The sequence below is a fragment of the Engraulis encrasicolus genome, chromosome 11 (assembly GCF_034702125.1).
Source record: "Engraulis encrasicolus isolate BLACKSEA-1 chromosome 11, IST_EnEncr_1.0, whole genome shotgun sequence".
Taxonomy (NCBI): Eukaryota; Metazoa; Chordata; class Actinopteri; order Clupeiformes; family Engraulidae; genus Engraulis; species Engraulis encrasicolus.
The window spans coordinates 38,959,957-39,020,891 of NC_085867.1; the positions used below are offsets into that span (position 1 = coordinate 38,959,957).

At 43.1% G+C, this 60,935-nt stretch overlaps 3 protein-coding genes across 3 annotated transcripts in view; 1 reads left to right on the top strand and 2 right to left on the bottom strand.

The window, feature by feature from the left end:
- onecut2 (one cut homeobox 2) overlaps window positions 1-4,358 on the top strand; it is a 15,971-nt gene extending 11,613 nt beyond the window's left edge. Inside the window, exon 2 of the mRNA XM_063211346.1 lies at window positions 4,072-4,358. Within this exon, the coding sequence (XP_063067416.1) occupies window positions 4,072-4,358 (287 nt within the window). The remainder of the gene's footprint in view (window positions 1-4,071) is intronic.
- An 11,431-nt stretch (window positions 4,359-15,789) lies between these two features.
- fech (ferrochelatase) lies at window positions 15,790-40,086 on the bottom strand. Its single transcript, XM_063210564.1, has 11 exons — window positions 39,912-40,086; window positions 38,310-38,418; window positions 36,891-37,010; window positions 35,976-36,124; window positions 31,448-31,582; window positions 30,959-31,065; window positions 28,390-28,488; window positions 27,625-27,732; window positions 26,691-26,855; window positions 22,535-22,594; window positions 15,790-19,439 (listed from the first exon to the last, which is right to left on the bottom strand). The coding sequence occupies exons 1-11, from the start codon at window positions 39,946-39,948 to the stop codon at window positions 19,305-19,307; spliced, it is 1,224 nt and encodes a 407-aa protein (XP_063066634.1). The 5' UTR covers window positions 39,949-40,086; the 3' UTR covers window positions 15,790-19,304.
- A 942-nt stretch (window positions 40,087-41,028) lies between these two features.
- nars1 (asparaginyl-tRNA synthetase 1) lies at window positions 41,029-53,483 on the bottom strand. Its single transcript, XM_063211347.1, has 15 exons — window positions 53,327-53,483; window positions 51,683-51,765; window positions 51,072-51,137; window positions 50,788-50,880; window positions 49,329-49,418; window positions 49,086-49,164; window positions 48,822-48,892; window positions 47,781-47,867; window positions 46,420-46,641; window positions 45,189-45,388; window positions 44,499-44,634; window positions 43,753-43,866; window positions 42,745-42,876; window positions 42,143-42,274; window positions 41,029-41,484 (listed from the first exon to the last, which is right to left on the bottom strand). The coding sequence occupies exons 1-15, from the start codon at window positions 53,367-53,369 to the stop codon at window positions 41,353-41,355; spliced, it is 1,680 nt and encodes a 559-aa protein (XP_063067417.1). The 5' UTR covers window positions 53,370-53,483; the 3' UTR covers window positions 41,029-41,352.
- Between the last annotated feature and the right edge of the window lie 7,452 nt (window positions 53,484-60,935).

Sequence of the window (60,935 nt, forward strand, 5' to 3'; positions counted from 1 at the left end):
GTACAGTACTTTGTTTGTGTGTGTTTGTCATGCTGACAGTATAGGAGAAGACACCACAAATCTATTCCAAACCAAAGACTACTGAGACACGTACCCCTTTCCTCAGTTAGCTGCTGGTGGAATGGCGCTCGCCTCTCCTGTTACATCACGGGCCTATCTGATAGTAAATATCGCCACCTATTGGACAACAAGGGCACTTCTCATGATTTACATAGTCCTTGACAAACAACACACAGAGGGTGAAAGAAGTTGTTTGGTTCTACATATTTTTTTGTTGAAATGAAACTGAACACTATAAATGATTTGATGGGAATGCTTTTACAAGCATGGACTACATTTGATAAAAAATACAGATATGTAGCATAAATGTATAATATTTAGGCCTAATATGTATTACAATGAAACGCTACCGGTTTTTATTTAATTCCAGTAAGCCTGGGTTGGAAGCGTTGAAAAACAAGCTGCCAACCTCGCCCTCTTGGAAATGTCAAGGGTTCAGCACCATGGACAGCAGAAATAAATCTGCGCTTGTTTTGTGTTCCGCGCCACATGAATTATGAATGTTGAGTGTCGCGCCACTGGTATTCATTGCATTCCATCAAAGATTTAGGTTGACTGCAATACTGAAAACGCAAGACAACCCCTGGGGGATAGCAGATCTAACTGGCCCATCTTCGGGTTGCGCCATTTGAAAGGCGGGGTAGTGTCAAAAACCTTTCTCCGGTTAGTTCTTCAGCAATGCCACGGAGGTTGGCTTAATCTGTCAAGCAAGCCGATAGCCTTCTTGACAAGGACACTGTAGAAAAGAAAATAAGCAACATCTTTCAGCCGATACCAGTCATTTGAAGCATAGCATTATGAATTGAAAAGCGTAGTGATTGTGTCTCCACCCAGATAAGAGGCCGTGGCGGTAAACAAAAAGCTACATCAAAGTATGTGCTTATTTACACCCAGCGGTGGACAGTTTCCTCTTACATAATAGTTTTGTACTCAATTGAGTACTTAACCCGATTTCTATCGATCTCGAGCGGTCTCAGTTGTGCATACTTAATTCAAAGAGGTAATCAAATCAAATTGTTAAGCTCGCTGCGATGCTCCGCTCTGCTCTCTCTCTCGCAGTCGCACACACAACACATGCGTGCACGTACACACGTAGGCCCCTACACACGCAAACCAGACACAACTACACAACAACACACATCAGAAATACATTAACAGGATGCATTGTAGGCGAAGCGCCATGGGACAGAGAAGATTGAAAGGTTTGGGTTGACAGCAGTGACATGCTGGTCGGCTGATCGGAAAAAGACCTGCTGATTCGCATACACTCAGCCATTCTTATCCTTTTAATTATACATGGAAAAAGTTTTTGCCTGGAAATTCTCCAATAACTCCTGGCAGCTAATATCAGTGTGTGAGCAATCCATTTGAGGTAGGCTACCGAGACGCCACCGGCTAAACAAAACCCATCTGGGTGAAAATGCAAAGCAGGTTTACCTGAATTAATGCGAATGAAAACAGCGTGGGAAAAAGGCTCCGGGTACTCGATTGACGCAGGCATACAAAATTACAATGGTTCTAATTGAGATGGGTGTCAACCGTATGGACAAATAAACTAGTAGTCTTCATTTCTTATTCTTGTATTTTACGCCTACATTGTAGCCCTTCTAACGTGAATTATTGAATGTTTGCAAAAATATATAGATATTGCCAAAAGAGGTGCACTTGGCCTATAACTCAATGCATTTGATGGAAGAGAAACAGAATAATAGTGTGTAGGCTATAGACAACTCGAGCAAAAGATGCTATGAATACTCCAGGTAGATTAGCTTTCATTTGACAGAGGACGTTTTGTTCCCGTTTAAAAGTGGACACGTTACCCAGTCAGTCCAAGAATAAATACATTTTATACCTTCACCGTGGTGGGGAAGGGGACTGTGTCATTCGGTGTCATTCAGGTCATTCTCCCAGGTGGTGCCCCTCACAGAGACAATACGGACAGATTTGTGTTACTGCAGCTATTTACCACATTGTTTTTCAGATGCTGACCACAAGTGCTGTGTAAACTGCCTTTGAGAACTATTTGTTGCAGGCTTCCATCAGTCAGTTATGTTGATGGCATGTGCTTACAGCGCTGGCATGACCTGCATGTTGGCATGTGTCAGTGAAAAGATCTGAGCGTTTTACAGGTCAGTTTATTGTTTGAGAAATGCTCTGTCATTGTAAGTTACACATGGTATTCATTTTGAGATCTGAGGAAATGTTGGAATGTCTACCGGTAATTAAGACAAAAGTAGACTACTTAAATCCCCCAGGTACCAGCACATTTCCTTGAGTAGGATAGGTCTGCTGCAGGTTACAATTACCCTTATGGCATACTAGACAATATTAATTATTATTACAAAAGTATTTACAGTACTTTATCCATAGGTCAGGAAGTATAAGCGGGTCTACTAAAAAACACATGTGCTACATAAGCAGTCCATCAAAATGGCACTGCCCTCTGACTGGGTGGGCCTGGTTGGTCAGTGTTTGGGTTAGGGCTGGGACGATTAATCGGCTAATCGTGACTAATCGACTATAAAAATGTGTCGACAAGAATTTTCATAGTCGACTAATCGTTTCATTTAATTCAATGCTTTTTTTACTTGCTTTACTAATGCTTCATTACTTTATTGAAACCAAAAATTGCCAATTGGACATTGTATCTCGGAGTAAATAAGCTATTATCATGATTTAAAGCTCATTGTGAGCTCAGGGTCCTAATTTTAACGGTTTCTTTCTTTTTTTCCCAATTTCCTTGAAGATTAAAGTGCTAGAGTACTTGAAAAATTAATCGTTTGACTAATCGAATATTCGAGAAAAATAGTTGATAGATTAACCAGGAGAAAAAGAATCGTTTAGGACAGCCCTAGTCTGGGTATTGGCCCAATACTGCCCATACCACCCATGTCTTCTGTATGTTAATTATCCACATCTGCAACACATCTTTTCCTTGGGAGAATCCCCACCGTCTTATTCACATCAATACTTCGCTAGAGTGACAGCAAAAAAAGTCTATTGCTTTATATAATTCAGGTGAACATTAACCTCCGTGGAAAATACCCAGTGGGCCGGTTAGGTTTAGGCATCGTGTGTCACTGGCACATATGATTTACTTAGTGCTTACATAGCTTGTAATGTGGCTATCGGACATCCATCAACACAAACAGTGCATGCCAATGGATCCCAGGCTTGGGTTACGCTTTTTGATATCAAGTGATACTTTAGTCGATATCTTGTGATCAGACATTTCAGCGTTTGATTCTTGTGGTTTTTTACATCATAGCTCCTTCTGAACATGACGATATTGTGATATTTTTCCACTCCGTAAGCAGAGACAGAGGGCCACGCTGCTGATCCATCTCTTGACTGGTTGGTCATTACTTTTTGTCAGCCAGTGGAAACATGCTGGAAGTTCTGAGCCCTAGACAGGAATACCATGTTGGGGTCATCATACTATAAATAATGGTCTCCAATGGGGCCCTGCAATGCTTGGGCCCTCAAATACGGAATTATCCTCACTAGCCAGGGGTCCGTATCTCGAAAGAGTCTTTGCTAACAACGGTAGCAACGTCCTTCGTAAGAGCGACTCAACTCTCTCTCGACAGCGACGCTCACCACTAAATCCAAGGGAATGGTAAGACAGTCTTAAGATGGTCTTAAGACGGTTAGCAACGACAAGAATCGAGAAACAGACCCCTGATTCCAGACTGTGGGCCCCTGTTTACATGTGGTTTCTGATAGTAACGTATCCCCATATTTTTTTTCCTATATCTGACCACTTGTGAATCTATAAAAGTGGATCCTGTTGACATCAACACCAGTAATTGTTTTGTACGTGTTCCGCCATGTATCAGGTATATCACTTAGTTAATGGCTAAAATGTTTCTAGATGATTTGTGGTTTCTGACAGTAACTTATCTCCTCTCTTGTCTCTCCTCTCGCTTGTGTGTGTGTGTGTTGTCTCTCCTTGTGTTCCTGCTGACTGTCCCCCATGTCCCGCCATCCTCCGTCCCGACTCCAACCCAGCATGCAAAAGAAAAGAGCAAGAGCCAAGCAAGGACAGGAGCAATACACCAAAGAAATCCCGCCTGGTTTTTACTGACCTCCAGCGGCGCACGCTGATGGCCATCTTCAAGGAGAACAAGAGGCCCTCCAAGGAGATGCAGCTGACCATCTCGCAGCAGCTGGGGCTGGAGCTCAGCACCGTCAGCAACTTCTTCATGAACGCCCGCCGCCGCAGCCTGGACAAATGGATGGATGAGGGCAGCCCCGGGGGCCACTCCTCCGCCTCCAGCACTTGTACCAAAGCGTGATGGGACGGGGATGGGGGGTGGGAATGGGGTGGTGGTGGGAGGAGGGAGGGGTTGGTTGGTTGGTTGGTTGATGAGGAGGAGAGGTGGTGATGGTGGTGGAAGGACGATGGAGGGAGGGAGGGATGGATGGAGGGATGAAGAGAAGGGTGCGATGGAGGAGTTGCTGAGCTGTGCTGAGGGTGGAGGAGGGAGGTGGGTGGGGGTGGGTAAGAGGGTGGGTGCGCTGGGGCTGATGGTCAGTAATGCCAGGGATGGGTGGACCACTCAAAAACCAACCTTTTTTTCTAAAAAAAAATCCTTTTGGGAGAAAGGAGAGTAGAAAAAAATGGGGGGAAGGGACTGTTCACTGGCACGCAAGTAGAGATAAGCAAAGCCGATTTTTAAAATCCTCATGATAAAAGCACATCATCACACATCATGATCATCATCCATACATTTACCCACATCCAGCTCGAATAGCCCCACGACAATGACCCAAACTGCTGTTATGGGAGAGATATTCCCATTCCATACAAAGTCTATGCCATGCAAAGAGTTGCATCAGAAGAATATTTAAGTGCATTAGAAAAATACATACGATTTGAATATCTCAAGCATTTCTCAGCCTGATCCTGTTTACCCAAAGGGGCTGGTTGTCATCCATAATTTCTTTTCTTTTTTGTTTTTGTTTTGGGTCAAATGGCCACAAACAAAGCAGCTTCGCATGAAACTCTTTCCTGACCATTTAAAGTGAGGTGCGTCATCAATCTCTGACAAACCTCACAATTGTTGTTGTTTTTTTTTTGGTCTGTTGAGATTATCCTGCATTTCCTTAGTTGATTATCTAAGGTACAATAATCTAAACAACTACAGATTACACACAATACATGGGAAAGATAGGAACTACCAGGACCAGATTCTAATTGATGTGAAATATGTCAACATATTAGGTACATATTTGTGCAACATATTAGGTACACTGCTCTTATTCCAAGTATTGGAATACTTGCAGTATGTCTGTAATGTTTATTACTGCAGAAAAGGATAACAACATGGCTGACAGGAAGTGACAAATAACTTTTCATTGGTCTAGGTAGTTCCTATATTCCCAATGCCAGAGACTGGCAAGTTTGCAAGCACAAATTTGCCCCATTTAAAGTAAAACACAAACAACTATGGCAGAGCGCATATACAGTATATCTATATGTATACCTCATGACACGACAACAGACACACAGACAGACATACTAACTAACGCACAGGACACAGGAACAGTGTACAACCACAACGCACCGTAGCTTACAAACTGTCCTCCCCCCCACCCCCAGCAGGCTTTAAGTGGATGGATGGCTTAGTTATACTATACACATGAGCACAATCTTAAAGCACATTTTCATTTGCAATAGAACTGGGGCTGCTCCACGCAGATCGTTCTTCACTCCTTAGATAAACTCAGGACGCCAATTTTAAAAAAGGAAGCAGTTGAAGAACAAACATCACAGCACACCCCCTCCCCCCACCCTTTCCTCACACGTGCAAGGACACACATACACGCCAAACATTATATAACCAAAGAGACAAGACAACAACCAAACCAAAAAAACTGTGAGTATTCTCACACACATACACAGACATACACACACACACAAGTGCAACCACACAGATTAGACAAACCTCACAAGTAACACATAAGATAAGCATAAGTAATACGCCATCTCTCATGTTTCACGGTCACATTTTTCTTTTGACATGACACACGCCTCATTAACAAAATATAAACCAAAGCGAGGGCCTGCAGGGACTGAACTGGTATGGCGAATCAGGGCCTTTATCACTGAAACAGAGGACAATCTCAAAGACGATGCCTGCCAGATTCATCTCCCGTAGGCTCACAGGATACTAGGGGGGGGCACCAGGGTAGCCCCAGCCAACCCCCCCACCTTCCCCTCCTGTCAACTGAGGTAGACCTTCCTGGAGCCTATATGAAACTTAAAACAGGGCTGCCTTGGGTGGAGAGGAGGGTTGGGGGCGCTGGGGCATCCAGTTTGCTAGTCCCCCCCCAAACAAGCAAAACCCTCACCATACTTTAGTAGCATTTTGTTGTTTTTGTTTGTTTTTTTAAAAGATTTTTTGAAAGAGTTCACACTACAGACCAAACGAAAATCTTCTACAAATCAAAGTGTAAATATAGGAACTCTTCCTGCCTGTCGATTCTGTCGGTTTTTAATGGAACACCCATTTGCTTCCATTGAGTTCCATCGTCACCCCTTCCATCATGACCAAAGACACATGCACCAACACATTCACTCACTTCACTCACTCATTCACTCACCCAAACAACCAAAGAAACACAAAGAGTTAACACCTGCGAGCCAGTAAGCAGTGCCTTCCCCCCCCCCTAAGTAACACAGGTTTTCATGATCTTAAGAAGCAAGCCAAAGGCTGGGACGGATGATTGAAATGGACACTTGAGACTTTTTCTATTTATTGACAAATCGAAACCAAAGAAACTTTTTCTGCACCTAACTGTTCTACAACTTAAAAAAAGAAACTGTTATAAAGAGGAAGAAAAAAACTTATAACAGTGAGGATACCAAGGAAGAAAAGGAGGAAGAAAGGAAGGAAGAAAGGAAGGAAGCGGAGGCGGCAAAAAAGTCGTCCGGGAAGAGAGCGGAGAGGTAGCTTCGTTCCCTTCCCGACACGACTTAAAAAAGGGACTTTTTTTCCTGGGGGACAAAACCAAAAACGGGGGAAGCAGATTTGGGACTAAAAAGGGTTAAACACGTGTGGAAGTAGCGAGTCCTTGTGCGGCCGCTGCCTCCTCTAAGGCAGAAATAATGTGTCTCTCAAAAGTTGAAGATTGTCTTTAACGTGTGCCTATGCAGTTTTTTCACGAAAAAAATAATGGAAAAGAACAACGAAAACCTCATCAGCTACAATACCAAAGATCCACAACTTATTCCTTACAGCAGTTTCTCCCCCTTACCCCACCTTTTCCCCTGTCTCACTCCTGATCCTTGGCAGCCCCTTGTGATGGGAGCCTGGAATACATTCAGAATGGTGTGCTGTGCACGCACACAGACACATGCACACACATATGCATACCGCCGCTGGGGTGAGTGTGTGTGTGCGCTGTGCATGTGACGCGATGTGTGTGATTATTTGTGGAGTGTGCAGGCTTACAGACACGGTGTCCTGGGATTCAGTTCATCTCTCTCTCTCTCTCTCTCTCTTTCTCTCTCTCACACACACACGCGTTACACAGACTACCTCTGTTCTTTTTCTCCCCCCCCCCCCCAACACACACACACCTCTGCAAATCAAGGCCTGACAAACATGTCGGTTCAGCTTTTCCTGCTTCCCAGGGCCACAGAGTGTGTGCTTCAGCAAAAACCATGTACCGGTACCAAAGATAACTGAGGCGCACTCCTGTGTCACTGGGGGAAGAGGGAACCCCCCCCCCCCCATACTCTTCACTTGCATCATCATCCCCATACTTCAGCTATGCCCCAAAGAGGTAGACCTGCATCTGTTTTATGTAAGTGTCTATTTAAACGTATAGCTAAAGATTATACACACATACGCACATACCATACCATAACAAGGTTCACTGCTACAGTCTGCACAGTTCTGCACCATAACTACATCTTTTCAGGGTTCTTGTTGTTCATTGGCAATGAGAGAGGGCTTAAGTACACTGAATGTTTAAGCTACAGTGACAAAGGGATGTCGCTGACACAAATACTTTAAACCAAAGAATACTGTACTTTTGCTGTCCGTAAAGCCACTACTGTACGTTAGGAGGAGCTCTGTGGAGTTCAGAGAGACCAAAAAGGATATTTTGTTTATCCCCTCTGCTCTGTCTGTACATTTCTCTCATCCTGTGTAGAGAATTGAATCCCAGCAATACCATGTCTGTGTTTGGGGGCCACTCCATCTGCCATCACAAGGGTCAGGAGTTTTCAAAGAGACACATCCATGACGACGTGTTCAATTTCTCTAAAGAACTACAAATACAACACCTACCCCCCTTTCCCCAATCTGCCTACAGTTACAGTACCAAACAAACCAAATAGAGAAAAAGGGCCAAAAAACCCGACACCAAGTTCTTCAGTTGTGAAGGAAAAGAAAAACTGCTCAACTTATCGGTCGAATAGCTTTATCCTATACTAATAGTTTTCACTCTTGATAGCTTTTAGTCCAAAGATCCTCCATCGCGCTCTCTGTCTAAGCCTCCAGATTTCTCAGTTGGAGCTCTGGGTGGTGACTGAGCATGGAGTCCCCTTCCTTCATATACTCACTACAGTCTTGTCTTGAGAAACATGTTCCCAAACATGGCTATGAAATCAAACCCCCCCCAAAACCAAAAATAAGAGGTTTTCATTGCTTGTCTTAGTACTTAAACTTTTATTTTTTACCATTGCCTATGTATAATTGTCTTTTCCTAGTTCTTAAATGATATAATTTTATTTATGTAATTTATATTTGCTATGATTGAACATTAATTTAAATGACCAAAAACTCCCTGGAAACCCCCTTTATCCTGATTAGTTTACATTTTTTTTCCTTCTTTTAAGTGTTTGACACTGTCAGACTTATTTATTTATGATGAAATGTGCTAGTTACACGAGCATTGCTTTTTTTAACGTAATTATTTAATATTATTTAATTAGATGTAATTGTGTGAATGATATTTATGGGTATTTAAGGAATGTTAGCGCATCAAAGATGCAGTGCTTATGTTTGCTCCTGTTAATTTATTATTAGTTAGCTTTACTTTAAAAAGCATCAGATCAACTATTTAATTTCCTTTAGACTTAATTAACGAGTTGAACGTTCAAAAATGTTTAGACGTGCCAGTAGAAAGCTGTAATTTTACATGTCACCAAAGTACTAAGAATTTAGTTTGATCTTCCTTCAAGTCTTTTCTGTTCATTTGCTTCCGAATGAAAACAATCTGTTGTTGAAATTCACTGAGCAAGCATCTGCATTTGTACTCTTGAGGTAATTTAGCTGTGATACTGAGAGACCTTTTTTTGCATACCGTTTGTTGGCCATTTTTGATGGACAAGTAATGAATTTCAGAACTGATGTTTTGGTAATAGTGGATCTGACTGACAGGGCCACGAGTTGGACTGAGATAGGTGCAAAAAACCCACACCAAAGATAACTGCGATTGCTGAGAGGACGGTCATCGCTTCACTCGTACAGAAGGAAAACAGAGGAATCCCTTAAAAATAGCTGCTTCCAAGACTGACTTGTGTGTGTAAAAAAAAACCTTTCTACTTCTATAGTGAGAACCAAAGAGGCTACCTCACTGACTTTTCCATTTGTAATTTTAATCGTGTTGATGAAACCAAAGATACCAAAGATTTTTTTTTCTCTAGTACGGTCTGCGCTTGACCCATGCTTTCATGTATGATTATGTCACCCCTCTTTCTCTCTCTCTCGTTCTTTGTCTTCTGTTCTATTTCTAGTTCTGTGACACATCCTCTCTCTTCCCACAAAGATATAACAAGTGGCCAGGGAAGTGACGGGGTGTGTTGTGTGTTGTGTGTGTGCCATGTCTTCCAGAATGTTCTTCACCACTACCACTACACATGATGGAAGCTTCATAGGCTAACATCAAACCCCTTGACCCATAGAAACACACTCACATTAGCACTCTTGTAGAAGATTAAGTGGCCCTCGACTCTACACTCTTCTCCTGTTTTGAACCAGTTATTTTGTATTTTTCACCATTTTAGTTCTCTAGGGGTGAATGGCACATTTATAATCAGTTGCCAAACACTACTGTGCTTATGATTTTTAGTGCATTGTCAAGAGTTGCTTTATGTTGAATCAAACTGTACAAAAAGGAGCAAGTGTGGGTTTAAGTGAAACACTAACGCAGTTGATAAATACTGATACCAAAACGCAACTTCTGCATGAGTGCAAATGTCAGAACCACAAACCAAAGAACACCCCCCCCCCAACTCGTCCTCTTTTACTCAAACCAAAGTCTGTGGTGAGAAGATTGCAGTTCTGGAGGACATGTGCTCTTTTGTCCGTAATGACTCTAGAACCGTTAACGGCTCCTATGATTCCACAATAACACGCCCAATCCTTATATAGTAATCATTCCCTCCTGTTGAAAAAGTAATATGTTGACTGAGGACTTTGACTAGCTGCTGAAATGGTAGTGGTGTCATGTGTAGCAACGTTATGAGAACATCATGTGCTATCCAAAAAAGTGTTGTCTTGTAGCCTATAATGTGGCATATTTTTTAATGTGACGTTTCAATGGAAAATTTGGAGATAAACTTCTGACGTCAAACTGGAAACTTGACATCTGCTGCATGATCAGAGTTGATTGTTTAAAAAAAAACAAGAATCTTGAGCATTAATCGCCTCTGACTATTACTTTTTTCAACAAATGGAGCCTTCCACATGCAAAAAGTTGTAGACAGCGTTTTCTCCATAGCAAAGGATGAGATAACCACAGGACGAGTGCCTTGCTAGAACCAAAGTGAAGTCTACACCTCTCTCTGTCTCTCTATTTCTGTCTATCTGTCTGTCTGCCTCTCTGCGTGTCTGTCTGTCTGTCTCTTTCGATTTCGTTTCCTGTGTATACCTCAGTGTTTGTAAACAGGGCCGGTTCACGCCTTTTCTAGTGTGGCATCGGCATTGTGGTGCTTTGCAATGCAATCCTGCAAAGAAACAAAAAATGACAAAAATGACTACACCAAAGGTTTAAAAAAAGAACTAGACATTCTCCTTTTTGCATTTGTTATTTTCTTTCTTTCTCTTTCTATCTCTCGTTTCTCCTCTCAACGGTTGCAAAGCTTTAAATGAAGTGGGGGGAAAAGACACATTTGTGGCATGACACTAGCGCAGACCGTGCTTCTCCTTACCAAATGTTCTCAGATATACCTCATAGATAATAGTGTTTAGGGTAATGTTAATATAGCGTATGTAATAAATTATTCACTTGCTCTTCTTTTGGTAACTGTGACTTTATGAGACAAACAATGGAAAAATGCTTTATACATTTTAAGTTGTGATTTTTTGTAATAGTTGAGGAGGTGCGCTTACCAGGAAAAAAAATGAAAAAAGGGACAAAAAAATGCTCGTCTCCCCCCTGCTGATGTGTGTTTTTTGTGGTTTGAGGATTACACTGTTTCCTCATGTTTATTGTTTTCTGTCCCGACATCATTTTCTGATTAATTTTGTTTTTCAGTGGGATGGCTGAATATGACAATTTTTTCTTGATTGCCAGCATTTTTTATTTTTTTATTTTTTTCGTTTTAGATCTTGGAATGGTTGCAGAGTAAGCCTCAAGTTTACAGTTGTCATATTGTGATGATGATGATTATGATGATGATGAAGGGGGAAACCACTGTTCTTATTTTAACACTTTAGGCTTCATTCATTGTCTACACTTCCTGGTTCCTGTTTTCCTTTTATTTCCTGTTTATTTGTTTGTTTGTTTTGGGAGAAGCTGCTCTGTGTTTGAGGTGTAGCATTACACGTAGCAGCTGTCAATCAATGCTGTAGCCCCAGATTTTTTATGCATGACTAGATCTACACTTAGCTACCCAGTCTGCATTGTGATGATTATGTTTCATTGACGCCTCAGACGACTTCATTCTTGCATGTTAGGCCTGGACTTTGTGTGTCTTTTCTGTTGGTTTTGCTTTGTTCTGTATTCTTTTTCTTTAAAGAAGTGCAGCTCGTTTGTGTATATATTGACCAAAGTTATGTTCTGCAATCATACACAAATAGGAAGGAAAATACCAAAAAAATCCCAAACACACATGAAGAATGAAGTGGTTCTTTGAAGTGGAATGTGCTGTGAAGATCATAAACCACAGCCAAGGGTCCTCGATAAGATTGTATGCGAGTTAATGTATCTAATGGATGTTGGAGGAGTCCTTAAAATACACTTTTTTTATGTTTCGCATTGATCCCCAGCCACACAACATTCGCTGACTTGGGTGTTTTTATTTCCTACGTAAGAGTGATGTCTGTGTTTCTTCTCATGTGATTTCTGGAAATAACTTCAAACACAACTGATTTTCACCGACTGTGTCAGAATGTGTCTGACAATCTCTTTGGTGCAGCACCAGCCAGCTTTGTGTCAGTGCTACACTCTCTCATCTCTCAGCTAGTCGTCGAGACCTCAAATGATACCAAAGCTCACATCTCTCTCGAGGGTAGCTAGCTATAATACACCCATGAGAGATCCGGAAATAAGAAAAGCCACCACAAAAGCTCACCCTTTTGTTTGCCTGAAATGGACAAATCCTAACAGTGAATCTGCTGAAGTTCAATTCTTGGTGGACTTGTAGTAAAAACCAATCCCAAACCAACACATTCAGAGTCCAGCTATGGAGTAGCTAAACATGTTAACAGACACAGAGGGAGACAAACCTGTTTAATACATTATTAGAGGATTGAAAATTGATTGTTAGGGCAACATCGGATGTTCTGACGGCTATTTTTTACAAAGACAAAAATGTACTGATGTCTTTTCCCTTTCATTTCTTTTTTTTTCTTACTGTGCTGAAGATTCTTTCTTTAAAAAAAAGGATGGTATTTTTTTGCATTGACTATTGTTGATGGGAATATTGGTGTTAAATTATAACATTATTCACTACCAATCCACCTATGCTAAGAGAGACAACTATTCAGAGTAAATGTTCTTCCACCTAATGTGTACCAAAAAATAAAGAAATCACCATGGTTGTATCCTTAACACTTCTTGTCCTCATGAATTGAAAACTATATGTTTTGCATAACTCACAAAATTGAATATGGAGTGAATGTGATTTCCCTTTTGGACAAGATTGTAATGCACATTGAAGCCAGTTGCTGACGTTAGTAAAAACACCAGACAGTAAAATTGAACTGAAGAATTCGAAGAAATTGAACCGAAGACATTTAAGCTACTAAGCTTACATTTTTGAGTATACCTGCACAGTAGTTCACATCCAACCTTTAATTGACCATTTCTGGCTAATCCCAAATCAAGGCCTGTTTATAACATCACATCATACAGAAAATTGAACGTATAAACAGTGGATAAGTAATGGGCCTTTGAAGCCATGATAAAAATATAGCAGCATACTGCATTACGAACCACATATGCAAGCAGATCACCCTCGGACGGTAGAACAGATATAATGCCACTCATTTTATAAGGTGGAAATGGGTTAATTTTAAGGGCATTTAAGGTTATAAATGCTGGTGAACTCCATGTACTACTCCTCCTGTTATGTTGAACTTCACTCTGACTTGACATAATGTAACTTAGTTTAGATTATTTAAGTCTTATGAACTTGGCGGAATTGCATAACTGACAATTCTAGATTTAACTCTATGACACATCCTCCAAACAAACAAAGAACAGCTAACCCAATGACTGAATATGTACACAACTCAAAGGACATCAAAGGACATTTGAGTCACATTTGAGTTACATGTTTTAGTAGGCCTATAATTTTTATCGTTAACAGTTTTTAACAGATTCTTCTTCTCCAAAGCTCTCTTTGTGACCCCCCCCCCCCCCAATGGTAGGACACCTCTCATCTGTGCAATATTATTATTAGCTGTGTTTTTAAAATAAACAGAAAATGCAACAAAAAAAGAGAAAAAATTGAAACGTTAACAGTAGTTAAAAATAAAAATGATCTGTGTCAGTGTTACATGTTGCAATGGCCGCATACTACATTGGAGCTTTCAATATTGTTCAAGTGTGTTGATGTATTGGGCACTTTAAAACTGTGGCAAAGCATCTCTAGTCCTACTCCCCCCCCCCCCAAATACTCAGTTATGCGTGTGTGTGTCTCTGTGTGTATGTATGTTTGTGTGTGTGTGTGTGTGTGTGTGTGTGTGTGTGTGTGTGTGTGTGTATGTGTGTGTTCCTGTTTATATTTGCTGGTTCTTCATGAAGCTCTCTCCCATTAAATGCACACATTAGTGTTTTTTGTCTTGACCATGCGTTTCTTTTTTTATATTTAAATTTGGTCCTTTCTGTACCTCTCTATTCTTTTTACTCCCACTATCATCAAATGGTAGTGCTGTATATTCTGCTATTAATATCAAATAAACAGCTTTGATTCATCAACTGGCATCCAGGTCTGATTAATGCATCTATGTGACTTTACAGTTTACATTATCAAATTTGATTCAAAAACATGAGAGAGATGAAAATGAGAAATGGAAATTCTACCACTGTAATGTTAGAATAATGTAAGCATCTTTTAGTCTGTAGGGCCTAGCGCCTTCACAACCTTGTTCAGAGCATATGTTGAAACTCCCAGAATGGCGTCAATATTCCTGTTCTTTCCTTACTGTGTGTGTGTGTGTGTGTGTGTCTTTCTCTCTGTATGTGTGCGTGTGAAGGGAAAAGGTGGCGTGGGGGTTGAGTTTCCAACATCCCCAACCCCCACCACCTCACTTCTCAAGCCACTTGGCTCTCCAGCTTCATCGGTCACTCCCCTCCCCTCAACACCACACCACCCCCTACCTCCTCCTGTCCTCCTCTCATCCACAGGCATCCACTGCAGCAACAGACAGGTGAAAGCAGCAACCTTTTCAGGCTCTTTAAGTGGCTTACTGTCGTCTGATTTCTGTCAAAGTCCACACTGCTGCTCCCCTGCTCTCTCTCTCTCCTCTCCTCTCCTCTCCCGACACCGGCCCTAGAGTGCCTGCCTCCCGTCTTCCCTTGCTCCGGCCACGGTTACCAAGGAGACCAGCATGCATTAAGGGCCTTATCCGATGGCATTTGGCTTTTCCATTACCTGATAGGAAAGATGGCAGATCAGAGATAGGACGTGACATTCAGAAATATGTCTTTGTCACAAGTTGCACAACTCACCTCAGTCAAAACCCCCTGGCTGCCAATCAAAGCCAGGGGTGGATTTGCAGGGCTGCAGGCCTGTCTGCCTTGAAAGCAGCTAAACGGTTTTCACAGAGTCTTTCTGAAAGGGCATGTGCAGAACTAAACCAATCTGTCGGAGGAGCCTATTCCAACCTCAACCAAGGGTACTGAAGGATGGAGAAGTATAGCAAAGGTAGGAGGTCAGAGAAAAGCAGTTAAAGATAAAAAAATGGAAACAATTAACTCTAACTAGTCATTTCCAATGTTAGAGACAGAATTACAGGTAGACCTAACTCAACAAATTCTTCTGAGCATGTTCCAATTAGTAGGTACGATCTCTGAAGGTCTTGTTTTAACCATCTCAGTCCAATGAGACGGTTAAAACAAGACTAGAGACTACAAAAGAGACACATTTCAAATTTCTCATGACACTTAAGTGTTTTGTTCAAAAAAAATATTGCATTGATAGAGGTATGCTGTATAGGGACATATAGTGCTATGACAATGTATTAATCGATCAGTGTAATCATATGATTTGAAAGATCATGAGCACAAGGGAAGAAAAAAGGCACAAAACAAACATTTTTGTAAATAAATTTATTTACTCGGTCAGTTCAGACATACAGCTTAACTATATACACACTTCACATTCAGTGTAAGTACAAATTAAAATCAGCCTGACTTCACTTTCAGTGATGGATTTATAACATGTATACGTAGTTGACAAGCCCAGTGCATTTACAAGCAAGTTATACCAGGAAGTTATACCAGCTGTTGTATGAATTTGAAGGCATTGGGGAGTCCCCTAAAAATGAGCTTACTGCAGACATTGCTTTTGCATAGCTCCAAAGAGAAGCACAGGTGTAAGGGGCTAGCCCTACCGCCTTTCTTTGATCAGGTGTATTCTGGAAGCATGAGTATTCCTTTGTTTTATTGTTTGCTCTAGTTGACCGGTAACACTGGACCATTGCCTTCCCAATGGAAATAAATAAATCAGTGGTAACAAAGACCATCCTCTGAAGATTAATGCTCTCTCACAGCGGTGCTTACAGACACAACTTCCTTCGTGGATATTCAGCGACTTCAAAAAATATATAGATACACGCTTCAACAACATATTTTTGGGAGATGTTATTAAAAGCACATTAACAAGCTATAACCCAATAACATTAAGTCACAATTAGGAAGTTGTCTTTTAAAGGCAGTCAACTCCACAGGGTCTGATGGTATGGTGTATAAAAAAACAATCATCCCTCAGCCATATTCATCATCATCTTTAAAAAAAAAAAAAACACACACACCCTGCTTTTCTGGTGGCTTCTGCAAAAGAGTAGTGTCTCTCCCCAGCAATCTCACTGCTCCCCTTTCTGCTCCTCGCTTGGCTTCGCCCCACCACCCTCCACACATCTCCATTTTTCCTGTCCACTCTCCAGTCCAACCTAGCTTCCCTCCTCTGATGGAATGCTTTGGCTTTACCCCCTCCCTCTCTCTCTCCTCACCTCTCCGTCTATCACTCTCTCTCCTGCTCAGACTGTGGGACTCTCCCCCCCTCCCCCCATTCCCCATTTCAGTCTCCTCCCGCTGCTCCCCATCACCACACCATCAGCTACACCACCACACCACACCACGCCCTGCCCTCCTCCATTCCCATCCCCCTCTTTCCACCCAGCACGCCTTCTTTCTCTCTCACAGTGGAGAAATCAATCGCTCCGCTCTCAATTAGAGGTCACACTGTTCCGTAGAGCAAGCGTCCCCCAGCTTTTCAATTACCAGGAGACCCACGCTAGACCCCAGAGCCAGATCCCTCTCTCTCTCTCTCTCTCCCTCCCTCTCACGCTCTCTCTCTCTCTCTCTCTCCCCTTCGCTCCCACTCTCTCTTTCCCCTCACTCATTCATTCTTCTCAGCACCGCCAGCAACTCCCCAATGTGCCCATACACACCCACATACGCACACACGCTCACACACACGGAGGGGGTTATTGGGTCCAGGACAACCAATTTCTCTCAGCTTAATCAACAGAGCCCTGGTGACCATGGGAAGGCGCCAAGGGGGGGAGGGGAGGGGAGGGGAGAGGGTGTCCATGGATGAGGAGAGGAAAGGAGGAGGAGAGGAGAGGAGAGGAGAGACAGAAGAGAGGACGACGAAGGACGACGCATGATGCCGATGATGATGCTGATGATGATGGGAACAGTCTAGATGCTGCATGGACAAGAATGGAAACGTAACAAAGGAATTTGTTGAGAGGATGCAACAAGCTGGCTTTTGTGTGTGTATTTGTTGTTTTGTAGTCCACTTTTGAGGCGGATGGAAGACTAGATGAGGACTCTCGCGAGAGAGAGGTAGATGCATTGAGATTATTGTACTACTGTATACAGCCATCTAGAGGCAAGCGTGTCCAAGAAAAAAAAAAAGAATGACGGAAAAAAAATAAAATAAAATAAACTCTGCCAGTAACATAATAAATAATGTCATACACACTAAAAGATAGTAAACACCTTTGATTTTTTTTCCAGACCTTACACACGAACACTAGTACACACAGTGGAACGCTGCAGATATTATGCAAAGCACAAATAATAATAATAATAATAGTATCTTAACAACATAATGGGCTGGTATGAACACACTGAGCCCAAATTGTTGTTTGTTTTTCTACCCTCAGTTAGTGTGTAGTTGGTGCTGACCATAGACTGGTTGCAGACCGTGTTTCTCTGTGTGTGTGTGTGTGTGTGTGTGTGTGTGTGTGTGTGTGTGTGTGTGTGTGTGTGTGTGTGTGTGTGTGTGTGTGTGTGTGTGTGTGTGTGTGTGTGTGTAGTGTGAGTGAGGAAGGAGGGGGTTATGGGAAGGCACATCCCAGAGAGGAGCTGAAAGGTGGAGTGCTGATGGAGGTGGACAGGCTGTATGCTGGAGCAAAGGACAGGATTTCCAGCCCAGTGCCACACAGTGGAAGAGATGAGGATGGATGCAAGGGTGCAAAAAAAAAGTACAGCTGATTGAACTCAAAAGAACAAAAGAGCAGGTATGAGCTGTGGGTGTTTATGTGTGTGTGTGTGTCAGACTTGTGTTGACATGGACATGCACATTTGTGACTGAACAACTGTGTGTGTGTCTGCTCCACTGGGTCACCAGAGGAGAGGTTTATGATATTTTTAGCTGTACATCTCATAGAGCCGGGCCAGTCTCTCCTCCATTCCATACTGCCCTACAATATCAGAACGCAGTATCTTGAAAATGGTCGAAAATGGGTTTAGACCGGAAATTGGCTTTAAAATACCTTCTTTTTCTTGTGTTAAAATTTTTTGGCCCAACTTGGTCCCGTTTCGGAAAAAAACGCAAAAAACTGATTATACTGCGCTTTTTGGTTTTAGGAGGTTACGTCGTACTAGGCAAGAACGCAGTATAATGCGAATTATACTGCACTTCTCCATTGACACCGTGGTTTTGGTGTAGACAGTAATACCACAACAGAGCGCAGTATAATGATTTTTCAGCTAAAATGTAAGGAGAATGTTGGTTTTTTTGCTTTTTTCTTGTGTGCATAAATTTTCACCATAAAAAAGTATTATATGGAAGTGTCATCACCACTTTACCTCCAACACAGTCGCGTGGACAGAAAGGAAACTTTAAAGCCTTTTTTCTCAGTTTGCCATTTTGAATTACACTGCGTTCTGAAATTGTAGGGCAGCATAGCTCAGGTTTGCGGCCATCAAGGGCGATCAGCTGAGAAGGTCTGTGAGTCTTGGAGGGACGTTTATAGTCCTGGGGAGGTACCGAGGTACTCATTTCAGCTTATTCTCATTCACCGCTGAGACGGGGACGTTTGTAGACTAGGTGGAATGTAAGCAGAGACAGGGGGGCACAGAAACAGACAAAAGGACAAAAACCAGCGCAAAGCGAAAACAAAAACAAAAACAAAAACAAAACAATGACGAAAAGTATAGTTTGTGCGTTTGCAGGGCATTTCCATCTGGCGACTGACTCGTGATGGACAAGAAGACCTCTCTGCTCTTAGACGTCATAGAGGCTGAGAATCTTCTTCCTTGTCTATTTTCATTGGACAGTCTGCAGGGGGGGGCGGGGGTTATAGGTCGAAGGTCAGGGGTCAGTGCTTCTGATTGGCAAAGAAGGCTTTAGTCTTTCCACAGGTGGGGTTCACGCACATGGGGCACCTCAGGGTGAGCTGCCTCGAGCACGGCTTATCGGACTTCAAGTGGGACTGGACCAGGTCAGCCAGAGCCTGTGGAGGGGTGGATGAGAGAGAGAGAGAGAGAGAGAGAGAGAGAGAGAGAGAGAGAGAGAGAGAGAGAGAGAGAGAGAGAGAGAGAGAGAGAAACACAGTAAACAAGAGAGAGAAAAGTGGAGAGAAGGGGAAGGAGAGCGGAGAGATAGAGAGAAATGGAGAAATAGAGAGGGTAAGGAATAAAGACAGAGGTAAGTCAATAAAATAAACAATGAGTCGTGAGTCACATAGAACGGTGAGGTCACAGATGACTCGCATCCTCAATCTTTTCATTTTCTCCGCTCTAGTCATTTTTCCTCATCTCCCTTCCTCTTTCTTTCTTTTTTCTCCTCCTCTCTGATCATCCCTTCTTTTTTTCATTTCATCTCCAGATGCCTTCTTTATTCTCATCTCTTCTCCTGTTCTTCAAAACACCTTCTCCACCATCTGTGATTCCTTGCATGCCCTTCATCACTTAAGTCAGGGCTGTGATTTCACATCACTTTTCTATGGTGCCTGTGGTCCTGATGCTGCAGAAGTCCAATGGAAGCCTAACTCTCTTTCTTGTTGCCGTTTTCAGGCCAACCTGAACGGTGCCAGAGTCTGTTTCCGTGCCAGCTACTGTATGTTCTGAGCTTAAGTTGGTTACAGAAAGACATGTACATTGTTTAACATGTACCGGTATCTGTGCATCACATGTATGCATTCACAGCTACGTACAGAGGAATGCAAGTGTGTGTGTGTGTGTGTGTGTGTGTGTGTGTGTGTGTGTGTGTGTGTGTGTGTGTGTGTGTGTGTGTGTGTGTGTGAGGATGAGGATGAAATTGTACTGTATGTGTATTGCAGATTGAGAGAGAAACACACATGTGTGCGCGAGTGTGGAATTGGCGCTCTAGGCAGGGTGAGAGGTGTCCAGTTAGTGGGCATGGTTGGCAGCCCAGACTCAAGAGTGATCTTTAATAGAGACCCTCATGCCGCCTCTGGCCCTCAGCAAATGACCATCGCAACCGCTGCCAAGCGCTCCACCAGTCAGGCAGAGCACCAGAGGAGAGGAGAGGAGAGGAGAGGAGAGGAGAGGAGGAAAGAAGGGGAGATTAGGAGAGGAAAGGAGACGAGACGAGACGAGACGAGAGGAGAGGAGAGGAGGAAAGAAGGGGAGATGAGGAGAGGAAAGGAGATGAGAGGAGAGGAGATGGAGGAGGAGAGGAGAGGAGAGGAGGAGAGGAGAGGAGAGGAGAAAGAGAAAAAAGTCGAGGAGGGGAGAGGAATGGAGAGGAGGGGAAGAGAGGAGAGGAGAGGAGAGGAGAGCAGAGCAGAGGATGAAAGAAGGGGAGAGGAGGAGAAAAAAAGAAGAGGAGGAGATAAGGAGATGAAATGAGAGGAAAGGAGAAGATGAGAGAGGGGGAGAGGAGAGGAGAGGAGGAGAGGAGATGAGAACACGTGTTCCACCAGCCAGACAGTGCACCAGAGCACTGGCCTCAGCAGAGAGGAGAGGAGAGGAGGAGTGGAGTGGGGACTGCTCACGCCCTATTGACCCAACACGTCCCCTAGGCTACACCCCCCCCCCCCCACCACCACCACCACCACCACCACTACCCCCTGCCCCATCCAATGCTGGCCACTCAGTAAATGACAGTGAGAGGGGGAAAGAGGCAGAAAAAAAGAGGCGGGGGGAGAGAACGGACAGACTGCCAAGCAGACAGAGAGGCAGACAAAGAGAGACCGGCAGATGGAAAGAAATGAGAGCCAAAGCGTTCCATCAGAGGGGGAATTGACTGGAAGTGTTTGAAGCAGGTAGGAAAATGGAGAGGGAGGGAAGAGGGGGGTAGAAAAAATATTTAAAAATGTAGTAATAAGAATAGAGATAGACAAGAAAGTAGAAGGAGATATAGATAGAGATACAGACAAAGAGACAAGAGAAACAGAGAGGGAGAGGAGCAGGGAAAGGGAGATTGGCCCTGCCTGTTTTCCGCCATACCATGACTGGTCAAGACCACAAGGGGGCACTAATAGTTCTCCAAGAGAGAGGGGAATAGGCAGGGCACTGGTGTATTGGCACTGGGTTATGTAGACTTGGCACAGACTGACCATGAACTGGCCATCAAGGCCCTATTCCTTCTCTGCCATCAGCCCTGCTTTAGCATACCAGAACACTCTCTGTGTTTAGGGCAGCTTCACCATCAGAAGAATCAGGGCAAACGCCAAAAGAAGGAAAATACAGACAACATACAGAGATCAGTGTTAGAGTTTTCTAGGTGACGTTGGTTTTACACATGTATGCACAAGCACATAATTGTAGTCAATGGACAGAAGTCCGCATGCTAAGACAATTTCTACAAAAAGTGAAAAAAATTACTTGAGAAAATGTAAGCCCTGCCATGCATTTCCTTTCTATCTGAACACGTTATTTAATCACCATATCTTAATTTCAATTGTTTAGAGTAATTACAGTACATATTAACTGGTTTGATTAATTGAATGGAACACATTCATATTTATGAACCCAAAATATCTGCATTTGACAAAACTTAGCATATACTGTAGGTACCAATTAGGAATATGGAAGTCTGATAAGAACAGTGATAAGAATAGAATCACATACATTATATCATTACTGATGACCTGTGTGATGATGATGATATCCAGCGTCAGTGTCGTAAATTATATGCACAGGCCAATATGTTGGCGCGCAGGTTCCATATGTGCACAGATGATGTCAAGGTTAATCTCTTTAAAGCCTACTGCACACCTTTTTACACAGCACACTTATGGTGTAAATACCATACAGCTAAGCTGAAGAAGCTGCAGGTGGCATACAATGATGCGTTTAGGATTCTCCTTCAGTTCCCAAGATGGACGAGCGCAAGCACTTTATTTGTCAATTGTAGTGTCCCCACTTTTCATGCACTGCTGAGAAATTTTATGCATAGATTTATGGGTAGACTTGCTGGATCAAGCAATGGTATAATATCTACTCTTTGTGATACCAGGCAGAGTGATACAAGGTACTTCTCTGAATTGTGGCAGCACTGGTATAGATGTTTATATGTTTTCAAATGAACTGGTGCTTTGTGATGTACCTGTCTGTCTGTCTGTCTGTCTGTCTGTCTTACCTTAAAGAAGAGAGGGTTTCCATTGAGAGATTCTGCTCTCCTGATATTCTCCACACCAACCTGTAGGTCACAACAAAAGGAAGGAGACCAAGTTAATGTCTTTGTTTATTAGCATTTCATTTTAAATACATAAACACGGACAGACATCAACGATCGCGTTGGTGCCAAATACCAAAACTCTAAAGCCTCTTTTCCACTGCCGGTTTTCTCAGTCAGTCACAGAGGTTGTGTCATGGATGTTCAAGGAAAAGTCGAAACGGACTAGTCGACTCACTTATGCCTCTTTTCCACTGCTGGTTTTCTGATAGGCCTACAGCTCGACACAGCGCAACTCGCCCGCCACTTTTTGCTTTTCATTTGGGCACGACACAGTTAAATTAGGGATGCACGATGTATCGGCCAGATGTATCGGTATCGGCGGATATCAGTCGATATTCAACACATCGGACATCGGTCTGATGGGTAAAACTGGGCCGATGTTAACGCCGATGGTTTTTTTTATATGTTACGGTTCTAAAAGAATGGACTTGACGATGACTTTCACTGTTTGTCTTCTATTTTGTCTCTATTTTTTATCAAATTATCACAGGGAGTTAAAAAGTGTTTTTGGAAATAAGATGTTTGTATCATTGTCATCTCTTTTTTTTTTAAAAGAAATAAAAACATTGGTATCGGTTAATATCGGTCATCGGCCAAAACCGCAATATCATAATCGGATATCGGTATCGGCCGAAATTTTTGACATCGTGCATCCCTAAGTTAAATAGAAGATCAAAAAGTGGCAGCCGAGTCACGCTTGGTCGAGCAGTAGGTCAATCAGAAAACCAGCGGTGGAAAAGAAGCATAAGTGAGTCGACTAGTCCGTTTGAACATCCATGACACAACCTATGTGACTGACTGATCTGGAATTAAAATGACAAACTAATTAAGGGGTGAGTTGATACATCCACACCATCAGTCATATCCATCAATATATTACAAGAGTGAGGTTTGGAAGCTGCTGCAACCCCCTCCACTCCATCCCCATTACTCCTCCCTCTCTCCCACCTCTCAAAGCGTGGCCATGGGACTTAAGGGTAACAAGGCACCCCTGGCAGCTCCTCCAGAGGGGTATCGGGTTCAAAGCCCTCAGCATGGCAGAGCTGAAGCTTCCCGGCAGAGAGAGGGGTGTGTGGGGTAGGATGGGATGGGGTGAGCTAAGGGGAGCTGGGGGTGGATGGAGGTGGGGCGTTACCACCGCCACCCAGGGCTGCTGACAGCTTTGGACAGGCCCTGGACAAGGTTATCTGAAGAGCCCCCCCAAACCTCAACACGTATAATGTCATGACGACCCCACTGAGGGCCCGCCAGGTCTCTCCCTGGGCCGAGGACAACTGACCCCTTTGTCCCCTTTGCCGGCTCCTCTGCCACCACCACCCCTCTCCTCGTCTCCGGTGTCCCAGCAGCAGGGATCGATGGGCAGGGCAGGGCAGGGCAGGGCAGGGGGAGAGAGGCCTGGCCGCGTGAGCCTGGCACCGGTGTAATGGATCTGTGGTTTGTGGGGTGCTGCCGCCCGACTAAAGGGCCCCCACAGTCAGGGCTAGTCTAACGGGAGCCTATGCATGCCCGCGAGCGAGCGCGCACATATACAGTGCCCTCCATAATTATTGGCACCCCTGGTTGAGATGTGTTTTTTAGCTTCCAATTATTTATTTATTTTTCTAAATAATATGGGACCTTAATGGAAAAAAAGAGAAAAATCCAACCTTCAATACAAGTGCATTTATTCAGTGGGGAAAAAATCCCACATAAAGAAATAATTATTTGACATCAAATAATGTGTGTCACAATTATTAGCACCCCTGGTGTTAATATTTTGTACAACCCCCTTTTGCCAACAAAACAGCACCTAATCTTCTCCTATAATGTTTCACAAGATGGGAAAAGACAGAAAGAGGGATCTTCAGCCATTCCTCTTTGCAGAATCTCTCTAAATCATCCAGAGACCTGGGTCCTCTCCTCTGTACTCTCCTCTTCAGTTCACCCCACAGGTTCTCAATGGGGTTGAGGTCTGGGGACTGAGATGGCCATGGGAGGAGCTTGATTTTGTGTCTGGTGAACCATTTCTGTGTAGATTTGGCCATATGTTTAGGGTCATTGTCTTGCTGAAAGACCCAGTGACGACCCATCTTGAGCTTTCGGGCAGAGGGCAACAGATTTTGATTTAAAATGTCCTGGTATTTCAAAGCATTCATGATGCCATGCACCCTAACAAGGTTCCCAGGGCCTTTGGAAGCGAAACAGCCCCACAGCATCACTGACCCACCCCCATACTTCACAGTGGGTATGAGGTGCTTTTCAGCATGCACATCTTTCGTGGCACGCCAGACCCACTTACAGTGTTTGTTGCCAAAAAGCTCAATCTTGGTCTCATCTGACCAAAGCACACGGTCCCAGTTGAAGCCCCAATACCGCTTGGCGAACTCCAGACGTTTGCGTTTATGATTGTGAGTGAGGAAAGGTTTTCTCCCTCCATGCCTCCCAAACAGCTTGTTGGCGTGTAGACAGCGCCTGATGGTTGATTTGGAGACTTTGTGACCCCAGGATGCTACCATTTGTTGTAATTCTGTAACAGTGAGCTTTGGAGATCGTTTGATTTCTCTTACCATCCTCCTCACTGTGCGTGGTGGAAAAATAAACTTGGGTCCTCGTCCAGGCTTTTTTACCACTGTTCCAGTTGTTTTGAACTTCTTAATTATTCCTCTCACAGTGGATATGGGCAGCTGCAGTTGAGTGGCAATCTTCTTGTAGCCTTTGCCTGACCTGTGAAGGTCGACGCACATCTGCCTCATTTGTATGCTGTGTTCCTTTGTCTTTCCCATGTTTAAGAGTGGATAAGAGAAATGGCCTCGGTGTCACGTCATATTTATACCCCAGGGAAACAGGAAGTGATGAATTACTAATTAAATGTTCCTACATACTCTGGTAAACTTTGTAAACTACTGTAGAAATGACACAAATGCTTCAATTATATTTATTTCCTGGGAATTGTTAAGGGTGTCAATAATTGTGGAACAGGTGATTTAATGAAAAATAATTATTTTTTAGTCAGGGATTTTTTTATTTTCTTACAATTCATTTGAGTTGAAGGCTACATTTTCCTACAATTTTCAGTGTGACAGCATTCTTCTGCAATAAACACTGAATTTATTTTAAGGCTTTTAACACATCTCAACCAGGGGTGCCAATAATTATGGAGGGCACTGTATACAGACACAAACACACACACACACTTCTCTCTCTCTCGATCGCGCGCACACACACACACCACCTGTCAAATGTTCAAATGCAGAATGCCTGTAGTAGTAGAAATACTTTTTAGGGTTATTTAGATTTTCAAGTTGAAAATCAGGAATTCCTCATTAATCAGGAAAAGCCCAAAGCACTTGTGAGTACTCTACTCAATGTCCAACTAGTGCTTATACAGTACGTATTAAACCACATACTTATGATACTCATGTTTTTATACATATTAAATGAATGAAACGAAGGACAGCACTAACAAAGAAGAAATCTGAAGAGTGCTGTCCTTCGTTTCATTCATTCAATGAAGTTTTTTGTGGCATTCAGCACCCAGTTAAGAACTGTTAAAATTAGCCTATTTGAGCGCGTCTTCTCCACTTTTTTATACATACTAATCCACTTCTGTCCAGATGGGCACATAAAAGCTCAGTATGCTACGCACAAACCAGCTGCAACCATATATGCATTCACATTAACATGTACTGTCTTATCATGTCCTATTTAATCATGTCCTATTTAATATCCTATTTAATCCTATTTAATATTTCATGTGTAACAGACAATTAAGTTTTAATCTTATCTTATCTTGCTCTCTCCCAATCATCAATAAAAACAACTTACATGTAGTTTTTCGTTTCCATTTATGATGTGTGCGGGGTATGTCAGTTTTGTTGTGTAAACAACTGTCTGTTGTGCCTTAATGCAGTGACAAAATAAATATCCATCTTAAATATGATCTCCATCAGTGTGCAGTGCACACACACAATTTTTATGAACTCATTTCGATTCCACATTTTAAGTTAATATCAATAGGAATCAAACTTGATGAATAACCAGCAAAAACACACACATGGGCAGCATCAGCAGTACTGACCTCTTCCCCGAGCACCTGAGAGTACTCGATGTCCAGCTCGTGCAGCGTCTCGATGTGGTCGCTGGTGAAGGCGATGGGCACCAGCAGCAGGTTCTTCTTGCCCCGCTGGCACAGGCCCTTTATCACATCATCAGTCTGGGGACCCAGCCAGGGCATGGGGCCCACCTGCAGAGAGCGAGAGAGAGCGAGAGAGAGAGAGAGAGAGAGAGAGAGAGCGAGAGAGAGAGAGAGAGAGAGAGAGAGAGAGAGAGCGAGAGAGAGATAGAGAGAGAGAGAGATAGAGAAAGAGAGAGCGAGCGAGAGAGAGAGAGAGACAGAGAGATAAAGAGAGAGCGAGCGAGAGAGAGAGAGAGACAGAGAGATAAAGAGAGAGCGAGAGAGAGAGAGAGAGAGAGAGAGAGAGAGACAGAGAGACAGAGAGAGAGAGAGAAGCCTCAGTTAGTTAGTTAGAAACTCTATTGTCCCCAATAGGGAATTCTAAAAAAACAAAAAACTATTCAACCGTTTTCACTCAACTTTCACTTCATAAAAGGAACAGAAGGTGCTCAAACATATAGTTATGGTTAAATAGGCTAAAATACACTACTCTTAAAGACTTCAAATGCTTCTACAATGTGCAACTGTACTTTTAACTCATAACCACAAGGGGTCACTATAACTACATGTCTTTCCATTATCATTGTACAATGTGGAAATGCCATGTCAACTGACACCCACAGGGGGTCACTGTGGCCACATGCAGAACAGACTACAATCCCACAAATTACTTCAATCTAACGGCTCAAACGGCTTTAAAAACGAACAACTGCACTTCCATAGTACTACACTACTACATTACGACTTGATCATTGCCATTATGGAAACGACAAACTTGGAAACAACAGAACAGGGGCCGTGCCGCAACACATTAAAAGGCTGTGACTGCTGCGCTCACCTTTGACTGCCAGACGAGGCGGTAGGGGTTGCAGTGTTCCAAGCGCTCCATGACCCTCTGCACTGTGGCCCCCACCTCCTGGGGGTACGGGTCTCCCCTGTTCACCACCTGGCAACAACAAGATCATTACAACGCCACTGCATACAATGTGACTGAGGCATCACAAGAAAACTGGCTAGCCAAACAGGTGAGTTCACTGACCAGTTTTGATGAATGAATGAGTTTACATTTAGGACATGCTGGGCTCTAAATGAACAGCCAACTAGCCAAATGCTGGTGAAATTTCAGTTTGGCTGGTAGAACAGAGCAGCTTGCAAGCCACTTTGAGCCATTAGTCAGTATGTGTTTAGCTAGTAAGATTAACATCTACTGGCCATTTTGGCTGGGGATGAAAAAAGGTAATTTAGAGACCTGATAGGGGGCAGGGCGGGGTGTAGGACTACAGTAAAATGGGTCACCCAGGTCACAAATTATTGTAGCAACACCACTAGCTGCATACAATGTGTCTGATGTATTACAAAGACGTTGGTTGGCCAAACAGGGGAGCCCACAGACCAGTTTTGGTGAATGAATGAATGAATGAATGAATGAAAGAATGAATGACACAACAGTGCAACATGCATTCATTAATATATTCCATTAATGAGGAGGATCAAAAGGGGTTCGGATTCAGCCACAGTGGCAATCAATTCCAACTCTAGTGACTGCCAGTGCGGCTAGCTGTACCAGCGTATGAGTGTGATGCATGCATGACATCAGACTTACAGACATGGGCAGAGAGTGGGCGGAAAACAGGATGACCACGTCGTCTCTCTTCTCTACCGGAAACTTCTCCAGCTCGTTCAGAATGTGCTGCGCAAAACACTGTAGGGGGAGAGGAGAGGAGAGGAGAGGAGAGGAGAGATGATTAAAAATGGTACAATGATCAACAAAATCACATCCATCCAACAGAATAGCATGTTTTATTGCCAGTGTAGTGTACACATGCACAATGAGAATCATAGGTACAATGAATCCAAGAGTGTCTAAGTGTGCCTATTTGGAATGCCTGGCACTTGATGGAACTAACAAAACCCTCCAGCATTCTATTCAGACAAAACACAAGTCATGAAGTCGGTGAACAATCACAGACATCACTCCTCGTGGCAGTCATGGGCTTAGGAAGCTCATGGGAAGAGGCTTGAGTCTGGTACCACATACTCCAACACCGGCAGCTGGTTTACCCATGCACATGTGATTTTAACAATCACATTAACCATTACTGGATTCATCTGCCGTTACCGTTTTTACGCAATTACCCCAGAGCACTTAAGAAAACGTCAACATTTGCGCGACTCGATTATTGTAACTTCTGTGGAAGTCAAAATGATTCTGATTTGATTTATACATATTGGAAAGATAGGGGACCTTAGTGACAGGGGAGGATACAGGCGTTACAGAAAGTGTAACAACGAAAAGTGCAACATTTAAAGTGTAGAGTAGAATTCTTCAAAAAATATAGACTAGGCAATGCATGTAGTTTGAGCAGTAAACAACACTGTCCCTAGCGTTGTGACGAGGAACTACAGTACTTCCGTGGTAGAGAAGACCTCGAGCAGAACAAAAAAGGAAAAACTCTTCCACAGCAAGATTTCTGCTACAATGTGTGCAAGTTGTCACATTCAGCATGCAGCATCCTTGAGCATTAGGTCCAAAGGGCACCTCAGTGATGGGAGGATGGAGGCATAAACGTAATAGGGATGGGATATCGGTATCGGTATCGGGTTCATATATCAACATAATTCAGAGATCGGATCGGATCCCAAAATATCGTAATTTGTCCAGTACTGACATTGAGCCAGGTGTAATGTTAAGTTGAAGTCATAACACTTCAAATTATAGTTTTCAGGATGGGATTGTTAATTTTGTACTTGTTACTTTTTACTTATTAATAAGTTTCCTGTTCTTCTGACTTCCTTTTCTGACCAAATAGTCATCTTGGGCATACCTCAAGTTGAAATCCATGCCTACATGTGGTTTTGGTATTGGATCGGAGTAGTATCGGTAGATATTCAAATGTAGATATCGGGATCGGATCGGAAGTGAAAAAATGTGTATCGGTGCATCCCTAAAACGTAACGCATAAAAGTGTAAGCACCAAAAGTGCACACTTCAAAGACTCATCCCGATTTCCTGACATTGAGACTGAGCAATAGCTGAAGTCCAAGGCCATGGCACAACTGAGACCTCTGACTCACCAGGGCAGCAACTGCCTAGCAACAGCTAAAAACTGAGCAATAGTAAGCTCCATGGTGACCATCATAACCAAAAATAAGGTGCTTTGGACACTATGTCCATTGCTGCTGGAAGAAATGATTAACAAACCAGCAACAGCACCCAATCTCACAAATTGCCAAAGGGGTCCTCAACAAGTGCTTGGAAACCAAAACGGTCACTAAAAGCGGTTTTCAGGCTGACTGAGAGTCGTGCTGTCGTGTTGTGTTGTGCTGGCGTTCCTGCACCTAATCTCAACATCTGAGCGTTCGAAAAGAGGAAAGTTTGATCGCAATGCAGATAACATATGTACTGTAGACTTTTGCAGCTTCATCAGGGTAACACACAGTTACGTGCAGAAAAATGTAGTGCCCGGTATGAGCTCTAGTAGTTCAAACTAGTGGTTCTGAACGTAACTGGTGCAGCAAGGGGCACCGGCACCGTGTTGGTCAGCTTGAAAACGGTATCAGTGAGCGGTGATGAGCGGACCTCACCAGGTCAATCCAGAACAGGAGCAGTGGCAAAATCAGTGAGTACCAGTAAAGAAGCACAGCCAACAAACCGTGTGAGCAGAAAATTGTGCAGTCGGTTGTGAAGCAAGACAAAAGCTGAGTTCCACAGCACAATATAACAACAAGAAACTAGAAAAGGCTCAAGAATGATCATTGAACCAACATATGTAACAGTATTTCCATATAATATTATTGTAAGGCACGACTGAATGTATCTGCTGTAAAATGAACCATTTACTTGAATGGAGCTCCAGAATATTCACGTCTGATAACTCAAAATAACAGATGTGTGAAGTCAATATAAGCACACTGGACTTGTGGGGGGATATCAAACAGCAGTTAAAAAGTTTAAAAAGTCTACCTCAAAATCAGCTGATGTCACTGGCCAACAGAACTTCAGAGAGATACAAGAGGTACACCCACAAACAGGCAAGCGTGCGCGCGCACACACACACACACACACACACACACACACACACACACACACACACACACACACACACACACACACACACACACACACACACACACACACACACACACACACACACACACACACACACACTTACCTCAACTAGCAGTGGATGTGTGGGCCAGCGGTCAATGACACTCCAGCGCATCTTAGGCCGGTCCTTCTTCTCGGTGTAGTAGCGATATATGGCGTTCAAACTGCTTCCTGTTGGGGAAGATCATAATTGACAAGGAATGTAAACCAGTGACTGTAAACACACACTTCCACCACCTGTACGAAAATAAACTTTAGGTGCTTAAGGTTTGCCGAGTTAAACAAAACAAATAAGGCTCCTCTATTACGATGTTTACAGATAATTGTAATGGTTTTCCACCATTTTTGATTACACACACAAAATTGCACAGTGACCAGCAGATGAAACAAAGACACATATTTTCGGCAACAGGTTACACTGCGGCACCATCAGAAACAGTACATTGACGAGGACTACATCCACTGTGGTTTCCCCTCCACTGTGGTTTCCCCAACACTGCTGACTGTGCAAATGTGCGTACAGTATAGACGTGATGAGGGTTAACTGCTGTACCTGTTGTGGAGCAGCTATACTGTGGGTACTGTGTGAAGGCCACTGCTCTCTCCACTCCGTCTCTCTCCATCTCCTCAATGGCCTCTTCTGTAAGCGGGTGCACGTAGCGGAACCCAATGTAGAACTTGTGTGGAGCTGGAGAGAAGGGGAAGAGTAGAGTGGCCATGAACATGACTGATCAACAGGGTACATCAACTCCCCGATGTCAAAATATTGCCTTGGCTGTATAATAAAAACGATAAAAACGTTATATGCCCAGTAAGAAAAAAAAACTGAAATATTTTGAAATTTGGATGGAAAGCCATAAGAATAGAACTATATTTTAAAAATCATAGGGGGTTTGATGCACCCTACTCGTCAAAAGGTCAAATGCATACAGGACAGAAGGAAACCAATAATTCTACGCCTGGAATTACCAAAAGTTCCAAAGTTCTCATGACTGCCTGTTTAAACACATATTCTAAAAAGCCTACTTTAGTCTGCTGATATCAGATCTTCCTGATGTCTTCTATGTAGGGTGAATTCAGGTTAATTGGGCCTCTTTTTTTGCATATAAACGAATGGCCCAAAGTGGCCCAATTTACGTGAATTCATCATATTGAAGTATTTAGAATTGCGAATGGGATTGAGTTTGGGATGAGACTCCCATTTTAAACAGCACCACAAAAAACACTTGCATTCAGCAAATCACCTACGACCAAGAGGGCAGAACGCAGCCATGACAACGGTAACTGGGGAGCGTGCCATGCTGGGGCCACTTGAGTCACGGGGGAAGGACAGAGTGTTTTGACCCGTTTTGACATGACCGTATGATCGAACAGCTTGACAATAGTCCCTGTGTACAAAATTAGCATGAAACCCCCAGTAGCTCTGAATGCGGGAGGTGTTTTGTTCTGGGCCAATTAAGATCAGCTGGTTCCGTGACTTGGCTTCAAAACATAATAAAACCTTGGGCTGTTGGGAGTTGGAGCAGGAGTCAACTGTGCACTTGAAGCACAGCTCTCTAGTAAACATGTAAAATCCCTTTTGTCTGACTTTTAAAATCCTAATAGCTAGCGAGCACCCATTTTCTCCTCCCATTCAGACAGTGTATGTTGCAATACAATGTCACATATTCCAAAGGACCTGCCTTTCCTTGTGCAATTCGTTCAGTTCAATTGCTCAGGTAAATACAGGTTCAAAGTTCAAGAGAGTCCGTGTGCACAAGCTCTCAGTAATGCAGGTGCAGGTGCGAGGCAGGAGAAGGTGAATCAATGAACAAAACTGAACAAAATTGTCTCTTGAATTTAGTAAATCCAGGTTGTTTGTAGTATGTGGCACTGGACTGTATATTGTGAATGCAGGTTGCCCAGGTTGCCCGTGCGCATATAGAGTGAGAAAGCGGAAACGTACTTCCTCAGAAACCATGACTGCCTTGCCCTGCAAATTGTGACTTTTTGACATTCGTCTTGATGGTTAATGAGGTCAGGACGACAGTATGAGGAGGTGTCACCTCTACTACTCAGTAGGGATCGGAACCTCTTGACTGGGGGTTAATCAAAGAGCCATTTGGGATGCGCTCTGATTTCCATGGTGACAGGATGGCCTGGCCTGTTGTGGCCCTGTTTTTATTAGGGCCTCTAGTGGTCTTATCTCTGAGGAGGGGGAGTGGTAGCTCAATTATGGTACGCACGCACACACACACACACACACACACACACACACACACACACACACACACACACACACACACACACACACACACACACACACACACACACACACACACACACACACACACACACACACACACACACACACACACACACGCACACACGTTTCAATGGTGTGCTGTGCTCTCACACACATACTACACACACAGGCAGTGAGGTGGGCTCACATAATGATCTCGCACACAGACCCCCAGTGTCACAGGAAGGCAGTGAGGAGGGCGTGAGGCAGCTGAATGTGATGAGCAGCATCTTATCACCTGCTTGCACGCCACACAGCCCAACGGCTCTGTCCCCATATCAGCACCCTGAACAGTCCCGATGGTAAGGCAGGGTGGGAGATCTCCCGCTCTCGTCTTTATACGACAACAAACTAGGGGACCGATTTTCAGCTATACAGCTCCTGAACTGGGACACGGGGCCTTCACTCGGTTTGAACAACAGCTTGGGCTGTTAAACTAGTTCTGGGGGGGGGGTTCTGTTAAAAGTTTGGGTTGGAAGTAGGGATGTTAACCGGTAACCGGTTAACCGATAGTCGACCGGACCAACTTTAACCGGATAAAATTTTCTGCCAACGGTTAACCGGTTGTAATAATAATAATTATAAAATAATTTCCTCCCAAAAAGCCCCCAAAAACAATAATTTTGAGGTTTTAGTACGATAATTCAGCATTTTCCATCTGCCAACAGTGGCTGGACATGGCAGGTCCTGTCTGTGCAGCAAAAAAAAGGCTTATGTGAAAAATAATAATAAAAAAAAAATCAGTGCCGTGCATATCAGGCACGCGAATGTTGTATAATTTAAGATTAATGGTTAACCGGTTAACCACCAATTAATGAGTTTCAGTAGCCGGTTAAGAGTTTTTTCAATTTTCGCCATCCCTAGTTGGAAGTCACTGTATCGTGGCTCAGAGGGCTAGGGGGCCATCCCATAAAGTTGGGGACCCGGGTTCAATTTTGACCTGAGGTCATTTCCTGATCCTGCCACTCATTTCCTGTCAACATTTTTCACTGTTCACTCTCAATAACGTCTAGACCAGGATTTAAAAAAAAAAATAGTTTTAAGTTTAGGTTCCTGTTAGGTGCCTGTGGTCCATTCCCACCAACGTAATAATTAATATATATTATTGTTGGCAGGGTTATTACGTTGGTGGGAAGTTATTACGTTGGTGGGTGTTACACCCGTTCCCTATTGATTTATTCACAACATCCACAATGTAACAGTGGCTCTTTTGGCTAGAGGAGATACTACTTGGTTGTCCAGCTTGGTTCAGTGTGCTTAGCGTCTAAGCACAACCCAGTTCACCTCCTTCTGGCAAGGTCAAAGTGTCCTTGAGCAAAACACTGAATCACATAACACTTTCCCATTGTGCGTCATGCATGGCAGCCTTCGCACTCCATGGTTGAATGTGTGTGTGTGTAAATGGGTGAATATGAGGCATTCACTGTGTAGTACTTCAGGAACTCTGCCGAGAACAGGAATGCAAGACATAACCTCCATGCGTTTCCCATGGATTTTAGACACAACAACGAAGTGAACATTTTGGCTGCAAATCAGTGGTCTACCTCAACAAGTCATAGAGAGAGGGATAAAGCAGATAATCAGACACAAAATAATGCAACTGAATTCCCATGTAGTGCACCATGGAAGGAAATCTTTTTGGACTTGAGGTTACCTCTGGCAAGGCCAGAGTTGTGATTCAGTGTGCTGAGCTGAATTAGCCTGATAATCATCGACTTTCAAATATAATCAAGACTTGGTCTGACCAAGAGCATAACAATTAACGCTTCGGAAACGGCATGGTTGACCCGCCTCCCTAGGTTTGCCACTGGTTGTCTGGTTTCCGACGAAGTGGGTGGAGTTCCTGATTTCTCCGGAGATCAGAAACGATATTTACATTGCTCTTGGTCTGACTAGAGCTGAATCACCACAGTGTGGGGACGCATCTTGGGAACAGGCACTGGCACGGTTCTCTGTCAGCCTGAATGCGTCATTAGCATGTTCAGGCCGAGAACTGTGGCAGTGCCCGTGCGGGACACCTAATCACAAACCTGCCGTTGTGTTCACGCCGCAAGTCGGACCACTTGAGAACCACAAAGTTGGTTTGCGATGCAAACTGAAAAACATTTTTTCTATGCAAACCCTGATGAAAAAGTGGATGTCACCAGATTCATCCAAGTAACACACAGTCATGCGAGGAAAAGTTCAGTGTCCGGTAAGAATGCGAGTGGTTCAACGTAACTGGTGTGGGAACAGACTCCGGAACAGTTCTGGCCGGGCTGAAAGTTGTAAGGGTTAAAAAGTGACCAGTACGGGGAAAGCCTAGCGTCTCCTCTACGTGTATCATTAAAGGACCAGTTCGGTCAATTTCAACATGCAGTTGTAATGCTCACACTACCCTGGACTTGTCAGTACCTGGGTTTAAAAAAAAAATAAAAAATATTCAGCCTTTTCCGAGATATTGGTCATTGTAATGGGGTCAACGCGTTGTTTACATTTCAAAAAAACTTTTTTATTTATTCCCAAAAACATCCGAAAGGTTATACAACATCAGCAGAAAACTAGCAAACAGCGTTACCTTTTGGGAAAATATGAAGTAGGCCTATGTTCATTTTTTTAAAATGTAAACAAACGCTGCCCCCATTACTAGCTCATATCTTGGAAAGGGCTTAGGCGAAAAATGTGGCATCACCGGGTACTGACAAGTCAAGGGTAGCGTGAGCAATATAATAGCATATTGAAATTGACTGAACTGGTCCTTTAAGTCCAACTGAGGTTGCGATCCAGTAGTTTCAGTAGATTCAGTGCACCGTCTCACCAGTGTCGGGACACATCTCGTCCAGCAGCTTCACCATGCCCTCCCCCTGCATGGTGGTCCACTGCTTGATGGGGGAGCCGCCCCCGATGCGGCTGTACTGCTCCTGGATCTTAGGGGTGCGGCGCTTGGCGATGAAGGGCCCAAGATGGCTGCACGGGGGAGGGGGCAGGCAGGAGGGAGATAAGAGGGAGGGGAGGTTAGAGGTTAGCGGAGGGCAGGGCAGTTGGCATCGCATGGTGGCCGATGATAACAACAACACAAGCACACGGGCAGACACACTCACAGGGAGACAGAGACACACACAGCTGTGTATTAAAGGGACAAATTGTGTGCTCATACAGAACTTGGGAATGTAATTTTATTCAGCAAGCACATTACCAGTAATTGATAATATATTAAGAATAACATCTCTTAACCACATAATAAGAAACAATCGCTTAGCAAGTACCAATTTACAGATGATCTACTCTTAATCCACAACTATTGCTTCTGTGACAAAGGTAATCTGCACGTGATTACAAGATGAGGGAATATTACAACACAAAAGTCACAACAGAGTAGTATAGTGGTTAGGCAGAAGCTTTTCAACAGAGTAAAAGGCTTGTGCAAAAGGTACATCATCACCACAATGTCACAATGAAGGCCTTTATGTCTGGTGAAACAGAAGCAAATGTTGCCATTTCTGTGCTCCTTGTGCTTGTGAGAGTGACACTGCAGAAAGTACAAGGAAGTATGGGGCAAAGTCGTAGATACGATTCCAAAAGCCACCAGTCCAGATTTTTTTCTTTTCAACAACCAATTTAATTTCAGGCCTGAACAAAGTCGTGTGTGTGCGTGTGTGTGTGTGTGTGTGTGTGTGTGTGTGTGTGTGCGCGTGCGTGCGCTTCTGTGTGTGTGTGTGTGTGTTTTCCTTACTCTTGTGCAGGCAGCTGCATGAGGTCTCTGTCTGAGAAGAGGCGTAGCAGGAAGTCATGCACATCATCCAGTTTCTCTGGGCCGCCCATGTTCATCATCAGGATTCCAGTCTTGGGCTTCCTGGAAAAACAATACAATACAATACAATACAATACAATACAATACAATACAATACAGTACGTGAAGGGGGCGTCCATAGTACCTTTGTCTTATTTGAGCATCACGCTTGGTGTGCAATCCCACAATGGTTATACATGCATGTCATGCCTTGCACAGTATTTGTGGTTACTTTGCTCATTTGACTCCTTGCTAGTGTGTTGTGTTGGCAGAAAACAGGCGAAAGACGCGAAAAATGATGAAAGAAAGAAAGAAAGAAAGAAAGAAAGAAAGAAAGAAAGAAAGAAAGAAAGAAAGAAAGAAAACAAGAAAGAAAACAAGAAAGAAAACAAGAAAGAAAACAAGAAAAGAGTAGCAAACATGAGTTGAAAGCTAATCAGGAAAACTGTATTGGGGGAAAAAACGAAAACACTTTGTTTACTATTTTAGTATTTCAACGCCTTTTTCCTGTTCAGCTCGAGTGCAACTTTGTTTGCTTTTTCAACACAACACAACACAATACAATACCAAGGCAACAGATAAGCATAGCAACTACAAATACTTCAAAAGGCACAAGGAAACGACAGGGGGAGTGGCCATGGCCACAGTCACAAAATGCAGAGAAAAAAAATCATGATTATTATGTACTGTACTGTGCACAGGGGTTCCAATAGAACTATTGATATGTTGGGTATTGGGGAACAATTACAAATAAATCATCTTGTGACTATGTGACTATGTTTTTTTTTCTTTCATTTTGACCCTTCTCATCTGCTTTCAAGCAAAAGAGATTGATTGCCTATTTGAGCTCAGAGCTTCTACTTTCAATTTAGTTGACATTCACTGCAGTTTGGCCATACACATTCTGCAGCCTTCAGGTCAAACAAGCACAGAGCACAAGATCAACGACTCAAGCCTCCTATCCTCGTCATGCTTGGCCTGGTTAGGCTACTACTCAAACTCTCAAATACATTTAGGTTTATTTATGGTTTATTTGATAGGGACAGATGCAAAACATGTAGACTGTACAGCAACCCAACAGAAAGCATCACAGAATCTGTATAGCCATGGCCAATTTCCAATGCTTGTGCATAGAAGGCTTTTTTTCAAATCGTACATAAGAATTACGCCATCATACAACAGCTTTGTGACAACCTTATGACCAAAAATGCATTGCACACAAAAGAAAGAAAGATTTGAAGCCATCTTTCTTGTTTCTTTCTGGTCAGACATGTGATTACCAAAGGGCATGGCAACAGGGAAATGTATTTATGAGGGGAGAGACAGTGCACACAACCCATTCATGCTTCCTCCTCATCCTACCTGTTCTCTTGGATGTCTGGGACTGTCTGCCGCACAAAGGCTGCCGCAGCTGCAGTTGACTGCCATCTAGTTATGCAGGGCCTAACGCTACTGCTGCCGCATTTAGCAACTGTCAACAGAAGAAAGACCAAACACAAAATGAGGGAGAAAAAACAAATCATACAAATATAGAACAAAGCATTCCCCAGTGGGGTAGTCTACATAGAACGCAGGCAGAGCTCTAAATTAACACCAGCCAACCGGCCAAATACTGGTGACATTTCAATTTGGCTGGTAGAGAAGACCAAGTTACTAGCCACTTTGACCCATTAGTGAGCGTGTGTTGGTCTAGTAAGATTAACATCTACTAGCCATTTTGGCTGGTGATGACAAAAGTTAATTTAGAGCCTTGAACGCAGGTGTATGCAGTATACCCACCTGAAAATGTCACGGCTTTCAGTATATCCACCTAAACTTGATTGATTCAATATTTAGAAAAGCACAAATATACAGTATACCGACCATAAAAATGCTCAAATATACAGTATACCCACCACAAAAAGTAGACTACACCACTGGCATTTCCCCCATTTCAATTTTTACCCTAAGATTTTTACCCTATTTTACTAAATCTTCGAGGAAACAGAGTCAATGCAGAATATTCTTTATAAATGATGGTATAAACGAGTATCGATGAGAGCAATGCACATGACTTTTCCACATGGATTTCTGTGTTCACTTGTTTTATCCAAAGGGCTTCACCTTGTGTAACACGGCAATGGCAAGTTCTCTGCGCTAGGGGGCGCGTTTCCATTACGCAAGTTTTACAGCATGCGTTGTGTAATTTCGTCGCTTTTTCACAAAGAATGGCCACAACTCCAATACACACTATTGAAATTAGGGTCCTTTCATAGAAAAGGTTGACCTGACCCTACGTCGGCCGTCTTCGGGGTCTGATTATACCTAGTGTCATTCAGTAGCACTAGAAGCCTGCTGACATGCCTTCATGAGTGGTGGCTAGCTAGTCAGCTGGTCCTGTATGTACACAATACACATGCTCATTGTAAACATCCATTAATTTGTCATTACTGGGGAACATATCCCCTTAATAACCCTACTATTCAGCAGATCCCTGACATTGTCACGTGTTGAATCCCAACATGAATTGGTCACATCAATGGGTAGTTCTAGTTATGTTACAATTTGCTAAGTTCCTTGCTAGCAATGTAACCTTCAGTTTACCCAAACCCTCTGCCTAATGATATTCATCGGGATTCAGCCTATGGAGACATTACTCTTCAAACACCGTTCATAGACTCAATCGCATATGACCTTGCAACACAGAAATACTGGTTTATGGCGTAAAATCAAGGTAAGTGTAAATTATTGAGATGGTTACCCTTGCTAGCACTGGCTAAGTTACTCAACTTTATGAGGACTACTTCTGCAAACTGAAACACAGGGGTTATCCATCTTAATTCCACAATTCCCATGTTCCCAAGGTAAGCAGTGGGTAACAATTACTTCGTATTGTCAAAAACTAATCGTATTAAGTCCAAGTGCAGACGTTTCTTGGCCATATTTTGCTAACACAGTTCTGGTTGTCATACTAGTTCTACTTACGAAAAAAAAGTCGATTCACTGCTCCCAACGTCGTCATGGCGAAAAGACAATGTCCTGTCACCTACAAAGTAAATACTTCGATTAAGACCTCAAAATACCATTTGTGCTGTAGTGAATTCCGTCAGACTGATATGCGAACTGTACGGCTCAGCCACGCTGACCTAATGTACCGGTGAGTTGCATGCTGACGTCTAGCTACAAATCCCGCCCACGAGAACAGCATCATCAGAGATCTTTTTGACAGCTGCACGAGGCTTCCCATCATAAACAGTCTGTGATGCTGACTACAAACTCTGAACAGTATCTGGGAGATTAAAGATAAGAAAGCATAAAGTACAGACTTTCAAGTAGTCGGCGTCCTTTCTGTGAACATATTGCGGACAGTAGCCGAAACTAATGTAGTTATTGTATACAATACAAATAATACAAACATGAGACACTTAAGGAAATAAGGAAGACATACCCACAGTAAATTCCAAGAATTTAGCACGTGCCTCTCACAATTGTTTCTGCCCAAGAAAGTATTCAGTCAGTCAACCAACAGTCTTTGCTGTTGTTGTTTTTATACACTTTGCCCATTGTGTTTATAAAAACAAGGTGAAGTCAAGGTCCATATCAGGCTTTTCATTACACTGTCATACAGCAATATATTATTATGGAATAAAATACAATATAGAATATACAGAATATCTTTTTATTTTTCATTATAACAATTTGGCCTACAACGAAATTGAGCATTCCTTGTTAATTGAAGCCATAAATAATTAAAATAAAAGGTTGGAAAAGTTAATGTGTTAAATATCCCATTGACACGATAAAAAAAATACCAAATCCTTTGACCCATTGGTAATTGGCCCTCCCATCTGCGCCCCTGGCTTCAGTGCCCAGTGCCAACACATGGTATTCAGAATTGCTATGATATTGCATTTTATATTATAGAGGCATTGTTGACAAAGGCAGTATCCAAAGAGGATGGAACAGTGTGCTCTATTAGTTGAATCTGCACAAGGAACACAAGGCATGTAGCACAATGTGCTTCACCGTTTATGAAAGTACACTACTAAAACAGCAAATAAGGCATACTGTACATTGACAATAATGAGCAGACAAATACATGTAAATTGTACACGTTTATTTAGTGATCGTGTAGATACATTGATGGCTCAGAATGTCCAGTCCCATCCTTTCCTCCCCCTCTAAAGTAACCAGAACAAGGATAACGATGCTGTCAGGTGTATGTGTGTGTGTGTGTGTGTGTGTGTGTGTGTGTGTGTGTGTGTGTGTGTGTGTGTGTGTGTGGCATTCAATAGCAGACAGGTAGAAGCTGTGTTGGTGCTCATGGAGAACATAGACTAGACAGAGTAGGTGTAGCAGGCGATGGTAGCATTGATTTCTCTGTGCTATTTGAGATCTTGTTATCATTTAATATATCGACTTTCATTCAAGGCCGACATCTCTGGATGAATCGGGGGTATAAGCAGACGTCGCGGATGTGGTGACGGTTCAGGAGCCAAGTGAGGAACCGCTCCAAGCCCAGACCGTAGCCGCCGTGAGGGCATGTTCCAAACTTCCTCTGGAAAACAAAATAGTTCACACACCATTATTACAGGAATTCCCAATACCATCTGCTCTACATAAGTTGAGTACAGTAACTACATATTTTGTCTAAATTGAGTTTGGACTGAAAGTGGTCTTCATGACAACTCCTTTATCCTGTAACAAAGTCATACATGTATATTCCCAATGTGTCCCGTTTTAGAGATATTCCTATGTCAAATATGCAGCAACTACAATATCCAACCCAATACCAAGGTTTTGAAGTAGTAATGGGCAAATTAAGTTTTGTTGAAGCTTTGTTGAAGAACCATTTAGGCACATTGTTTCAAGTTGGGTTGGTACTTGCATTTTCAGCAACAGGGCCCTCTCCTGGTGAAAAGCCATGTTTGAAATTAAATGGGGCCAAATTTGATGGAACCATTGGAACTTTTGTGTTTGTGTGTGTGTGTGTGTGGGGGGGGGGGGGGGGGGGATCCCCACACATCAGAACATTATATTGTCCTTGCTGTGTCTATAAATTATGATAATTTTTCAGACGACTTTGTCCTGGGTCCGACGTGTGACCTTTGGCCATCTGAACCATCCGGTGCCAAACTATTCTTTTCATGTTGGACTGGATTGAACTTTTCCTTTCTTTTGTGGTTTTTAATGGTTCACATTGCTGTCCTTCATACCTGATCAGTATACCAGTAGTAGGGTGTTGGGTCGATGCCCTCCCTCTTGTAGCCTTCCAGCAACTCCTCAGAGTCCCAGATACGCATAGACCCTCCAACGATCTCACCAACGTTGGGCATCAGCACGTCAACCTGGACAACACATGCAACCCACTGAGTTACCAAAGGCATTTTCTCAAAGAGCAAGTTGGCTACAGTATTTTGTGGCGGTTCATCTCTACAGGGAAATTCACTAATATGGGGGAATCAGTTCTATGCCACACATGTTTTTTTCATATGAGACTTACAGATTACATCAGAAGCAATATCAATGTTTTAACTTTGTAATAGAATACCACTAGTGTTGTAATTACATTTGTCAGAGTACTTCTACTTTATCCAACTCTGGTTGTGAGGTGTGTATTGACTGACTCTGTGAAGTACAGCCAGAAATCTAAAAAATCAGCTGGGCAGAAACAAAAAGACAACTTACTTGCCAATTTGACTGCATGGGGAGTGTGCGTTTGGTTAGTAAGATTAAACATCTACTTGCCGTATTGGCTGGTGATGAAAAAAGTTAATTTAGACTCCTGAGTACTGTTTAGTTAAAGTTGTGCACTGACCGACTCTGTGAGGCGGCGGTCCTCTGGGCATCGCTGCATGTAGAAGGACTTGATCTCGGCAGGGAAGCGGCACAGCAGGATTGTCTCATTAATGGTGTCTGTCATCAGTCTCTCTGGTGCTTCAGGAATGTCCTGGGAGAGGAGAAAAAGTGTTATTACACGTACAATAATCCTGATTATTATATGGTGTGACGTCATCGGTCGAATGCTCCATTCATTTCAATGGGGCTCCCCAACGTTCGCACGTCTGATATTTGAGATAACGGACGGGTTGGTCTATATCAGACCGCTGTCAATGGCAACAAGACTTTTCACTGCTAAAGCGAATGTTTCATATCACTCCACAGGGGGTCCGGTCTTTTGTCACTCTAATCAGCTGCTGTGATAGACAACACCTGTTGTCTAGGCTACCTGTTGCCTAGCGGTGTCCCACAACGGCACTGTTTTGTTTTGCGCAGCAACAATCTTTTGACATGAAAAATTATAATAAACTTAACATTAAATAAAGAAATGTCCCCGCCATGTGTGAATCATTTAAGTATATCCATATAATAAGCCGATTAACGTTCGGCGAGTCGGTCGCTTTGTGGAATAGCAGCACTTCAGAGAGAACAAGACCCCTCCGCTCCGTGTCGGGGTCTAAAGATTCTCTCTGTCGTGCTGCTATTCCACAGTAGCGACCTTCTCGACGAACGTTGCTTAATATATGCCTGCTATATCACTATACAACAAGCTTAATACATGCAACAGTCATGAGTAACCTCTGGATTGAGAAACTACAATCAACATATTCCACATATTCCATAATTGGACAGGCAAAACAGGTCAGTAACATGTGGCAATGGATTGTAGTTTCTTAATACAGGTCACCCATCACTGCATGCATAAACAGTATGTGACTAAAGGCAGGAGAGCGAGTACTGGTAATACGGTGTACATATGGATACCATTTCGCTGTGCATAAATTTAATCTGAATAATATTAACATGGCAACATTTTGAGCCCTACCTCTCCAAATTCATAATAGGTTCCGTCATCTTTCTTGACGTCATGCTCCTTCAACCAAACAATGGCCTCCGAGTAGTTCATCCTCTTGAAAGGTCGCTTGGGGGGCTTGAAATCCTGTGGAAAAATAAAATTAATTAAAAATCACTGATGAGTACAATACCTCTAGTCTATACAACCCTTTCATGCCAGCTGATGTGGATTGACAAAGACCTTTCACTCACAATGCACATCAGACCATACATCATACAAAGATGAAAGCCTCACAGATCACTCCATACGCCTATATGAATCGACAAAGTTGCAGCTACCATATTTTATGAATGATAATTTGGAGAGAACTCCCTATTTGAAAGATTCACAGTGAGTGACAGTTATGAACAACATTAACAGCACATGAAAAGCCAAAGAGTGCTTTTCATTTTTTTTTGCTTCAGCCATAAAGACGTAGGAATCCCCCACCAGACAAATCATTGAGCTGAGGCACATAATACTAGCCGGCCTGAAAACAGCCCAGAGAGTAGGAGGGTCAAGGTTGTTCTTTTGGGCTGAGACATCAGGTGGTGAAACCACAACTAATGCCCATCAATTCATTTGTAATTGTATAATTAATGTGCTGCAGTGAATATGCTTCTAATATAATCTACTAAAAAACAAAAGTATAATAGTGGCATTAGCTGTGGTTGCACCACCCTGACATGTGCTACTCCTAAAAACGTCATTGACCCAGGAGTAGATGGAGCACGTACTGGGTTGACTTCGAGAAGCAGCTGTCCAGCCTCAGACTTGAGCACGCGGTCCACCACATCACACACCAGGTCCTCCAGCCGGGTCAACAGGTCCTCGAAGCTGATGAAGGGGCACTCCGCCTCAATATGGGTGTATCTGGAACATGACCACAACATGTCGACATCTTAGTAAACATACTACATACATTTTCAAGCAAAGTCTGGGCTTGCTGGCTAACACAGATGTCATTGGTCAATTTCATTGCTCCTCTGCGTCAAAAATGAACAAAAAGCGTAACAAAAGACAAAAACGTGACGTCATAACATTCTCATTTCAAATTTTTCATGTGCGAGGCATACTGTATGCTAGCACCCATAAATATCACCTCTAAACAGTTAGATGTAGTTTCCCAAGCCCAATAATTCTGCCTAACAAAGGCAAAGTGCAGTAACAACATATTCTGTCAAAATTGAGTTTAGACTGAAAATGGTCTTCATCCTTTATCTTGTGACAAAGCCTTATGGACCAAATGTGTCCCGTTTTAGAGATATTGCTATGTTCAACTTGCAGTACCTACAATGTCCAACCTAATACCAAGGCTTTGAAGGCATTTTTCTCAGTTCAATGTTACTGTACTTTGCCTTCGTAGGGCAGAATTGCAGATGGCATCGCAAAACGAAGCTTTTCAATTGAAGAGCAGCATCACTCACTCAGCCAAGTGACGGCGTGTGCGGGACTGCTCGGCGCGGTAAGACTGGGCGATGCAGAAGGTGTCCCCCAGGGCGGGGATGCAGGTCTCCAGGTAGAGCTGGGAGGACTGGGTCAGGTAGGCCTCCTCACCAAAGTAGTTCAGACCAAACAAGGTGGAGCCTCCCTCCACCTGGGTCTGGACCAGGGTAGGCGGACTGATCTGCTCAGGTGGGAAAAAAAATGACACCAGAGAAACAACAGCATGGTTATTCACATGACGCGTTCAGATGCAAAGTCCCCTAAATGCTTTTAGTATAAATTTACTGAAAAATGTGTACAATTGATTAGTTTTTGTAACCATGCTACTAAGAACTGGTTGTTACTACTTGTGACTCTTTTATCCCACCGCTGGTTACAGTTAAGTTATCGGTTACAGTTCCTTGAACAATATGAGACTTAGTGCATTGCTCAAGGGCACTTCAATCATAGATGAAAGTGTAGGAGACCACCACCATTATTTCTACTGCTACAAAGTATCTACAATCTTCTGATCCCAAGGCTTGTTCCCAAACAATTAGGCAACAACAGAATGGTTATTAAAATGAAGAGTTCAAAGGCAAAATCCACTAAAATCAACTTTCTATGACCTATAAAATTAATGGGATTAATGTATAAAATGATTTTGTTTGAACTTCATTGTTGCCATGCAATAAAGCACTGTCCATTTATGGAAAGTTACTGCTTGGGATTTTTTTTGTGTCAAATAGCGATCGTGAAAGATATCAATTATATATAATATTAATAGTAGTAAATGTGTAATTAGTAGATGGCATTCTTATTTTCATTCAGCTTATTTACATCAGTAATGGGCATTTAAAAAATTGGCTAAACAAGATTCTCATTATCTTTCATTTAAGAAGATTAATATAGTACATTTCAATGAATTGTAATGATTCACTAAAATGCCCATAAACTAGTTGGATGGAAAACCCTGTGATTGATAAGGATTCATCTTCAAAATAAGTTTAACGCAAATAAAGGTAGGCAATGGCCGGACACTTGAAACAGAGAAGAAATATACGTGCTCCATAAAAGTTCCTTCTCTGCGTTTATGATTATTCTTTCATCAATAAATCACAGCAAAGGAGCTTGTATGCTGTGTGGATACACCTTTTTTCATGCGTCCTTTTTTTTATCTGGCCCCTGTAATAATTGTAACTTTTTTTTTTTTTACAATGGCCAGACACTTGCCTCATAGTATCCATGGCTGAAGAAGTGGTCCCTGAAGCACTGTGTGACAGTGGACCGAACCCGCAGGATCTTGGAAACGTTCTCTCCGCGGATCATCATGTGCCGGTTGTTGAGCTGAACGTCCACATCCGACTCCTCGTTCAGCAGGTTGTCAGCGCCCCCTGCTGGAGCAAGGCCGACTAGCTCCCAGAAGTCACAATGCAGCTCATGGCCTCCTGGAGCCTGTCAATAGAAAACAGAGTAGAGTAGAATAACTTTTATTAATCCCAATGGAAATTAAAATATAGAATAGCTTTCAGGGGTGTGAAAATAACTAATAATATTTACCAAAGTAAATATAATTGAGTAGGTTTTAAGAGTAAGGGCCCAATTTGTAATTTTTAAGTAGTTTAGTATTGTACTTCACAAGTACAGAGTAAAAATTGATTGTCAGAGGAAAAATTAAATGTTGAAAATTAAAGGAAATTATGCAGGCTTCAGTGCAGAAATTTCATCATTTTGCATAACCCATCTTGGGTGAATGTGTATTGCACAACTAGCCAGGGCCTGCCCAAAAAAAAATCATGACTCATCTTGCGAAACTTTAACCGCCCTCCATTTCACTTCGGAGGCAAATTACAGTAAATTCAAGTATTTTTAAGCTCGATTAGGCGTGTCACACTATCTCTGTCATTTCCTCCGCTGGAAGCCAAGTCAGTAAAGAATGGTTTGATTTTAACTTCAACTAGTGGTATACAGAGGTATTTAACAAAACCAAGCTTTGCTCACCCTCTGAGAAATCTGTTCATCATGGCAGCTTTGCTAGACAAATGCCCATAGAGCTTTGTATTTGCAACAAACAGGCTATTGGAAGATCGGTGGAGGGAGATTCTGGAAATGATCTTGGGCTGGACTCAAACCTGGGTCCCCAGCATAAGTGTGGTGCCTTAACCGTTTGAGCCATGGCCAATACCATGCTGAAGAGCATCATAACGGGACATCATAATCGGGACATGAATGTGCTGCCATCCACATTTTATGTCCACTTTTGCACACGTTAGCGCATCAGACATCATGCAGTGTAGTGTAGTGTGAAGTCAGACAAAGCTGAAAAATATTCATTCGAGCTCCGTTGGCCATCTGCCCCCTACACGATACCTCCAGTGTTGTGCATTGTGCTCTGATCGTTCTGAAGCAAGCACAGTGTGCCAAAGACTGAGCACTCACCCGTTTTTTTTTATCCTTTGGATTTTTTCTTCTTTAAGTTATTTTTACTTCTTTTTATTCATTCATTCATTCATTGGCAATGACGTTTCGACCTCTCTGTCCTTTTTGTTCAGCACCAGGGATTGTGCACAAGTAACTCTCTACAAGTCACTCACCTGCTTTCCCTCAGGAACAGGCTGTAGCGTCCCGTACAGAGCCACGGTGCTCTCAGTGGACAACACCATCCCATTGTAGCACTGGCACTGTAGAAAGAGGCATTGAGCTGGTATTATGGATCACATGGCAAGAATTTGTACTGTGACGATAATGCTTGTTCCTCTCGCCGTTTTTAACGGTTCAAGTTATTTATAATACATTTTAAAGCTGCCGTCTTTAGGTTTTCCTGTTGGCAAGCATAAAGCCTCGATTCTGGGATTTTGGAAGGTGTACAGTAACCTGGTTCTGACGCGATGGTTGTTAGCAACCATCTGGAACATTGTCAATCGCTTAGCTCTGGAAAGGCGTAGGTGTGTTCCAAACAGCTTGAACCTGATTGGAGAATTCACGTGGCTTTCTTTAATCACATACTACTTCAACCACTGACTTGAATATACCCCGCCCAACAACCCACCTCGCGATTCTGATTGGACAGGCTGTGAAATATCTGATTCCGTTCGGGCTCGTCTAAGATTTCCAGATCCGTGTGCGAGCTCACGAAGTTTGAGAGCGTGAGCGCCAGGCTAGGTATACAGTATATGAAGCCTCAGAACACCACTAAATCTTCAGTCACTAAATGCACATGATTACATATTTTAGCCGTACAATAAATAAGCATTCAACTTCCTGTCCCGTCCTCCAAAATGCCAGCCAAGTGGTGTGATTGGGCAGCTACCCACACCCTCCAATCTGATTGGTTAAGCTAACCAAGGTAGCACTGAAATTTTGAAAACAAAACCACAGGCTTTGGCGGGAGAAAGAGAGCTTATGTTTTTTATGATGGGCTATTTCATGTACTACTTTCTAATCCCATGACAGTTCAAGGTAATATGACTAAGAACAAGTTGACTTCCACTTTAATCATCTTACAGCAGTGTTTCCACCACTAGCCCTTCAAGATCAAGAGCAGCTGATCAGGCAATTTTGCAACAATTATCACAGTAGCAATACTTTTGAAAAAAATAGCTATTAGTTATCAAGAGCTTGTGACACTTTCATACCAGCTTGTCCGTAAGCACAGACTGCAAGAAGCCAGTTCCATCTCTCAACACGATGAACAGCAAATTCTTTCCTGAAATACAAATTAAAGAGAAGTGCCGTTTTATCAATCGATATGCAATGCATGTGTACAAACACAGAAAAAAAACATGTTACTAAAATGTACACATACCAAATGCAGTTTGTTACACAATTTCCCCCAGTCATAAAATAGGTGAATGAAAAAAGGGGCATGAAAACAATCTTGCGACAAATGCTGTAATTACCTTGCCTACGCAGCCGGTGCACCCAGCCACACACCTTCACTCTCTGGCCTCGAAGTGGTTCCAAATGGCGGATTTTGGCCTAAAGGGACAAAACATTTTTTAGTCACGTCAGCAACTTTGTACATTTAGAGCTTGACTAGATCATTTGTAAACATGTATTTTCAAACCTTACTTCAAATTAATATGAATTAACACTTAGGATTGAAGGCTTTTGGGGAATGCTGATGGCGTTGTGTGGCTTACCGTTGTAGGCTCCGGCAAACTGGGATCATTCTCGATCGTCACCTTCTTTGCGTCTTCTAGGTTTTTATCCCTCCTCGCAGCATCTTCTGCCTGGCAATGACAGACAACGACATTAGCATTTCACAAAATGTATTCACCAATGCACTGCTGATAGCAACAGAATTAATGGCCGGCCACAATGATTATGTTCATATACTCATTCTATTGCTCTCTCATATACACGGACAACATTTCAAGAGGGTTAGAAGGACCTTGGAGACAGAAGATGACTCTTTGTCTGCCGACAATCAACCCCCACCCAAAACCTGTTTCACTTCATGTTTTTACAAATACAACAGCTCAAGGGTATACCGTTACTGCTACAATTGTTTTTAGCGGGCCACTTTAAATTTGAAATTAGAATTGACATTATACTTTGGCAGTTGTTTGGCTCTTGCCCGAACTGTGTAATTCTGTGCAGCTTCGTGAGCTCCACTACTAGGTCTGGGAGAGCACGCGTTGGCTTCGCCCTCAGAAGGCATGGCTTTATCCATCATTCTGCCCGTATTCTGTAACATCTGTCCTGTGACACCTCAATGCGAGTTGAAAAAGGTAGGTCTGCACACTGCCGATAAGCTCCAAAAATAAACTTTGTTATTTAAAATGCAACGTTTCGATCACCCTGGATCTTCATCAGGCATGCCTTGCCTACGCAGACAAGTCTCATGCCTGCCTGATGAAGATCCAGGGGGATCGAAACGTTGCATTTTAAATAATAAAGTTTATTTTTGGAGCTTATCGCAGTGTGCAGACCTACCTTTTTCAACTATCTGATTATTTTGTCTGGCACCTGCAACAAGTGTTTTTGGATGTGCGCACCCTACCCAAAACTACCTCAATGCGAGTTGCCATTGATATTGAAGCAATAATGCTCCATGAATTTTCTGCCTCGAGACACAAAGGATTCCTGCAGTGTTCCAGACCTGTGTGTGTGTGTGTGTGTGTGTGTGTGTGTGTGTGTGTGTGTGTGTGTGTGTGTGTGTGTGTGTGTGTGTGTGTGTGTAACTCCACTTAGTGCCACCAGAAGGCTCCAGAGCCCCACACCCACACCCACACCCACCCACCCACCCACCCACCCACACACACACACAGGTCTGGTGAGATCCAGGCTACGATGGCAGAGCCTAACCCGAACACAGGTTAATGGTTGATCAATGAGTTTCATTTCCTGTGTACATTGACTTCCTTTAACTAACTAAGATAAGAGCCTACAGACCTGCAGATCTCCTTTTCTATAAATTGTGAAAGCTATTTCACACAAGTGAGTGCAAATTTGAATTCCCCTTTTCTTAAACTTCACTGAACAGTACGTCCTCGGTTCAAGCAAACCAACTTGCTTTCATACTGAAAATGTGGGCATAAATTGTCACTTTAATTAGATCAGTGAACAATTAACTGCAACAGTTCTCTCAGTAGGTACCTCTTTCTTGTCTTTGGCATCACTCTTCATGTTTTCCCTGGCGAATTGCTTCTTTGCGCTCTTCATCTGAGTTTTGGAGATCACTGCCCATCTCTGATGGAAGGGAAAAACAGGGGGTTAAAAAAAGGGCAAACTTGATCTTGTGTTCTTCGGAAAAATAACAGGTGAACATAGAGGCACAGACAGACAGACAGACAGATTTACGACTTATAATCAAAACAATACAACAGGAAGGGACTGTCACCATGTGACACTGGCTTCCCCTTACACGCCCTTTTACTGACCTCTCCCTCCACCTGGGAGTCCATGTAGATGGTCGGAAAAGGCTCCTTTCCAGCAAACAACATAGCCTGCAACATACAACAAGACATTACGTCACGCTTAGTTGAAATTTCCATCGAAAACGGTGCACTTTAGGTACAGTCAAAAGCACTTCAGCAGTGAACGCTATGGGATTCAAGCCAGCAACATTCCAATACCAAGACAGACTGCCCTAACCATTAACCCACAGCTGCCCTGACAGAATTATGATAAGTATGACTCAAATTATTAAACAAACAGTAAGACATCTGGAGCTACTTCAAATACATGCATTAGAAAACACATCAGCATTGAGACTCTCTATTGTGATCACAGGGTAAAAAAAGAAGAAGTTATGATTCAAAATGAAACCGCATTGAAGTTTTGAACACAAGCCAATTGTATTATTTTAAGAAATCAAGTTGTATATAAACTGCATCTTGTGATGGTCACTCGCTGTAAACAAAAGCTGCAGTGGTGTTTTTAAAAGAATGACAGATCGTATTTTTAACATTTGTTTGTTTGCAATGCTGATAAGAAACACAATTTTGTGCTTCTGAAAACATGCAAGGCAAGCTTGATGCTGTGAGGTTACCTTGAGAGGCGTTTTAAATGGCTTCTGCTCCGTGCCATCTCCTGTCTGGTCATTGCCTTCCTTAGCAGACACGTAAAGCTCCCCTGAAGGAAAACAAATGAGAGGGTTGAAACTCCAATAGCAAAACAATGGCTTTCAACTGTCTTTTTTACTAGATTAGACTGCTGTCACCTTTTCTCTTTCACCACTAACACAATCAGCCTTTTTGTTGCAGCTTTGCTGTTTCAGATTATATGCAACCTTTTATATCATCCAAATGTCCTAGAATCTTACCGTCAATCATTCCCTACACACGAACTGAGCTGTAGCACACATGAGATTTTACCATCCATAATGCATCATCAGCATCAGTGTCATCACGACTGATGACTGTTCTTATGGTGCATTCCCCAGAGATAGGAGTCGGACCTTCCCAATATGCAACAAGGAGTCAGCTACCTCCCACTTGAAAGCGCTCCAACCAGCAAGCTAACCAAACTACAAACATGGAGGGACAAAAAAACATATCCACTTCTCAAAGATGTCGGCAATGTAAACAATGAGGTGTAAACAACATCATGCGCATTTTTTGAAAGAGGCAATGCCAATAACTACACCTTTGAAAGGTTCATGGGCGCTTTTGCAACTGTTAACCTGTCCAAATCAACTCTATTTGTCCATAGAATGATGATGTCTGAGTAACATAACTATTCCTAACACTGTGCGCTGCCATTGATGTGATGACATCACGATTGTCAATGGGACGAAGTCGGTTAGTTTCGCTTTTGCCCCAGCTCGCGACTTGAACATTCCGCTTCAACAGGCGTCCCAATGCATTTCAGCAAGTAGGAGGTCAGAAACATCCCATCTCCCAACCCTGGGGAAAGCACCATTAACAGCGTGCTACGCCCTCAACATGACAACAAACAGCTTTGACCAGGCCTGAGACCCCTCCCAAACACCATGCTATGCTGATGTAACTTCTCTAGTTCTAGTTGACACTCTAGACATGCTACACAATTTCTTAACTACCGACCAGCTCACATACCATGTATGTGGCTAAAATGTAGCCGGTCAACATATTTCCTTCACCCTGCAGGCGTCCATGCTCAATGCGCATCACCAAAGCTGGCCTGTCAGCACAACTCATTCCAACGCTGTATGCGGAAGTCAGATTTTTGACAACTCTGATCTCATCGTGGACCATCTAGCTAACAGAAAAAACTAAATTCACGTGATGACAATCTGCCCGTCCTTCGCCCATTCACAAATCAGTAGGAAAGGCCCAACAACAAGAGATAACGATGTACTAGTGTAGCATGGTGCATGCTAACAACCTTAAGGGCATGTAAAACCGGTGAAACGCTACATGAAAGGAAACACCTTGTACGAGAGTAACTAGCATTGGCTAAATCCATTCGCAGCCTACATAATACACCATTCTCGGGTTCATCAACTGAATGAATGAAACAACAGAATCAGCGTGGTTGACAAAGAATTACCCAATATCTTAAACACATATTCCAAAAAGCATTTATAGTAGGCCTAGTCTAAGATATGCATCTGCTATAAGATGAATCAATGATCTGATGCAACACGATGCACTACTTACGGATTCCTGGCTAGGGGAAATGTGACGTCCATATAACAAAAAGACTTACTTACCAACAGAGATCTTCTCGGCGTTTTTCGTTATCTCATCCGCCATAGTTGATGCCCCAGTCAAAAAATCTGGTGAAGAATAAAATAATATGCTAAAATGTAGTTTCCACCAGCTGGCAGCTGCCTTCTCTTGTAACACGCCACAGCCAGAGCCGTAGATTAAGTCACAACCCGTATAGTCAGCAGTTGATACGCTAATGTTGCCCCCTACTGTATAGGAGTAGACTATCTGAAAGGAGGTGTTTCAGTAACTATAGTCCTGGACCAGCCATGTAGCCCCGTTCGCAATTTTGAGTTGGGGGCGTTTCTCACTGGAATTGAGTTAGTGGGTTCCTAGACATTAAAAATCACGGCGGTGCTCGTCCACCATAGTGCCAGATTTTTCACAATATGGCCGCCAAATATGGCTGCCATTGCCTATGACAAATATCTGTCTTTTTTACTTTTAAACTGTTCATACACATGCCATACATCAATTCTGATCAATTTTTGGAGAGAAATTCAATTCTGACAATTACATGAGGAGGATGTGTGATTTTGACCTTAAAAGGTCATTGCCAAGGTCAAATTTGCTATTCTGATGAACGTTAGTAGACTTCCATTGTAAAAATGAGAGACAAATGATCAATTATGGCATGAGGAGTTATTTGCTGATGTTACTATGATTATTTGTGTCAGTATTGTCCTTAAAAGGTCAAGGTCAATGTCAAGGTCAAGGTATTTTTCCTATTCTGAAGAACTCAGCCATGTGCTTGCCCATTAGGTCATTGTTAAGAATAAGGAACTGCCACTATAAATGTAAATCTAACATTTCTAACATTTAATATTTCCTAACACTTTAGGGACCATCATATCATGAACATTTAATGAATAAATGTCATGATAATGGCCTAGGCTTAAATTACGCCCAAAACACAGTAAATTAACTAAGGTGGAACATTGTAACATTAATTAAGGTGGAAGATAACACATAATGTACACACAGTATTTTCTGTTTTTGTACTGAATTTGTGTATGCATGCAATTTAGTGGGATGTGTTTTTACAATGGCTCCTCATTTTTCCTTGGCAAAATATAGTCTGTGAAACTCCAGCAGCATTTTCGATTTTCACACTGTCCTGCACATTTACATAATTTAAGCACACCTTATGATTACGGTTTCAGGCATTTTAATGGCAGGAGTATGCAAGATGTGTGCTCCTGCCACCCATGTTGCTTAGGCTCATGCCTTATTTTGGGGTCCTTGGTTCTTGCAAGTATGTTGCAGATTCTATGAACTAGAAATGCCCCTCTCTGAATGTGCCCTCTTATAGCACTACTGATGGGAGGAATAGCATTGATTCCATCACCACTGCTGTACATTTATACTCTGTGATCATCAAATATTACAGCTGTTGTGGTTGATCTGGCCCCAGCCCAGACACGCACCAAGTACTTCCCAACCAATGTTGCATCTTGCTCGGTCAATATTTTGGCCTCTCCAAAGATAGCAAGTACTGGACTGGATCAGAAACCATGGCTGCATGTTTAGTCCCAACCTCATGCAACCCCCCTACTCATACAATAATCTCCTTACAGGATATGTCCTTCAGTTTTTGTCAGTGATGCTCCAAGATGAGAGACTAATTGATGGAGGGGAAGCATTCTCCGCATCTAGCCAGTGCCATACTGCTGGCAAATCTCCTGCATACCAAGTTCTTGGAAATATGGGCCGTAGTGGAGAAGCAATGCAAATGTGTCTGTATCATTTGAGTCTATAACAACTTTTCTGCACTGCTTCACACGAACAGCCCACTCAACATGCACCAGCAACCTGGCCTAAGCCTCATCAACGCAGTTCAAGAGCTCTGGAATCTCTTCACCATCAGCTGACTTTGCTGGTAACACCTCATCATCAACAACAACAGGGCTGACAATGACAGTAGTATTGGCTCTGGTTTGATAATAAATCATGTCTGGGACTAACAATTGGAGATTTCACTTGTTCTCCACAGAGGCCCGGAACTTATCAAGTTGGTGAGGAATGGGTGTTAGAAGTCTACCCGAACATGAGGGCAATAAGTAGACTCAGAGCTTCATTGGGTGAGATTAAGGTGAGGCTCAATTTCACTGACAAGCTTTGACGTGTTAACAACCAACAGAAGGTCACCATCTAACAGGGGTGATGCTGAAAGGACATCATGAGATCTGCTGAATACTCATGCCCCGTTCCTCAGCAATGTCCATCCTCCTATGTGCCTCAGCTATGTCTTTAGATGAGACCAACTTCTGCTCCTTTACGATGATTGCTGGTGTCTTCTATGGTTGATCTTTGTACTGCAGAAGATTCCTTTTTGAAACAGTTCCACTTATCTTATGTTCTTGAGAACTAACCTATCCTGCCAGTATAAGCTGAAAACAAGCTTTGGAGACGGTTGCGCAGGCGAGGTGCGACACTCCTGTTAACAACCTGGTTGCTGAGCAGATTGTGCAGTGGAACGGGCGCATTAACGGTCAATGAGTATGGATTCTGCGGATCCACCACAAAGTCTAGCAACAATTACACATTTCGGTTGAATGTAAGGCACGTGGTGCTCAGTGCATGTTGGAGGTGGCATTCTGTCCGCTTCAAAGTGGTGTTGTTGGTGAGAAAGTTGAGGACATCAGTGATCATTCTAATCTGATGGAAAGAACTCAAACTTTGCTGCAACATTAACATTGCGTGTGGCTCCTACTAAAAACTGTCCTCCATGACCTTTGCATACTCTCTGAATGCTGCTCACCTGCGCACAGCAGTAAGAGGCTACTGCAGTTACGTTCTGCAAAGATTGGCATAGGACGTTATGGTAGCCACATATTTATTTATTTTCCTTCTCTTTCAGAGACAACAGCATTTTTAATGATGGCCGCCAAATCCAGCCAAACTTCAAAGAATTGGCAGAGCTCTGTCTTGTCTTGATTCAAGCTCTCCACTTGCTCAATCAAGGCCTCAAACTCAAATTCTGGGCAACGTTAATTTGAAGCCAGTGAAGTGTGCAATGCCTGTACCTGTGCAAGCACTGGATAGTCTGCCTTGTCCTTGTGAGTCCAGAATACCTCCCACTGGAGAGACATGCATCAATGCATTATCTAGGCCAGAACCTCGAGGCAATTTTCCCTGATATCTGAGAATAACATGCGTCCAATGGAAAGGGCCAATACAGTGGAAGAGATCCATAAAGTGCTCCGTCTCATGCAGGTTTCATCACACCAAATTGCCATTGATGCCTGGATCATCTGCCCGCGAACACTGGAAGTTGGATAGGCAGTGTCTGACAGTGGCACACTCAGTAATGGGTCTTGGTATTGTAGGAAGGAAGCCAGCACGCATCATTGGCAGAACAGCAGATGAGACAAGTGTGTGTACAGCAGCCTGCATCAAAAGGTCTCCTCCTGACACACCAGAGCGAATCAGGCTGATCAAGAATTCATGCTTTCCTGATAAACCTTTTGCAGTGGCAACATGCAGTTATGTTGCTTGTTTGTTTTCAGGATGCAGCAGCATGTCTGGTGGTAGGGCAGGTCGAACCTCTGGCTTTGCATGATCAGGTACCTGTGCCCGACACTGGAGATTTTTAAAGGTGTCTGTTCACTGAGGCATCTGGAAACAGTAATAAGGCTGCATAGTGTGAACCCTTGGTACCAGAAAGTGATGATTTGTTAGCATAATCAGAGCTGGATGTCTGCCAATGTATATTACATTACATTACATTGCACTTAGCTGACGCTTTCATTTATTCAAAGCGACTTACAGTTATTATTTTTCAGGGTATTGGTTACAGTCCCTGGAGCAATGTGGGGTTAGGTGCCTTGCTCAATGGCACTTCAGCCATGGATGGAGATGGAGATGGAGAGGTCAGGGGGGATTCGAACCTGCAACCCCTATATTGAAAGACCAACTCTCTAACCACTAGGCCACAGATGACCCCTATGTATAATGGATGTATAATCCTCCCTTGTAAGTGCTAGGTATGGTTTTCTGTCGGTTTTTCGAGCATTCCATAACATAGCTAGCAAGAAGAGATCTGATTGTCTGGTAGCTTGAACATGAACCAATCCTGTGAAAAGTTGATGTGAAGGCTTTTGCTGTGTGGGAAGCATCATATGCAATGGTGGTCGCCTTATTCCGTGTTGAATGTTATGCACAAGCATTTGAAAGAGGCAGTGAAGTTGTGTACTCTTGTGATCTCTGACACACTTCTCTTCTAGTGGGGGCTCCTATCTGTGTTGACTGTTGCAGTGCATGTGCTGTCCTGTCCTCTGACTGTGTGGAAATGTTAGGTTTACATTTATAGTGGCTGTTCCTTATTCTTAATAATGACCTAATAGGCAAGCACATGGCTGAGTTCTTCAGAATAGGGAAAAGACCTGGAACATGACCTTGACCTTGACCTTTTAAGGACTATACTGACACTATACTGACACAAAATAATCATGGCAATATCAGCAAATAACTCCTCATACCATAATTGAGAATTTGTTTCTCATTTTTACCATGAAAGTCTATTGACATTCTTCAGAATAGCAAATTTGACCTTGGCAATGACCTTTTAAGGTCACAATCACACATTCTCGTCATGAAATTGTCAGAAATGATTTCCTCTCCAAAAATTGGTCAGAATTGATGTATGGCATGTGTATAAACAGTTTACAAGTAAAAAACACAGGTTTTTGTCATAGGCGATGGCGGCCATATTTGGCGGCCATATTGTGAAAAATCTGGCACTATGGTGGATGAGCACCGTGATTTTTAATGTCTAGGAACCCACTAACTCAATTCCAGTGAGAAACGCCCCCAACTCAAAATTGCGAACGGGTCTACATGGCTGGTCCAGGACTACTAACAGTGTTGGGCAAGTTACTCAAAAACTGTAATGCATTACTGACTGATTACACGTTACTGTCTTTTCAAAGTATTCCCTTACACTACAATATTACTATATTTTAAATGCAAGGCATTAAACCAAAAGAACTGTAGCCTTGTCCTAAATAGGGATCTGGCCATTTATTAGGCCTATAGAATGTAAATCAAGCTCATGAGTCATGACTTTTTCCACCTCCCACCGAGGAGGTGTTTTTTGACAGCATGCAGACGAAAAACTACCAGGTTCAGGAATTCTCACCCACCACACCGAATACCACTAAAATCCAGGTCATTGTAATGCTTTGTAACTTAAGTTATTTAGCATTATAACTGAGTAAATATTACAGATTGATGTTGTCAGGTTCTGTGGACAATTGTGCCTGCTGTTCTTTAATCTTGCCACTAGATGTCGCCATTTATCTTTGTATTTTTTTGTTTTACCCTTTGCCATTGGCTACACCTGTCTTTTTGTTATTGGTTAATTGAATCATTGATGGTGAATTGATTGGGTTGCCTATTTAAAGCCTTTGTTTCCTTTTGACTCTGCTGAGATCTCCTGAAAGCCACATGTGAGTACTTGTCCCTGATTTTTTGCTACTGCTATTTTTGAGCTGCTGTTTTTTTGACTTTGGAACTTTGTTTATGACATACTTTTGCTTGAAGAGGATTTTCTGCTTTGGACTTTCTTTGTGGATTATGGACTTTGATCATTAATGTATTTTGGACACTTGGAAGACTGCTTTTTGTTGGAATTTGAAGATTTGGGATTTAACCCTTTAGTTGCCATGGAATGCTACATATGATTTTTGAACTTTGACTTTCCCAAGAACTGTTGCCCTTTTGATACCCTTTTTGAAAGACTGAACTCTTGGCTCTTTGTTTTTGTTTTGGATTTTTGCCTGCTTGGATTTTGTCAACTTGACTTTGAACTAAGTAAAACTAAGTTTGAACGAACTCTAATTCTCTGCATTTCTGTCCTTCGTCTCCATTTCCTTCTGAGGGTGGCCTTGGGTTTTAAGACCCTGACAGAAGATCTCAGCCAACAATGGATGGAGCAGAGAATATGCCACTTCGTGAACCGGATCCAGTGCCAGTGTCTCACCCTTCACCACCAACTGACCCTACAGACCTGGCCCTCGTCCTCCAGCACCTGACGACGGCCGTCGGCAGCCAAGATGACACCATGCGTCGTCATGAACAGGTCTTAACCCAGTGGGGGGCTGAGATGAGAAGGCAAGCTGGCATATTGACTGTAATTCAACAGGCCCTCCAGTGTTTACAGCCTATACAACCAGGCCCTTCAGACACTCCAGCCACTCAAGCCACTCCGCCTACTATAGCCATTCCAACCTTTCTAACCTCTCCGACCGCTCCAGCCTCTACAGCCACACCCTCCAACACGCCATCAGAGTCCCGCCCTGTGCCCAGCCGTGAGCCCCGCCTGCCAACGCCAGAGAGGTACAGTGGAGACCCAAAAGGCTGCAGGGGTTTTCTGACCCAGTGTCATCTGTCCTTCGACCTCCAGCCAGCTGCCTACCCGACAGAGCACTCTAGAGTGGCCTATGTTATCACCCTCTTGACCGGAAAAGCCCTGGCCTGGGCTACAGCTCTCTACGAAAGCAAAAGCTCTGTCTGCGGATCCTTCGAATCCTTCTCCAAGGAGATGTTGAAGGTATTCTCCCCAGAGGTCAGTAGTCGCACAGCAGCCAACAAACTACTTCAGCTTCGTCAGGGGCGCCAGTCTGCTGCGGACTATGCCATTCAGTTCCGCACCCTAGCAGCGGAGAGCGGCTGGGGTGAGCAGGCCTTGCTCGCTACATTCTACTGTGGTTTGGCTGACCGCATTAAAGATCAGCTAGCTTCGTGGGAGGAGGCCGAAAACCTTGAGTCACTGATCTCCCGAGTCATCCGGCTGGACAATCGGCTGCAGGAAAGAAACAAAGCCCCAGGAAGCATGTTCTCCTTTGCAGTTCCAGCCCATAGCACCCCAGCAGTCGACTCTTCTGATGGAGGACCAGAGCCCATGCAGCTGGGGGGAACCCGACTGTCACAGGCGGAATGTGAGAGGCGCATGAAGGAGCGCTGCTGCCTCTACTGCGGAAAGCCAGGACACTTTCGCAGCAACTGCCCGGAGCTTCAGGGAAAAGCCAAACCCCGTCCAGCCCCAGGAGATCTGTGACGGGGGTGACATCATCTCCTGGTCTCCCTACAACCGGATTCTTCGTTCCTGTCACACTCTCCTGGGATGACCAGTCACACACTCTGCAGGCCTTTGTTGACTCTGGGGCTGCTGGCAATTTCATGGACCTTTCCCTAGCACAACATCTTGGGATTCCCACCTCTGCCATTGACTCCCCTCTGTCAGTAACTGCCTTAGATGGCCGGCCTTTGGGTGGTGGCCTAGTAGATAGAATCACCTCTACCATTCATGCACGGATCGACAGTCACCAGGAGCAACTGTCATTCCACTTGATCCAGGCCAAAGAGTTTCCCATAGTCCTTGGATTCCCCTGGCTGACTCGCCACAACCCTCATCTTGATTGGGCCTCCGGCAAGATCCTCCGGTGGGGCCCTAACTGCCAAGCCAGCTGTCTCGTCCCAAGTTCCTGTCCCGAGTTTCTCAAGCCTCCCGAGTTGTCCCAAGCCCCTCCCGAGTTGTCCCGAGTCCCTCCTGAGTATCATAACTTGGCAGAAGTATTCAGCAAAGGCAAAGCAGCAGCCCTACCACCT

What these genes read in the sequence shown, in the direction of transcription:
- nars1 (XM_063211347.1), bottom strand. Translation starts at nt 53,369, where the DNA reads ATGGCGGATGAGATAACGAAAAACGCCGAGAAGATCTCTGTTG. An exon ending in CTGTGCTTACGGACAAGCTG is followed by an intron (nt 47,868 to 48,821) that starts GTATGAAAGTGT and finishes CTCTTTCTACAG; the next exon opens with TGCCAGTGCTACAATGGGAT. An exon ending in ACCGCCGCCTCACAGAGTCG is followed by an intron (nt 42,275 to 42,744) that starts GTCAGTGCACAA and finishes TGTGTTGTCCAG; the next exon opens with GTTGACGTGCTGATGCCCAA.
- fech (XM_063210564.1), bottom strand. Translation starts at nt 39,948, where the DNA reads ATGACGACGTTGGGAGCAGTGAATCGACTTTTTTTTC. An exon ending in CGAGATGTGTCCCGACACTG is followed by an intron (nt 31,583 to 35,975) that starts GTGAGACGGTGC and finishes CCTTCTCTCCAG; the next exon opens with CTCCACACAAGTTCTACATT. An exon ending in GCCTCGTCTGGCAGTCAAAG is followed by an intron (nt 26,856 to 27,624) that starts GTGAGCGCAGCA and finishes CGCTCTCTGCAG; the next exon opens with GTGGGCCCCATGCCCTGGCT.